The sequence below is a fragment of the Squalius cephalus genome (genome assembly GCF_949319135.1).
Source record: "Squalius cephalus genome assembly, chromosome: 14".
NCBI classification, from domain to species: Eukaryota; Metazoa; Chordata; class Actinopteri; order Cypriniformes; family Leuciscidae; genus Squalius; species Squalius cephalus.
Window position 1 is genome coordinate 4,323,377 of NC_137135.1, and position 72,089 is coordinate 4,395,465.

Here is a 72,089-nt window from a genome sequence, read left to right on the forward strand (position 1 = left end):
ATAGTCCCAAACAAAGATCACAGCAGAACGCGCATCTCACAGCAACACTTGTTGCATTACTGAATGATTCAGCATTTTTAACAAATCGGTTGAGTCAAAGATTCAATTACCCATTCATAAACTGCCTCATTCTGAATAAATCAGCCGTTTGAACGAATCGTTTGAATGAATGACTCAATGACTCGCTCATTAAGACGGTCGCCTGCCGCCTCCTACTGGCGGTTTAGTTTCATAAAGTATCATTCTTTTCAACATTCCTTATTGTATATTCAAAAATATTTAAAATAATCTAATTTAATACAGTTATAATTTTTCAATGTAAATTATTTAATTTGATTGGTAACAGCCTAGTGTCTTATTATTTTAATTGAATATATTGATCAAATTTAAGAATTTAAAATGAAAGATGGAGCATAAAATTAGGGGGGAAATGCCTTTATAAAAGGTACAAAAAAAATTGTGTTTTCAAACAGTGATGTAATGAAACATTGACAATTTAAGTTTGAAGGGAGTAAAGCCTCTGTTAAGGCTATAAGGAAATGTAATTTTGCCAAAAGAAGAACTTTTATTTTAAATAAATGTTCATTTTAAATCAGCCTACTTCAGTGTGATATGTTACCATAATTTGAATAATTTGATACCAGAATTTGAATAATTGTAATGTGATGATCAGATATAGATATCTAAATCAGAGAATATCATCGGGCGGTTTGTGGGTGGATTATTTATTTTTAACAGTGGATTCGGGTGACTCAAAGTGCACCAGATTAATGAATTTATCTTTAAAATGTAAAAAATTTTCTTCCGGGGGGGCATGCCCCCGGACCCCCCTAAAGGTTCCAAGCTCCACCAACAAAAATAATGTGGGAAACACATTAGGGTATATGATGGTCTACAAAAAAATACACATTTAATTATCTTATTATTAAACATTATTAGGATTTTACCACCTCTGCCTCGTTTTGAGCCAGGAAAATGAACATCACCTTTGGGTCACGTCCTATGGTCACATACAGCTTTTGTCCCCCCCACTTTTATAATGGCTGCTACGCCCCTGTTTATGAGGTATTAATTCTTTAAAATGTTCACGCTTTGAGAAGAGTACGTTGTGAATCTGAACGCGACCAGAAGAAAAGACACTGACATGATAGGATCTGAACAAAATATTTTCCTTTGAGAAGCTATTTTTTTGTTGTTGTTGTTCTCTGATTTATATTTTTCCTTGGCCGGGTTTTTTTTTTTTCCTTGTGTTTTATTTTTCTCTTTTGTGAGTGTCTGAAAAATTGCTGCTGTGATCCTGAATCCTGTCCTGGCTGTGGATTGTCATCCCTGGTTTGTACTGGCGAGCCATCCCATCATGTCGTACCTGGAAGCAGAGTAAAAAGAGTTTTTGGATAGGACTGATTGGGAAGGACAGAACTGCATACATTCCGTTTTTTCAAGTTTTCCTGGATTTCCCTGAAGACAAATTTTTTTTTTTTTCTCTTCATGGACTGAACTGTATTCATTTTTTATGAACATTCCTACTCAGTAATTTTTTGGAATTTGAAAACAAGACATTGAACTTGAAATTGAGAAACTGAGGTTGAGTTTCTGAAACTGATATTGGGAAATTTTAACTTAAACTTTTTGTGTTTATCATATATTTGAAACACTGTGTGTTATACTGTCATTTATTTGTTTTTATTTTATTTTTCTTTCATTCTTTCAATTTTTTAAAAGATACAACTCATGCAAAAGAGCAAACAAATAGAAAAAATACACTTACTTTTTCATTAATTAGCTGCATTCCTGTGGTCTGAGTGGTTCATTTATTTTATTCTTTCTTTTTATCATCTTTGCAAATTTTTGCTTCTGTGAGTCGATCCAAATCTTCTGATTCTGGTCCATAGTTTTGATTTTATAGGATCTAGTTACTGAGCCGTGTGCTAGAGCAAGAACATGTAAAAGGGCTGGAAGTCCAGTGGAAAGGTCCTGAGGACACAGTAAAGAAGATGAGTGACCAGATGGCAATCCTGAGGGAGAAACAAGAAGAGTCGGAGCGGTACAGTGGGAGACGGAATCTTCGTCTTCTGAATCTTCCAGAAAGCAGCAACGAGGATGTGAGGAATGAGGTGCTGGAGATTATTGCGGAAATCATTCCAGAGGAAAAGAGCAAGCTTGGATTCATGGTGGACACTGTGCACAGGGTCGGACGCCCGAGAGAGGATAAAAGCACACGTCCAGTCATCAATCAGTTTACCATGCGCACCTACAGATTAAAACTATGGAGAGCTTCCCTCAACGCTGATGAAGAGAAAGAACCTCCGGATGAATGAGGATTTAACCCAACAGGAGAGACAATGTGAGGTACAATTTTCAAGTTAATTATGCCACTCAATCTTAATGGGTTAATTTGCTCTCCTTGTTTACAATTAAAAGAGCAATATGTTCACTCCAGAAATCAATCTTTTTATTCAGTAGACGAAAAAATGCTGATTTGATATGTTTACAAGAGACTCATTCGGTGGACAATGATGTGAAGTTTTGGAAAGCACAGGGTGATATATGTTATTTCTGTCATGCCTCTCAACAATCAGCAGGTGTCGCCATTCTACTTAATACATTTAAAGGAGATATAACTGAATCAGTGACCTCAAATGAGGGTAGATGGATAATCTTGATTTTCAAATTAGACAATTCCTTCTTTATAGTTTGCAATTTATATAACTATAACAATACATCTCAAGCAAAAATAATGTTTTCACAACTTTGAATGAAACTTGAAGCCTTTAAAAACAAATATAAGGATACACACTTGATTATTGGAGGCGAATATAATGATGCTCCAGATGATCTTGTAGATAGAATACCTGTAAGATTAATTGTGAACAACTGGCAATTATAGATGTTTGGCGTTTTTTTTAAACCCTGACATTAACGAATTTACCTGGAGCAACGTCAGTAGATCCGTACAGTCTAGAATTGATCTATGGCTTATATCTCCCTCTTGTCTGCAGTTTGTGTCATAATCATCACATAGCTTTGCCCCATTTTCTGATCATAAATTAATTTCAATCCACTTAGCAGGAACAAAACCGTAATATACGTGGTTATTGGAAACTAAATAATCATTTATTAAAAGATGATGAGTTTTGTGATTTAGTAAAAAAAAAAAAAAACAGCAAAAAGCATATTTAGAGAAATGAGAGAAATAGCAATTAAACGGAGTAAAGTAATTAGAAAAATTATATAAAAAAAAAGGAATTAGTATTATGGATAGATTAAATGTTTTAATGACTAAGGATAATCTTTCAGAGGAAGAAGAAACAATAATGAAAAAATTAAAAGAGGAAATAGATAATATGTATATTGATATGGCTAAAGGGGCATTTGTAAGGTCTCGAGCAAAATGGTTGGAACAAGGGGAAAGAAATTCAAGTTATTTCTTTGCTTTAGAGAAATTAAATCGCAAGATAAATAATTGAACTACTCTTAAAACTGATAATAACATCACATCTAATTCTTTAGACATTTCAAGATATGTTGGTTGTCATGATTCCAGTCTTGTGTTCCCCTTGTCTTGTGTGGACTTTTATGTTGTTAGTTGTTGAAGTCTATGAAAATTGTTCACAATTGCTATCCAATTGTAGCCTGGGTTTCCCCATACTGCCTTGCTCGCAGCGCGATTTTATTCACGCTGCTAGGCAGTCTGGACACCATGGACCAAATTTTCCCCTGAAAAAGGGAACCAATTACAGAACGGGGAGGGAGCAGCAAGACGATGACGACACCGAAGCAGTTTGTTTATATCAGACTCGACGTTACCTTCTACCCTCATGTTTATCTTGCACAAACGGTAATATTCGCTAAACGCCATCGTGTACAAATAAATATTTGACCCATCGTCTTTTTCCTCGTCGAATTTCTGTCACTCTACATACGTCATCTGGTATAATTGAAGCGATTGGCTATGAGCTACGTACAGGCGCATTTGATAGACATTCATAGCGCCCAATAAACGGCTCTGGGCATTTGTAAACCACGCCTCAAATACAAGAAAATGTACACGTGGTTCCCAGACCAAGTCTCATGACGTTAGCCAGGCTAATCCAATTGATTATATACTTGCTAAATTTTAATAATATTATTTCCCCCTTGTGCTCCTTTTGTCTTCAGTTTGAAGAGACAATTAATCATTTGTTTTGGGACTGTGTGTATTGCAAAGTATTTTGGGTTGACTTTTCAAAAATTGTTAAATCAATCAAATCAAATCAAATTTATTTCAGGAATATATGGCCTCTTGGCACAATAGCATGACAGATGCTCTTTTCTTCATTCCATAATATATATATATATATATATATATATATATATATACACTCACCTAAAGGATTATTAGGAACACCATACTAATACTGTGTTTGAACCCCTTTCGCCTTCAGAACTGCCTTAATTCTACGTGGCATTGATTCAACAAGGTGCTGAAAGCATTCTTTAGAAATGTTGGCCCATATTGATAGGATGGCATCTTGCAGTTGATGGAGATTTGTGGGATGCACATCCAGGGCACGAAGCTCCCGTTCCACCACATCCCAAAGATGCTCTATTGGGTTGAGATCTGGTGACTGTGGGGGCCATTTTAGTACAGTGAACTCATGAATGTACATTTCCTGAAGAAAATGTGAAGTGGTGCTTGCAGTGGCAAAACTCGCCACTCGGTTGCTAGGGTGTTGTACATGATTGCATACCAGCCAACAACCATGTCTGTACGATGTTGTGGAGCTGAAATATGGCTTCTATATGTTGCAATATGGTTGCTAGGTGTCTCTAAATGGTTGATAGGGTGTGAATACACAGTTACCATGGTGATATTTACAGACTGTTTTACAACTGAAACTAATGAGCCAACCCCCATCTCTATACAATATTCTGACGCAGAGATGTAGGTCTTGTAAAATGGTTGCTAGGGTACTCTGTTTGGTTGCTATGGAGTTGCTTGGCAGCTACTAATGATGAAACTGCAAAGGCTTCTTGTCAGTATGAATGATATAAACCAACTCCCATCTCTATACGATGTTCTGATGCAGAGATATACATTTTGCTAAACGGTTACTAGGGTACTCTGTTTGGTTGCTATGGAGTGGTTTGGCAGCTGCCAATGATGAATTTCCAAAGGCTTCTTGTCAGTATGAATGATATAAACCAACTCCCATGCCTCTGTGACATTCAGAATGGAAGATATCCCTCTTTGGATTTTGGTTGCTAGGGTACTCTGTTTGGTTGCTAGGGAGTGGCTTATCAGCTGCCAATCATGAAACTCCAAAGGCTGCTTGTCAGTATGAATGATATAAACCAACTCCCATGCCTCTACGACATTCAGAATGGAAGATATGCCTCTTTGGATTTTGGTTGCTAGGGTACTCTGTTTGGTTGCTAGGGAGTGGCTTGTCAGCTGCCAATCATGAAACTCCAAAGGCTTCTTGTCAGTATGAATGATATAAATCAACTCCCATGCCTCTGTGACATTCAGAATGGAAGATATCCCTCTTTGGATTTTGGTTGCTAGGGTACTCTGTTTGGTTGCTAGGGAGTGGCTTGTCAGCTGCCAATCATGAAACTCCAAAGGCTGCTTGTCAGTATTAATGATATAAACCAACTCCCATTCCTCTGCGACTTTCAGAATGGAAGATATCCCTCTTTGAAAACAAATTCTGACTCTACCATCTGAATGTTGATCAGACCAGGCAACATTTTTCCAGTCTTCAACTGTCCAATTTTGGTGAGCTTGTGCAAATTGTAGCCTCTTTTTCCTATTTGTAGTGGAGATGAGTGGTACCCGGTGGGGTCTTCTGCTGTTGTAGCCCATCCGTCTCAAGGTTGTGCGTGTTGTGGCTTCACAAATGCTTTGCTGCATACCTCGGTTGTAACGAGTGGTTATTTCAGTCAAAGTTGCTCTTCTATCAGCTTGAATCAGTCGGCCCATTCTCCTCTGACCTCTAGCATCAACAAGGCATTTTCGCCCACAGGACTGCCGCATACTGGATGTTTTTCCCTTTTCACACCATTCTTTGTAAACCCTAGAAATGGTTGTGCGTGAAAATCCCAGTCACTGAGCAGATTGTGAAATACTCAGACCGGCCCGTCTGGCACCAACAACCATGCCACGCTCAAAATTGCTTAAATCACCTTTCTTTCCCATTCTGACATTCAGTTTGGAGTTCAGGAGATTGTCTTGACCAGGACCACACCCCTAAATGCATTGAAGCAACTGCCATGTGATTGGTTGATTAGATAATTGCATTAATGAGAAATTGAACAGGTGTTCCTAATAATCCTTTAGGTGAGTGTATATATATATATACACAATGCCAATCTCCATGCATGCATCGACTCACAAACCTGTGACATATCAATACAAACTTCATCGACAAGTGTGAGATCACCCAAATATTTCTTATGCAGATCCATGTACAAAGAACAATCATACAAGAAATGCTTCTCGTCTTCAATCACAGAGGTACTAGTTAGATTACAATAATTACAGATTCTCTCTGTCATTGGTATATTTCTCCATCTACCTGTTTCTATAGCTAAACAGTGCCCTGAGCCACTGAACAAGAACAGAAATCATATCAGCTGTATGTAATGTGCAATGTAGCTCTCCTGTCCCACCAAGGACTTGCATTTTGAATATATATTCAACTTCTTATTTTATAAAACTGATGTGTACCATGCCTTGTGCTTTTTCTGTCAATCGTTGATTCAGAATAGATGTGAATGTTCTTATATCACCTACACTTTGAGCCTCCCAGGCACTAGAGAAACCATAGAAATACAATACAACCATCAAACTCAAATGTCGGAAACCCATGTTTTTCCACCTACTTCATCTAACTGAAAAAGCATATTATAACATTTTCTTGGATACCAATAATTAGACATGGACACTAATTTTATCCAATACATAATACACCTTTTCATATAGGTAGTAGACGATGCAAATCTACCCAGATCGCCCAAAACAGCTCCATTGCTCACACCTGTACTGATACACAGGAGTTTTTTACAGAAGGATAACTAAACATTCTCAATACACTCCACTGGCTCAAAGCCCCATATCTCAGATCCATAATACAATATGGGTGCAACCATGTGGTCAAACAAATACAGCGCTTGGTTACAGCTACTTTTATGCTTACGAACAAACCTTAATAAAGAAAGCATTGCCTTCTTACCTTGGTTTGCTAAGTGTTGTCGAGTTTTCCACCATGACAATTTTGGTGTAAACCACAGATATTTATAAGCATTATCCACTTCAATCTGCTCACCAGCAAAATACCATTTTTCATTCTTATTTTAAAAGCCCCCTCTTCTAAAAACCATAACTTTTGTTTTACTCAGACTCACTCTCATACCGTAATGGTTACAGAATATTTCGAGCTGTTCAGTTGCCTTCGGCAATACACCAATAGTATCTGACCAATTAGCCATATCATCAGCATACAGTAAGGTCTGCACTTCTGTGATACTTTCAATCTGAATACCGTTACCTATACAGTTTTCCTTTAGCATAGTTATATATTTATTTAGGAAAAGAGTAAACAAAAGAGGACTCATCATACAGCCCTGTCGTACACCAATTGTAAAGCCAAAATACTCAGTTAAACCATCAGTTCCTTTTACACACACTGTAAAACCCAACAAATTACGCTAACTCATTTCATTTGAGGAAACCGATTGCCTCAATTCAATTAAGTTTATAAAAAACAATAGTTATGAGTACTCTGAACTTATTTTAATCGAGTCCACTAAAAAAAATAATACAAAATCAAATTCAATAAGTTAAGCTAACTTATTACATTTGAGGAAACCGATTGCCTCAATTCAATTAAGTTTATAAAAACAATAGTTATGAGTACTCTGAACTTATTTCAGTTGAGTTTACTAAAAGTATATATACATTGCAGTCAATAAATTAAGTGACTAATTAAGTGATTATTGAGCATTAGTGATTAACACCTGCTGTTAACGAGCCGAATCAATGAAGGAAAGAGAAACACAACACTGTAAAAAATGTATTGTCAAATTAACAGTAACTTACTGGCAACAATTATGCAGTAGTTGCTGTATTTCATTCAACAGTAAAATTACTGTAACACTAAATACAGTACTGTTAAGCATACTGTAAAATTAAATACATTATTTTACTGTAATTTTTTACCACGTTAAAACACAGTATTACACCGTTGATTTTTAATAATACTGTATAGTATTATACAGTTATGAAATGTTATTTTATTACTTTTATAGTGCTACTGTGTTACCTGTAGAATATGTAGAAAATCTGTAGGAATATTATTTTAACTGTTAATGGGAAATAGAAAAAAGAACAATTGAAGCTTTAACTGCACAACAAGGTTTATTGTGTATTTTTAAACAATACATTAGTAATAATAATGTAATATAATACAACAATAAAAATCTGTTTTAAAAGAAGACTAATGAACAATATATATTTAATAATTAAGATCAGTGAACAATTCATGTATTTCAATTCATGCAAAAATGATCCTGAACAGGTAAAAAAGAAACTTAGAAAGAAAGCAAGACAGGTGAGGATGAAGGCCAGGTGAGAAGGGTAGTGATGGTGTCAAGTGGTAGAAGAGCGACAACACTTCTGATAATCCTGCAAGGAATGATAAGCACAAATCAATCAGAGGCAAAACTAATAATAAAAAAAACCTAACTCACATTATCAACACCTTTTTAGGAGAATTTTTTTTTCCTATGGTATCCACTTTATTTTTCACGGAAGAGTGGGCACGGCCATTTCTAAATGAAATGTGTCTGCGCTTGAAATGCACTTGATTGGGGCTAACAGTAGTTAACAATTTCAAAAGTACCGCCTCTTTTGAATCAAATCGTGACCCAAAGAATCGATTTGAATCGAATCATTGAATCAAAAAGATTCCCACCCCTATTACATTTCATTATATTTTAACTTTACCTGTTGTCTTCATTATTTAAAGTATGTTTGAGAACATTTAAAACTTAAAATAAATAAATATTTGACATTGATTGTGATAATTATCAATACTGACTGATATGAAACATTTTATCAAGATGATTTTTGACCATATCACTCAACCCTATTTTTTACCATTTCATGTTTTAATTAAAACTTATTTAAAGAGGTGTTACAATTATAATATAAAAATACAAATTATTTGACTTATACAAGGCATATTTGTTAAATGGAAACTGTGAAGGGAACATAATTACATTATAAAACAGACTATCAATTTGAAAAATGTATGGTTTAAGTCATTTCCACCCTTTTTGGATTTTTCTAAATACAGATGCAGACACAAATCATTTCTACAGATATGGGCTCCGCTGCACATCCCTAATATTACTCTTACCTTAATGATTTTGCCAATCATATTCTGCAAAGTCCCTGATTCAAGGCCATGGTCTTCCTCCGAACAACCTTCGCACTCTTTCTGCTCACCTGGAACTGTGATGTTCATTTCGAATTTTCAGGATTTATCCTGACAAGAAACCTGTAAACACAAGAAAATATATAGCCTATTTTCCAACTGAATCAAGAGTGATCACAATATGTAGCATCATCTGTAATAAGTCACATCACAATAAGCTCTAAGCCAAAGCTCTAAACCATCACTTGTGCAAAATAAAAAGCCACTGGTGTTACTAATAGAAATCAATTTGTAACAAAAGTGTATGAATGAACATAGACTGAGGTAACTGCACAAGGTCCTGGCAGATCGCCAGGTCAGGTCCTCACAGACGTAAAAGAATATTCTGATTTAGACAAAAATAAGCGCGAATAAATCAATAAGAGGAATCGAAAATTTAATTTTATAACAAGAATCCGAATCCTAACCTTGGGTATCCGATTTCAGGGTATCGATTTTCAATTCCCAACGGTATGATATATAAAATAATGAACGCGCAGGCGCTTCCACCGACTTAAAATGGTAAATAACACAATTATTAGATCATTCTGACCTTATAAGAGGCTACATATGCAATCTATGTTTATAAAATTACATTTAATAATCAAGTAGGCTAGCTATCATCATGAAGGAAATCCGCGTTACAGGCGTTATAGAACATAAGCCGCGGGCAGTTCTTCTAAACTAACATAAACCTGCTACTATTTAGTTTGCATAAAAAATATATAAAGATTCATCACTAACCAGATATTTATGGCGAAAACTTCGCAGACAGACACAGTGACCGACGCGATGCAAAGGCCTGCGCTCTCAACGTTACTCAGAGAACTGAAGAGTTCATAAAACGGCAGCTTGTGGTTATTTTTCGCGGTCATTTCGTACTAATGTATTTAAATTTACAGTAACACCAATGTCCCAAACTACATTGAAACCTAGAGTAGCCTATCATATTGTACACAGCTTATAGTAAAATGTTAAGAATAAATTAAATTAAATATCTAAATCCTGGTCATACTCTCTAAATATTTTTAAAGTTATTAGCTAGAATCCATGCATACAAATATTAAGATTTATTACTTACCATATGGCGAAGTTCCAGGTCGGCAGAAACGACAGGTCTATCGATGCACTGACACAACAGAAAAACTCATTCAAATGCGCTCTCATGCACCCCCCACTGACAGAAATTAAGACTGTTAATGCCACCCAGTCCTGAAAATGTTTTATGTAAGGATAACGTTAGTAGGCTACTCGTGGAATTGTGTGTGGTGTTTTTCGCGGTCAATTTGCACTGCTGTATTTAGATTTACAGTAACTAATAATTTCCCAGAATGCATTGAAAATCTACAGTAACATACTGTCAACTGTGTGCACAGTACATAACTGTTGAAAATACAAAATAATACTGTGAAAGTAACAAAATCTACAGTAACATACTGTACATAGGTTATACAGCAAAAAACTGTTGAGAAAAACAGTATAATGCTGTGAAAACAACAGAAATCATTTACAGTGAAGAACTACAACTGACTTCCAACCACAGCCTTAGATGAAATCAACTCAAGATAAAAGATGTTTAAATCTCTAAAGATCTCGGCAGAGGAGGATTAAACCACTACACAAACAGCATTACCAGCTTAACTTATTACTAAACAGTTTGACTTTTGTCATGCGTCTACATTACATAAGTTGTTATTGAGAATGAACAGAGGGTTAAATGATAATGATTTATTGAGTTTCATTTAAAGACACCATGATAGTGATCAGTGTTTGCTTTAGTTGGGCTCTTGACCCTTGACTTTATAACACCAGTTTTTCCTCTGGCTGCTGTAACTGAGTGTTTATAAAACACATTTGTTATGGCACATACGCCAAAAGAAAATATGAACATGTGGTTGTGTTAAGATAATAAAAATCATCATTTAGTGACTTGATTCTCTGATCTTTTCCAGAGCCTAATCTCTGATTAGACAGGTGATGTATTACTTGTTTTATTCATTATAATAGAACTGATTCTGCTGTAAGGCCCATTGTTGTGACAATCAGATTTTAAAAACCTCTATGGTATCATGCTGACTTACACAGTAATCAAGAATCAGCATATGAATCTCAACAATGGTGACCATTACAAAATGATTTATGCCGCAATGCATGCTGGGAGCCATGGATAAGTTTTGTATTATGCTAGTACCCAGCATGCATTCCAGCATGAATCATTTTTTAATGGTCACCATTGTTGAGATTCATATGCTGATTCCTGATGTCTGTGTGAGTCTTAGTAATTCAACACCTTTTCTGTGAAACGTTTTCTGCACAACTACTTGTAATATCCTTCATATTATCTGATGGACACAACATGGCTAGCTCTTCTGCTGTAGAATCACAGGTTTGAGTGAAACTAATATGTTGCCCTTTTAATCAAAGATTAGACTCTGAATGAAATCAGTGAATCAAGTCACTAAATGATGATTGTCATCATCAGTCCTTCACCAACAACACCAGATCAGACTTTACTTAGGCTTTTGTGCTATAACAAATATGTTTTAGAAACACTCAATTACAGCAGCCAAAGAAAGTCTTAAGTGCAAAAGTCAAGGGCCAAGAGCCCAACTAAAGCAAACGCTGATCTCCATCATGGTGACCTTAAATGAAACTTAAATCATCAACTTCTAAACCTTTGTTAATTCTAATAAGAACTTCTGTAGACGAATGGCAGTAATAAAGTCAAACTGTTTGTTTAGTAATAAGTGAAGCTTGTAATGCTGTTCATGGAGTTGTTTAATCCTCCTCTGCTGAGATCTTGAGATATTTAATGTCTTCTTTTATCTCCAGTTGATTTTGCTGTGGCTGGAAGTCAGTTGTAGTTCTTGTGTTTCTCTTTCCTTCAGTGATTCTGCTTGTTAACAGCAGGTGCTCATCACTAATGCTCAATCATCACTTAATTAATCACTTAATTATACAATTATCATTCTGGGATCTAGAAATGTTCTATAATTCATTCAGTTTGAGTTCTGTTTCAGTCATTCAAGTTTCGGTAATATTTGAGTGCTGTGAACTCAATTGTATTTAGTACATATTACTGTTAGGTTTTACAGTGCATGATTTAAGTTTAGAATACATAGATTTCAGTACACTAAAAAAAAAAAAAAATCACCAATACCTTTCAAAATTTGTTAAAAGGTATCTATCTTCAAAATTCTGTATAAAACAAAAATTGTGTTTAGACCCTTCTCATTTTAAATTTGTAATTCATTTATTACTTCATGCCAACTTTTATATTCACAAATGTACATTTTCAAAGAAAAATCCTTCTTTTTAATGTTTAAGAAAGAGTTTGGTATGTATCTAAACTCCTTGAGGAAATCTAAAAACTCTGTAAGACTCTGTCATGGTGTAAAACATTTAAGCTAATTTAATCTTTGTGGTTTTGTCTTGTAACTCATTTGTTCACACATTTACTATTTTCAGTTTCATTATCCTGTTCTGCGACCGCCTAGACGGCCGGTGAATGTCAGACAGCCTATTTTTGACATTTATCTGATCCTATATAAACCTCTGCAACCAGCTTTCGCTTTTGGGTCGTTTTCGCACTGTGACAGAATAAACAAACCATGATGGACCCAGCGAACGAGACAACCATCCGCTTAACTGTTGAACTGAAGGGAGCCGCCAAGCATGCCGTGGATACACTCGTTGCCCAGGTGTTGGATCTGACTGGTCAGCTACACCACCTGCGCCAAGACCAGCCATCATCGTCTGGGTCGCGACACACCTCCGAGCCTCATATCAACATACCGAGGCCTACTGAGGTGGTGTTTTCCCTTCAGCCTGTCACGTATGCCGCCGACCGTGCAAAAAGTGCGTATGTGGTGTCCCTTCTTACGAGCCGAGCCCAGGAATGGGGAGCGGCAGTCTGGGAGGCGGGGGCTGATTGCTGTGAACAGTTTGATTTATTCAAGGAGGAGATGTTGAAGGTTTTTGACCATTCTGTCTGTGTTCGCGAGCAGCTGGCAGCACTTCGTCAATGAAGATTATGCCATTGGCGCTTTTTGGAAGGTTTGAATGAGGAGCTTAAGGATGAGATTTTTGCACAAGAGTTTCCCTCACACCTGGATGAGCTGGTGGAATTAGCCATTCGTATTGACAAATGTTTTGATCTGCGCCGACGTGCTCGTGCTGATGTCACGGGATTCCAGGGATCCCCCTTCACTCCAACAGCGTCACCTGAACCACACCCAGAGCCTGAGCCTATGCAGCTAGGGAGAGTACACCTCTCTTCCGCTGAGCGCCAAAGTCATATTCGGGAGAGGTTGTGCCTTTACTGCGGTGTACTGGATATTTCGTCGCCACATACTCAGTAAAAGTGAGAGCTCGGGGAGTATTGGCGAGTGCAAATCCACTATCCCCATCTTTCAAGTCCCGCACCATGATTTCAGCCATTCTTCGCTGGGGTACCACTTCTGTCACCTGCACATCTGCTCTAATTGACTTCGGGCTGAGGGTAACTTTCTCGATGAGACGTGGGCTGTTGAACACGGTTTCCCCCTTCACGAGTTAAAAGAGACTTCTACGGCTTTCGCCATGGATGATCTGAGGCTGCTCAACATGCTTTTGAGCGTCTTAACAGATTGGTCCCGTCCGCTCCAATTCTGATTTCGCCTGATCCGGAGAGTCAATTTATCATTGAGGTGGACGCGCCTGACGTCGGGGTAGGAGCGGTGTTCTTGCAGCGCTCCGCTCTTGATAATAAAGTTCACCTGTGCACTTTTTATTCACATCGGCTCTCGTCTGATGAACATAACTATGACGTGGGGAACCGTGAACTCCTAGCCGTTCGACTGGCCCTGGAGGAGTGGCGCCATTGGCTGGAGGGAACCTCCAGTCCGTTTATCGTCTGGACTGATCATCCCAAGAGTATATCCGCTCCGCCAAGAGACTTAACTCTAAACAGGCTAGTTGGGCCATTTTTTTGGGGGGCGTTTCAATTTCACAATCTCTTATCGACTCGTGTCCAAGAACATTAAGCGTGACGCTCTTTCTCAACAGTTCTCCTCTTCCAAGGGCCGACCAACCACGGAGAAAATCATGCATTTTCTATCTACCACGAGTCAAGGTAAGATATAAGTGAACATTTGAACCTTTGAAACCTCACACAACAAGGATAGCTCAAACAAAGTGCCCGGATGGTTCATTTATTTACAAGGTGACAAAACCCAGTGAAGGATTAGGGTGGGTGTTCTGGTTAAGTGCGTGCTCTCTTCCTTGTGGTGCAGCGAGTCTGGGCTATGCTCCTGAGCAGAGGTGGGTAGAGTATCCAAAAACTGTACTCAAGTAAAAGTACAAGTACTTATAGAAATATTTACTCAAAGTAAAAGTAAAAGTAATAATCTTAATAGTTACTTGAGTAAGAGTAAAAAAGTATCCAATGAAAAAACTACTCAAGTAGTGAGTAACTAGTTACTTCGGATCATATAGGCCTATATATATATATATATATATATATATGAAGACTTCATGATGCAAAAGCATCTGAGTGCCATCTGAAATTTTCTTCTAAAACAATCATTTGTATCAAGCTCGTATATTTAAGTTCAGTAATTTCACTTTAATGACAATTAATAGGTAGGCTACTTTTCATTGCCATTTAAGTGTGAACATAAACATACAAGCTTGATAAAAATGCTCTTTTAGAAGAAAATTTCAGATGGTACTCAGAGGCTTTTGCATCTGAAGTCGTCATATATATAAAATGATATTATTTCGATTTTGTTTATTTAAATGACTATTATTATCAGCTATCTTTGCAACAATAACAGAAGAGAGAAGTGCATTATTTCTGCCATCTGTTTGGCTCGAAAATCATTGCCTATCCTCTGGTTTGTATAATAGTAACTTATAAAACTACATTTGGATTATTAGACAATGTCGAAATAAAGTGAATCTGCAGAGTGTTGCATTCAAAGGTATTGACAGAGAAGAGTTAAAAACTCTTCACATGTGCTCGCGCTCATGACTGCTACTGAACATCTGAACACAAAAAAACAAAAACAAATAAAAGTACATTGACGGATCTTCTTCTGACTGTTCTCCAAAATATAATCAAATGTATATTTCTGCAAGCATGTTTTAACTGGTTAACTGTCTACGGCAGGCAAAGGCATTCGTTTTCAAGTCGAGTACGCACGCCACGTACGACTCCGAGTCCAGTGTGAATTGAAAGGGCTTCAGATTCAGTGCGTGCAGGAGCTGAACAGAATCAGGAACTGAATCATTCAAACTGATTCGCGAACCGATTTAGACAGATCTGCCAACTTGTTTGATGAAGTCTTTGAACAGAATCGACTCAAAAGAGTCATTCATTTGTGAATTGAGCATCGCTCAAGTCCAGAAAAAAGATACAGCGCGCTTGGAATAAACTACGCATTTAACAACACATATTGCATTAAAATAAAGTAACGAGAGGAACGTCGCCCAATGTAACAAAGTAAAAGTACAGTTTTTTTCATTAGAAATGTACTCGAGTAAAAGTAAAAAGTACCCACATTCAAATCTACTCTTAAAAGTACAGTTTTTCTAAAAAAGTACTCAAGTAAATGTAACGAAGTAAATGTACTTCGTTACTACCCACCTCTGCTCCTGAGAGGCTGATTCGTGTTTCTTACACGAACACATCGCTTCACTTCAGAAGACCTTTATTAAATCCCACGATCCGTGTTGAGCACTTTAATCATGAATAGATGTGCTATAATGTACTTCCAAAGTCAAACAGCCATTCAGACTCAAGCTTGGAAGAGCCAGGACATTTTTTTATATAACTCCAAGTTAGTGCGCGTGCACATGAAAGGGGGGTGTGTGGAGTGGAGGAGAGAGAAGCATGAAGAGGGAAGTTAGCTAGAGGAGAGATGTCCTAGACAACGACTAACGTTCAAATTTTATATTCTTGAGAATTTTAATATGGCCAACACACGACCAAAGAGACGACGTTCCGATGAACAAATAACAAAGAATTTGAGGGAAAAAGAGAAGGAATGCGCAAAGTCCCAAATTTACATCAGAAAAAGAAGGGCTTCCGATCCGACATTCAGGTGGCTCTGTTTCTGCTGGACAGGTGGGTAAATCCAGTTTTTTTTGTTTTTTTTTAATGGTTCATGACTGTTTCAGGAAGCACAGAAGGGAGGGGGAGGGGGGGATGGGATGAGGAGGAGAGAGGGTCCAGCTAGCCTCCGTTTTGTTTGACAATACTTTGAATGTCAACAAGAAGTGACGTCACCCAACATTGCTTAGAGCACCTTTAATGCACACTAAACCCACACTGAAGCAATATTCGAGGCTCATGTATTATGTTCTGGAACTCATGTGCCCCCGAAATCGCAAGATGTCGAGGTAAACATTCCACTATAATTTAATTAGATACATATAATTTGGTAGTAAAAACATGTTGCACATTTTATTGGTGCAAAGATGAATATGGTATGTGTAGGCCTATTTTGTACAACAAACTGTTTTTATCACTTAATTAGAAGCATCACAATTTTAAATTAGTTTTTTATGTTAGTTACATTGCGACTACTGAACAGACATGTACATATGTTTTTTATTTTATTTGATTTTTTTATGAAAAGTATTGAAAATATAATAAATAAAAGCTCTGCAAACACGTGCATTTTTTGCAAGCCTATAATGGCGCTTTTCCATTAAAAACAATGGTACTGGACCAGCTCGACCTGACTCGACTCGACTCGGCTCGGCTCGCTTTTCGCTCCGTTTTCCATTGCAGATAGTACCTCCACAATAGTACCTGGTCGTCATAGCGACGCCGCAGGAAACTGCTGTGACTTAATCTTCTACGCGACACACACCCGCTACCCACACACACAGGACAATGGAGGAAATCGAGTGCATGCTGTTTTTGGATGTTTTTGTTTTTGTTTTTGCTGTTTTTTAGTCAGGATACTCCGTCTGGCGCGTGCAATGATGACGCAGTGAATAGTGACGATTCTCTCTGACCAATCAGCATATCCCTGCCGCCATTTTGAAGTGCGTTCCACTTCGTGAAGTGGACGAGGGAAGTTTATATGGACAGACCCTCGTTCCCTCGATTTTGACCGAGGGAGCGAGTCTGCTTCAAATGTACACTTCAGGCACCTATATGTCCCACAATGCAGTACGATTGTGACGTCACCACATATCTTGTCTAATCACCACCACACAGACAACTCTATGATATATTAATTATAATGTTTTAAATTTAAAACAACCCAAACACACATATAAACATTTGGATGCTGCATTAAACAAATTATTAAAGGGAAAATTTTTTAAATAATAAATCAACTCCACAGCTGATTCCAAGTGATCAAGGACTTAGGACGTTCCAGTTCAGCCCATTGCAGTTTCCGCCAGTAGTGGGCACTCGCAATGACGTACATCCGAGTGAACGAGACGAAGGGAAGTTAGCAAGTGAAGGGCATGACAATTTTGGACTTGAACGCAGCACAGGGTTTTTTTTTTTTCTCCATTAGGTCACCTGATGGAGTTTTAGGTCACCGTCAGGTCACTTGATGGAGTTTTTTCGGTTCCTTGCCACTGTTGCCTTTGGCTTGCTCAGTTGGGGATATTTTGGGAATATTAATTTATTTTTATCAATCAATAAATTCCACTAGAAACAAACCTTGTTGTATTATTTTAATTTAATACTGTGAAGCTGCTTTGATACAATTTGTATTGTGAAAAGCGCTATACAAATATACTTGACTTGACTTGACTGTATTAAAGCAGAGTGCTCTGGGTAATATTTTATATCATGTCAAAACATACATTAATCATTGCCATTGCATTTGTATTTTTCAAAGATGTCAGGGAAAAAGCAAAAATATATTTTATCATTCTGGGCACCAAAGGGTAAGCCCCCTAAAAAGGTTGCCAGATTAGAGGAGGAGACAGTGGAAGAGGTGGTGGCAGAGACGGTGGAGAAGACACCAAGATTTGTTTTTCCAAACTGTTTGAAGCAATTTGTTATATTTTTGTAATTTTTGTATATTTGTAATTTTGAAATATAACATTAAAGAGTATATTTGATGTGATGAATTGCTCTGTCATTTATCAGATCTACCAATTGTTATAATTTCAATTTGTGCTGATTAATTATGAACAATGGGTAAAATTGGGGGGCGGGGACAGGCGGGGGTGGGGCTCCATTAGGGCTCCTCCCCTAACCGCATGTGATCTCACTCCAAGCTTTTGATCAAACTTGAGAACCCTGTTAGTTAAATAAAACACATGTGGATGGCAGTGTTGATTATTTACCTTGGATGCGAGCGAGAGTGAGCCTCCAGTGTATTCATGCATAGCGCATTGAATCAGAGCAACAAATTAATGGAAATCCACTGTCTCCTCAAGAGTGCATTTGCAATCAGCAGAAAGCCAAACACGACACACAGTAAACCTGTGTTGTTCACTGAACTGCGCATAATAGCACCAAATTAATAAAAATAATAATTATAATAATAATAAATAATAATAATTAATAAAAACATAATATATTGAACCGCTTTCTGTTCCCTTTCGTAAAGGGAACTCCCGCTGCATCGATACTCGATACTTTGGGGAATCCCTTCGGCATGAAGCGTCTGAAGTCAACTATGGAACTATTCCAATCTTGATTGGTGCAACGTCATTACGTCACTCATGACGTCGCATGTGACGGTGATCTGGAAGCTATAAAAGGGTCACAGGAACCAGGAAATGTTAGCTTCTGGTCTTCAGCAAGCGCTCTATGTCATCTTGTCTGTTCTATTTGGTGCTGTTTGTCAGTGAAAAGAGTTTATATATATATTATGGCGAGTGAGAAACTATTCAGGCAGTGTGCGTCCCCTTGCCCACGTTATTTAAGCGAGGGTGACACACACTCGCTTTGTGTAGTCTGTCTGGGAGTGGAGCATGCACAGGCAGCACTCGAGGGCGCTGTCTGTGCTAACTGTGAACAAATGCCCCTGAGAACGCTCCGCTCCCGACGAGCCATGTTTAATGAGGCTGGCCAGCCTCGCAATCCCCGTGGATCAAGTCCCGCGTCTGTCAAGGCAGCGCGGCGTCTGCATTCATGGGGATCGCAAAGGGATCTAGTGGATAATGTTGAGACGGCTTCGGCCCTTTCTCAACATTCTGAAGCTAGTTCCCGAAGTTCCGCTCAGGGTGCGGAAGCCCGCGCTGTGGCTTCTCCCGCCCCGGTAGTGGAACCGATGCTCGAATTATCTGGTTCCGAGGAGCTAGATATTTTGGGTATCGAGGCAGGGGAATGTGAAAATTCGCCACCCCATTCCCCTGCCTTTGAGGAGCTGCTAGAGGTTGTGACTAGAGCAGTGGCTAAATTAAAGATCGATTGGCCACCAGAAATGCAGGAAGCGACTAAAAAAAGCAAACTCGATGAGCGCTTCCTGCAGACTCAGTCACAACCTCTACGCCGGAGTCTGCCATTTTTTCCCGATCTCCACACTGAGGTGTCGAGATCGTGGAATAAGCCCTTCTCCTCTAGAATATCTGGCCCCAATGTTCACTTATATTCAAATATATTGGGTGCCAAGGAGGAGGGCTATGGGATGATGCCCAGGGTTGAAGAGTCGTTCGCATTTCATCTCTCCCCTGACGTTGCGTCATCCCTGTGGGCTCCGGCGCTTCCCACCAAGCCCTGGTTGGGAAGGCATATATGGCGGCAGGTCGGGCTGGTAGTTGTCTGCATACAATGGGACTGTTGCAGGCATACCAGGCCAACCTCCTCAAAGAGGTGGATGACAGCGGGGAGGTCGCCTTCGACGACATCCGCGAGATGCTTCGAGTGGTCGACTTGTCTCTCCGTGCTACCAAGGAGATGGCCCGTGCAATCAGCCGCTCCATGGCAGCACTGGTAGCCACGGAGAGACATCTGGGCTGAACCTGTCGGGCATCGGGGACAAGGACAGAGCTTGTCTCCTCGATGCCCCAGTTTCGCCTTCTGGCCTTTTCGGCGACGGTGTCAACAATGTCGTCGATAGGTTTCAGGTAGCGAAACGACAGTCAGCCGCATTTAAAGAACTAATCCCCCGCCGTCAGCTCCTCACACCTGCTGAGGCAGAAGGAGAGTGTTGCTTCTTGTGCTCCCCCTCAAGGGGCCTGGAGTCAGAGGCAACACCCTCAGTCGAAGCCTTCCAAGCCGAAAACAGATCTGAGGACTGTTATTCAGGCGAGGAAGACTTCGGCTAAGAGGCCGTGACGGGAGGTTCAGGCCTCTGAGGGCGTCCCCCTCCGCGCGGGCTTTTTAAAACTTCGCTCCGCGGAGCTCTCGGAAAATTTATGTTGCTTCCCGCCATCAAGTCCGCTTCGGGACGCATCGACTTCTAGCGAATGTATTACACAGAGTGTTCATATGAAATCTATGACCCTGAAACATTCGCTACCTCTCACGAGGCCTGGATATATACAATTATTATAGTTCCTGCCAGAAAATTGCTTCAGGTCACTGAAAATAAAAATAAAAATAAAACACCTGAGGTCAGTCCTGAGAGACTGATTCCCCTAGTAGATTATTTAGACACCTGGAAGGGTCTTCAAAATATATCTCAGTGGGTATCTCAGGGATATAGAATCCAGTTTCAGTATAGACCACCCAGATTTATTGGTGTTATTCATACGCTGGTATCTCCTGACCAGGCTCAGGTGATGGAAGATGAGGTTCAGACTCTCTTAGCTAAGGAGGCCATAGAATATGTGCCCCTCCACCAGAGGGATTCCGGGTTCTACAGCCGGTACTTCATAGTTCCAAAGAAGGATGGTGGGCTGCGTCCCATTATAGATCTTAGGGCAGGGGTGCCCAATCCTGCTCCTGGCGATCGATTGTCCTGCACAGTTCATGTCCAACCCTAATCAAACACACCTGCCTTTAATTTTCAATTGCTCTGAAGACCTTAATTGGTTGCTTCAGGTGTGTTTGATTAGGGTTGGAGATGAACTGTGCAGGACAGTCGATCGCCAGGAGCAGGATTGGGCACCCCTGGTATTGAACAAATCTTTAAGGAGATTTAAGTTCAAAATGTTAACTATACCTATGATCGTTCAACAAATCAGATCCGAGGACTGGTTGGTGACGATAGATCTTAAGGATGCATATTTTCATATTTCCATCATCCCACAACACAGGAAGTTTCTTAGATTTGCTTTTGGGGGAAAAGCTTATCAATATAGGGTTCTTCCTTTCGGCCTAGCCTTGTCCCCTCGCACCTTCACTAAATGTATGGACGCGGCCCTTGCTCCATTGAGACTTCAGGGGATCCGTATCTTAAATTACATAGATGACTGGCTCATTTTAGCTCAGTCGAAAGAACTGGCAATTCAACATCGAGATGTTGTTTTGCGTCATCTGAGGTGCTTGGGGTTGAGACTCAATGTGAAGAAAAGTTCCTTAACTCCTCTTCAGAGAACTACGTTCCTGGGAGTAGAGTGGGACTCAGTTACGATATGGGCACAATTGTCTCCTGCTCGTATTAATACTATCTTAAACACAATGAAGAGTATTAGGTTAGGCCAGGCTATCACTGTCAAACACTTTCAAAGAGTTTTGGGTCTTATGGCTGCAGCTTCCACGGTATTACCCTTTGGTCTGCTCCATATGAGGGCCTTGCAGTGGTGGCTCAGGAACAAGGGGTTTTCTCCTCTGGGAAACCCTTTTCACGTGATCAGATTTACGCGCAGATGCCTTCGTTCTCTTGTCATGTGGAAGAAACCATGGTTCCTGTCTCAAGGCCCGGTTTTGGGAGCACCATGTCAGAGAAATACTTTTGACTACGGATGCGTCCCTCACAGGCTGGGGAGCAGTTATGAAGGGCCGTTACACCCGAGGTACTTGGAAGGACCATCATCTCTCATGGCATATTAATCGCTTGGAGATGTTGGCTGTATTTTTTGTCCTGAGGCACTTCCTTGTGGACCTCAGAGACCATCATGTTCTTGTTAGGACAGACAATATGTCGGTGGTCTCTTATATCAACCGCCAAGGAGGTTTGAGATCTCGCCCTCTTTGTAGACTGGCGCATCAGATTCTTCTTTGGTCCCAGGATAAATTTCTCTCTGTCAGATCTATTTATATTCCTGGGGTTGAAAACATGGGAGCAGACATCCTGTCGAGGCAGGGGCTGAGGCCCGGGGAATGGCGGCTCCACCCCGAAGTGGTTGAGCTTATATGGGGAGAGTTTGGCCGGGCGGAGGTTGACCTGTTCGCTTCTCATGAGAACTCTCATTGCCCGCTCTGGTTCTCTCTCTCACATCCAGCTCCTTTGGGCCTGGATGTCATGGTACAGATGTGGCCGAGGTCACGTTTGTAAGCTTTTCCCCCGATCGCTCTGCTCCCTGGGGTTCTAGAAAGGGTCAGGAGGTACGGTGTGAGATTACTCCTTGTAGCTCCGTACTGGCCGGCCCAAATTTGGTTCTCGGACCTTATGAGTCTCTTGGAGAGTCCTCCATGGCAAATTCCTATTAGGAGAGATCTTCTGTCTCAGGCTGGTGGTACATTATTTCATCCACGACCAGAGTTATGGAGACTATGGGTCTGGCCCCTGAGGAGGTCCCACCTATAATTAGGTTTCCCTTTCCACCGAGGTGCTTAGGTCATCCATTCTAGAACCCCACTCTACTAGGAACTAAATATTAAGTTAGGGAGGGCATTGAACCCAGTTTATTACTGCCCACTGGCTTCAGTACTGGTGTTCCATCCTGCTCTCTAACGGGATCTCCCGTTCATGCTTAGGGCCTCTGTGGCGGCCTCGGTGCCCTCCACAACCCTCTAAGGGTGTGCACGTAGGGACATTCCCACTGAAACTCCATGTTCCTGTAGATTGGAGGATGAATCCTTTCATCCAGCCTATTGGCATCAGGCTGATGGGTTATCCCTGGCACCCATCATGTCCTGTGGATGAGATATATGAATATATTAGGGCTGTCAAAAGATTAATCGCATCCAAAATAAAAGTTTGTGTTTACATAACATTTGTGTGTGTACTGTGTATAATTATTTTGTATATATCAATACACACACGTTTGTATATATTTAAGAAAAATGTGTAATTTATATATAAAAAATATATATTTATATATAATATAAATGATATATAAATATATACAGTATATGTATGCAAATATTTCTTAAATATATACATGCATGTGTGTGTATTGATATATACAAAATAATTATACACAGTACACACACATATATTATGTAAACACAAACTTTTATTTTGGATGCGATTAATCGCGATTAATCTTTTGACAGCCCTAGAATATATATATATATGAGTATATAGGAGAATCTATTGAGTCTGCTTCCTGCTCATCTTACTCCCTGGAAGAGTGGTGGTGCTTCCCCCTCTTACTTGCTTGCGTGGGAGCCACTCAACATTATTCTTGCCCAGTACTGTGGTGCCTGTAGGCAATATTATGATTCTTCGGGTATTCCATCCTCCATCGTATGTGTCGGATGGTCAAGGTCATAGCTTTGGAGGTTCCTATGTTAGGCCTCAGGCTGAGAGAAGTCAGTCCATCTAGTTATGCATCAAGGGTTAGGAGCTATTTCCCTTCATTAAAAAGACAGTTGGTTATCTAAACCCACTCATATTTGAAGTACAAGGTGCGCTTTTGCCTTCACCTCTTATCTAATACTTTCTATTGTCTGGGGCTCCCATCCATGAGGTCAGTCGAGCCTCCGGCTCCAGACCTCCCCTTCTTACACCAAATCTTATGACAAGCTAGTTTGGATCTGCCCTCTACTCATTCTATCGTCCGTGAGTGTGCCAGATGCTTTATACCAGGACGTTTTTCTCTCAGTGTGCCGGTGTGGGTATTCGTTCCCCAAAGTATCGAGTATCGATGCAGCGGGAGTTCCCTTTACGAAAGGGAATGTCTCGGGTTACTGTTGTAACCCTCGTTCCCTGAGTAGAGAACGAGACGCTGCATCCCTCGGCCACACTTTTCGCGCCCCTGAGAACGACTTGCTTTGACCAATTAGAAGCTAACATTTCCTGGTTCCTGTGACCCTTTTATAGCTTCCGGATCACCGTCACATGCGATGTCACAAGTGACGTAATGACGTTGCACCAATCAAGATTGGAATAGTTCCATAGTTGACTTCAGACGCCTCATGCCGAAGGTATTCCCCAAAGTATCGAGTATCGATGCAGCGTCTCGTTCCCTACTCAGGGAACGAAGGTTACAACAGTAACCCGAGACATTTTCTATCATGCGCCGTGCACGTTTGCGATGACGTAAGATGCACGCAAACGCACCAACGTTCGATAGAATCAAGTTGAGTGTGAAACCAGACCAACGCCTCCAGGGGACGCCGGGAACAATCGTGCTCGGGCTCGGACCTCAGCAAACGAGCCCAGTGTGAAAGCACCCTCAGTGCGCAAGACTGTCCCATGTCTTAAAGGGATAGTTCACCCAAAAATTTTTATTAGCCCATGATTTACTCACCCTGAAGCCATCCAAGGTGTATATGACATTTTTCTTTCAGATGAATACAATCGGAGTTATATTAAAAAATGTCCTGGCTCTTCCAAGCTTGATAATGAGAGTGAATGGCTGTTTGACTTTGGAAGTCCATTAAAGCGCATCTATTCATTATTAAAGTGCTCGACACGGATCTGCGGGGGTTAATAAAGGTCTTCTGAAGTGAAGCTATGCGTCTGTGAAATGGCTATTTACGCCAAACAAGTAACCGTTGAACTTGACGCACAACGTAATGAGGGCAATTGACGCCTCTTGCGGTTCAAACAAACAGTGTACTTCCAATGTCAAACAGCCATTCAGTATCAAGATTGGAAGAGCCAGGACATTTTTTTATATATCTCAGATTGTATTCGTCTGAAATAAGAATGTCATACACCTAGGATGGCTTCAGGGTGAGTAAATCATGGGCTAATTTTCATTTTTGGGTGAATTATCCCTCTAAAAATCCCAAAGTGCAGTGCCCTTAATGGACACTAAACCCACACTGAAGCGATATTCGAGGCTCATGATTCGAGGCCCCCGAAATCTCAAGATGTAGAGGTAAACATTCCACTATAATTTAATTAGATACATATAATTTGGTAGTAAAAACATAGTGTTGCACATTTTATTGGTGCAAAGATGAGTATGATATGTGTAGGCCTATTTTGTACAACATTTGCAACTGTTTTTGTTTAATTAGAAGCATCACAATTTTAAATTTGTGTTTACTGTTAGTTACATAGCGACTATACTGAACAGACATGCACATAGGTTTTTTTTTTTGCAAAGTAAAGCATTGAAAATATAATAAATAAAAGCTCTGTAAACAGTTGCATTTTTTGCAAGACTATAAGTGTGTCCAATCGAGTAATCAAAAGTTGAACACTTGGGCCAAATAGAGGAATACATGCAAGTAGACAAGTGGTCAAGTGCAAAGACCGCAAGTGTGGGTATTTGGACAGACATAAGTCATAATACTAATTATGGTTATTATTACGACATCTGGCGTGAACGCTGCGCTCCACTCCTCCAAACCTAATGAAACACACCTGAACAAGCTAATCAAGGTCTTCAAGATTAGGCTACTAGAAAGCTACACGCAGGTGAGTTTCATCAGGGTTGGAGTTACCCAGACCTCCTTGGATCTTTAAAAACGCGTTTCCATAAAGTTTTTATACAGTGATTTATGTTGCGGGATTTAGCAGCACGTGTTTGCATTGTAGTATTTTGTGCCTCACTGTCCCTTCTGACAGACTAATTTAGTGTGTTTTCCAGTAGAGTTGATTGTGAGATCACAGGTTGAGAAGATGACAGATCGAGTGTACTGCTGGTTGAGTGTTGTTTTATTCTGCCTGTTTGCATGTTTGTGCACAACACATGCTGGAGTCGCAGGTGAGAAGATCTTTTATCTTCATTACACAGTCTGAAAAAATGCATAAATAAATGCCTTACAAAATATGATTTCTTTTGAACATGTAGCTAGTACATTAATAGTAAACTTATGAAAAACACATTAACTGTCCATTGTCTCCTATCTGTAGTGTGCTTATATTACACACCTCACTACTCTTTGTCTTTAAAACTGATTGACAGTTTAGTGATAAATAGAATTTATTCTTTATTTTAAGCAGATAAATATTATGCATATTTTTAAGTTTGAGACCTATATTTCAAAACCTCTGACTTCTAATTACTGAAACCTTTACAACACTCTGTGGTCCCTTATAACGATCCTCTTGAATCCTTTTCTGTAGAGTCCGGTCAGTGTCCGGTGACGCTGACGGTCGTGCCGTCCCAACGAGGATGTACTTCTGATGAAGACTGCTCTGGAGGACATAAATGCTGTCAATTTCCCTGTGGGCCCGCATGTGTGCCGCCTGTTTTTAGTGAGTACAGATAGCACAGTTTCACAGAATTGCTTTACAAAATTTATAAAGATGAATATTTAAAATACAATTCACTCTGTAACACATGCTATTCATGATTTGAGTTTTGAGCTGAATGTCACAGAAAGGACAGACTAAAGATGAATCTTTATCCCTCCAGTGAAGCCTGCGGCCAAACCGCCAAAGCCTCCCGTGAAGCCTGTGGCCGAACCGCCAAAACGTCCCGTGAAGCCTGCGGCCGAACCGGCAAAGCCATCCATGAAACCTGCGGCCGAACAGCCAAGGCAGCCTGAGTGGGACGGAGACCATGACGGCCGCCGTGGTCACGATCACCATGACGGCCGCCGCCGCGGTCATGATCGCCGCCGCGGTCACGATCACCAAGACGCCGGTCACGATCACCAAGACGCCGGTCACGATCACCATGACGGCGATTACGATCACCATGACGGCGATTACGATCACCATGACGGCGGTCACGATCACCATGGCGAAACACCAAAGCCTTCCGTGAAACCTGCGGCCGAACCGCCATGGCAGCCTGAGTGGGACGGAGACTATGGCCGCCGCCGTGGTCACTATGGCCGCCGCCGCGGGCCTCTGCGGTCACGATGCCGTGAAAACTGTGGCCAAAACGCCGCAGCCTGCCGTGAAGCCTGCGGCCAAACCGCAGCAGCCTGCCGTGAAGCCTGCCGCCGAACCGCCAAAGCCTCTCGTGAAGCCTGCGGCCGAACCGCCATGGCAGCCTAAGTGGGACGGAGACCCTGACGGCCACCGCCGCGGTCACGATCACCATGACAGCCACCGCCGCGGTCACGATCACCATGACTGTCAACGTGAATCATGACATTGATTTTGCTGAACCCATGTCGTCTTTTACAGCTCAATTAAGTGCTTTATTCGTATGCAATGTTCCCTGTTTATCACCAAATAAATCGTTTAATGAAAGTTTTGCTTGATTGGAGTTTTTCTGTAAAAAAAAAAAAAAAAGTACTTCTCTTTCTGTACATGTGGTTATCTTCTGTGTCGACAGAAGTGTTTCATCCTCCAGATAGTCAAGGAAGTTGGTTTATCCTGTCTAATCAGGGAAGGTTGTTAACGTTATCCTCTGCAATGACAGAGAAGAGTAACTCTCTGTATAGTAAGGGAAGATTTATCCTCTGCTTAGTCAGGGAAGGTTAACAGCTTTTACAGTTCATGTTAAGGTGTTTTATCCTCTTTGTCAGGAAAACATCACAAAGGTTAAAAGAAATGTTACGTTAATCCCCAACCACTGATAAAGTTATTAAAAGACATGGGGCCTCATTTATAAACGTTGCGAATGCACAAAAGAAGGCGTACGCAGCTCTCTACGCAATAATTGGTATTTATAAAAAGCAAACTTGACAGGAAAATGTGCGGTCCTTCACGCAAGCTCTGACCCAGGTGTACGCACAAAAACGGGTGAAATGAGAAATGGCGACACCGTCAGCAGATGGAAGAAACACGTGAAAGTGTGTGAAACTTTAGACCGTTGTGTAAAAGAAATGACAATACTGCCTCTCATAAATAAAGATTTTACAAAGCAAGTCTTACAATTAACAGCCTGCACGAACACCCGTTTGATCGATCTGCAGTGTATAACAAACAAAATAAAACGAACACTAGAAATGCAAATTAACACATATTTGCAAAAAGAAAAGTGAAATATGTTCTGCAATAATATTGGCATGTTATGCAATTCATCCTCATAACACATCTGTAGCTTGTCAAATGCAATCAAATGGATGGTAATAAAATGCCATGATGCCATCACAATGCGTAATGAAGTACAATGGCCGCCATGACGCACATTAGTAATGCCCACACTGTGCCCTTCAAACAACATTTTAGTCCTCTTTACTCCTCTTTCCAATGATCATTTCTACTTCACATTGAGTGAAGTTACGTTTCTTGGTTTTCCTCTCTGTATTTGCAATGATTTCGTAATCGATGAATATTAACTTGTGGGCGTTTCACGGACTATTTATGGGCAACTATGGGCGTGACATGAAGCCGCAAAAGCTGCGCTACATTTAGAATTGATTGTGATTTATTAAGGGAAAACAGCGTAGGATGTGCGTGCGCACGGTTTTATAAATCCTAATATTTCTGTGCGTACGCACGTCCTATGTTTCATCCATACGCCACTTCTGACGCAAATCCTACGCAAAGTTTTATAAATGAGGCCCATGGTCTTTTCAGCTTGCCACTATAAATTGCTCTTTCTACACTAATCTAGTGAATTTTGCCAAGATATATTCAGAGATGATAGACAAGATGTTAGAATAATTTAATAAAAACCCAATTTTGACACAACTGACATTCAATCTATTTTTAGGTCTTACTGAAAACGTACCAGCGCGACATCTGACGGGTTTCCCCAGATCACATCACATATGGTATGCTGGTGTGGTATGGTTGGCAGCTGATAAAAAGGCTTTGCAGAGAGTACTAAAGACCGCACAGAACATTACAAATCAACAGCTACCTGCCCTGGATGACATTTTCACCTCTCGTTGTCTGCAGAAAACACAACATTCAGAAGGACCCATATCACCCAGCCCATCGTTTATTTGAACTACTGCCATCCGGAAAACGCTACAGGTCTATCAAATCACGCACTACGAGATTCATGAACAGCTTCTATTCCAAAGCTATCACGATAATGAACTATGAACTGAAAACGCATCCCCAAAATCACCAAAACACATTCTTGACATATAAGACTATGTGAAATAACACTATGAGCACTTTATTTATTAATGTGCAATATGGCCTTTGATTGCAATATGTACTTAACTATTCTTAACTGTATACGCTGGAAAGTCAAAAAAAAAAAAAATTGTATGTAAAATTGTACAATGGCAATAAAGAAATCGATCTATCTATGAGACTACTTTGTGGCAAGCTTTATGCGTGCGCTTAAGCGCAGGGTGTATATTCCGCCCCCCAGTGGCCTATATGGGTCTTTGAGTCTGTAAAAAAAGGCAAAGCTTTTTTTAAGGTAATATGTAATGTAATCTTGTTAAAACGGATTTCATAAAATTTGTATTATAAAAAAGTAGTGTTCAGGAACCGGTATCGAAGTCAAGGTATCGATACCCAGCCCTAGGTAAAAGGCATGCAACTCCAAAGCAGAGCAGTTCTATGCTGAATCACTGACTTTGGGAACGAAAGGCAGGATAGGCAGCAGCGTAACCTTGCTGTCATCCGGACTAAAATTCAGACATGCTTGATGAACCGACAAGGCATGTAACCGACTCAACCACTCGCTTAGCTGAGACTAAAGCAAGTAGTAAGACCATTTTCAGAGATAGAAGCTTAATATGAGCACTCTCCAGAGGTTCAAAGTTCACTCTCCAGGGCTCGAGTTAAAGCATTCAGAACCGTGGACAAGTCCCATGGCGGCACCAGCCGCTTCGACACTGGTCTCAAACGCTTCACTCCTTCATTAAACGGCATAGAAGAGGGTGCCGTCCCACTGAAACTCCTTCGAAGCCTACATGACAAGCCGAAATAGCAGCCAGGTAAAGTTTAATAATAGAAAACGCTCTCCCATTGTTCATTAAGCTTAGCACACCGCACACTGAACGGTAATGTCTCCTTTTCGAGTACACCAGTCCTCAAACAAATGCTATTTAAGGCCATACAGTTGATGGGGCTCTAGTGCTTTGGATAGTGTTTATAACCTTCTGCAGAAGCCCGAATGTGTTTAAATTGAACCCTTCACAGGCGTAGACACAAAGACAGACTTGTTCCGGGTGTGGGTAAAATATTTGCCAGTGCAGTGTATCTGACAGTGCAGGTCCAGCTGGACAATCTCTGCCAGCCACAGCCTCCCCGGCCAACGAGGGGCTATCAGAAGGATAGATCATTAGTTTTCTCTTACTCTGTCCAGGGTGGGAGAAATTAGACTCAGCGGTGAGGAATGCATAGCAACACGTTCGGCCACAAATGCGCCAGCGCACCCACACCCAAAGGCACATTTTCATCCCTGAAAGAGAAACATACAGAGGACACTTTGCGTTTGCCTGCAAGGTGAAGATATCTACGGCAGCCCTGCCACACATCCCCCAAAGTTGATTCAGGACCCTATATTCGTGAGATGAGATGTGAGCATCTCTGTGTCCCATTCCGTACACTCCCGTGAGTGAGCGCATATCAAAAAAAATCATCCAGATAAGCAGATATTCTGAGCTTTCTGTGTCTCAGCGCTGATAACGCTGCCTCTCTGCACCTGCTGAACCCATGCGGAGTTAGGCTGAGCCTGAATGGAAGAGTAAAAAAATCTGTACACTTCGCTCTGAAAGGAAAAACTGATGTATTTCCTGTGCGCAGGATAGATACTTATATGAAAGTAAGCATTCTTGAGATCGCCCCGGCAGATTGTGCGAGCGAGAGCTTTGTACGCACTACTGCAACTCTTTACTTTGGAATTGATAAAGCATTGGCACGTCTTCAAAATACAGAATGCTGGCAAGAATGCTCAAGTCAGCCCAAAATGAGTCAATTACTCCGTTTTTAAAATAGTGGCTATGTCGATAGAATTATCTATAAGATCATTTTACTTGTTTATAAAGTGTCACACAATTTTGCCAGGTCTTATCTTTCTAGTATGCTGGCATTTTATTATCCATCTTGAGATAATGGCGACAGTTCTCTCATGTTGGAACCAAACTTTGGAATGAACTCCCACTTCCTGTAAGGTCAGTAAAGTCACTACCAGAATTTAATGCCATGTTAAAAGAACGTCTATGTTTTTTTTTCTTCTTTTCTCTGTACTGTTATTTGCGTTTAGTTATTGTGAACCACTTTTGGCAACAGCTGTTGCAATATAAAATGAAACTTTTAAAAATTTAAAAAAAATTAAATCAAGACACTTACTAAAGTATGAGATTTATTTAAAACTTCCCATACATCAGTGGTAAACATCAACACCGTTAACTGCATGCATGTCCACATTCTTTATGGGTAGGAGGACCCCCCTTAGGGCCAGGACATTGGCCATCAGGGTGAGTTTTTTGGCAATTCTCAGCACACACTGCAGGCTTTGCGGGTCCGGCCCCAGGCATCACTGGAGGGTTTGCTGGTTCGGCCGCAGGCTTCACTGAAGGCTCTGGAGGACTCCCCTTAGGGCCAGAACATGGGGCGTCAGGGTGAGTTTTTTGGCAATTCTCAGCACATACTGCAGGCTTTGCGGGTTCGGATGCAGGCATCAATACAGGCTCTGGAGGACCCCCGTTAGGGCCAGGACATTGGCTATTAGGGTGAGTTTTGGCAGTTTTCAGCAGATACTGCAGGCTTTGCTGGTTCAGCCCCAGGCTACACTGGAGGCTTTGCTGGTTCGGCTCCAGCCTTCCCTGGAGGCTTTGCTGGTTCGGCCCCAGGCATCAATACAGGCTCTGATGCACCCCCCCTTAGGGCCAGAACAGGGGGAACAAGGTGAGTCTGTTTACAGTTTTCAGCACACACTGCAGGCTTTTCTGGTTCGGCCCCAAGCTGCACTGGAGGCTTTGCTGGTTCAGCCACAGGCATCAATACAGGCTCTGGAGGACCCCCCTTAGGGCCAGAACATGGGGCATCAGGGTGAGTTTGACGACAGTTTTCGGCACACACTGCAGGCTTTGCCGATTCAGCTGCAGGCTTCACTGAATTCAGATAGTCAGCTTTAGTCAGTCCGTTTAGCAACATTCAGTCTTAGATGTACAGCACAAAACACACAAAGCATGAACAGCAAGTTGTACTTACAGAAAGAATTGTATTTTAAGTATTAAGTATTATAAATACCTGTAAATGGAGCCATACACTGACGTCCACATCCATTGCTGCAGCATTTCTCATGTTTCGGACAGTCACTATAATAGGAACACAACTGCACAATTTCCTCCTCCAGATTTTGTGCTTGGACACTGTCCTGGCTTTGCTGTGATACAGACACATGTTCAGACACAGATCAGTATTCAGTGATATGAAAAAAGTGGTCAAAGATCAGAGTAGGTTTTACAAGAAAATACTAGTTCAGTCTTTCTACTTTATAGTTTCACATTTAGTTCAGTTTAATTCACATTGTCCTCCAGAGCAGTCTCGATCACAAGTACATCCTCCACGGCACAACCGTCAGCTTTACCAGACACCACAGGAGTGTTGTTGTAATAGTTTCAGTATTTATAAGTCAGGGGTTTCACAGTGTGCGTGTCAAACTTGAAAATATTCATACATTTTATCTTCAAATCAAGTAGAAATACCATTTATAACTAAACTGACAATTAGTTTCCAAGGCAAGGCAAGGCAAGGTCCTGTGTCATACTTAGATGGGAGAGGTTATTATGTGAGTATATGTAACCGTATGCTTCTGTCTGCATTGTGTTGTAGATTCAGTGCAATAACGACAGGAGAGCACCGGATTGGGTCTGCATAAGAGAATATATATTGATAAACAGGCCGTCATGCCAGCTTCAGCTCAATCACACAGTGACACTCAGTTCGGGAGAAAGGCAGAAAAGACAAAGAACAAGAAAAGAAAAAGCAAAGAAAACAAAAGCACAGAGCCGGAGAAAACGCAGTAACTCCATACACTTAAACATAAAATCCGATAATATAAACTTAAAAACAAAAATAGGGTTTGTCAATGCATACCTGCATAAGAGAATATATTTTGATAAACAGGCCGCCACGCCAGCTTCAGCTCAGGCCCCGTCCACACTACTGCGTTTTCGTTTAAAAACGGAGACCTTTTGCTACGTTTGCACCTCCCGTCCACACTAAAACGGCAAAAACGGAGACCCAAAACGGAGAAGTTTAGAAACGCTGCCGACCCGTTTTTCGTTTTGAATCTCCGGAGGGCATTTTAGTCTGGACGGGTCAAAACGGAGGACTTTAGAAACGATGACGTAGTAGAGGCTCACGCTCTGCTCTATGATTGGGTGTCATCAGTCATGGCGTATATCTTTGCTAGCAGCTGTTGTGCAAGTAAATTCTGCATTTTACAATGCTATAACTGCCTACATGCGCCGGAGGCAAGCTATTATTCGAGCGATCTGTGACAATTCCCGTGTGCAGCGGCGGTATCGACCGAACATGGAGCGTCGGTTTTGGGTTAAGGAGATCAATTCTAATACACAGCTAAAACGCTGGTGTGGACGGAGATCGTATTCGTTTTAATTCTCCGTTTCTAAACTAAAACGCAGTAGTGTGGATGGGGCCTCAATCACACAGGGACACTGCCAAAAAAAATAACATTCCCAAATATTGTATACATATCTTACATCTGTGAATAAAATAAATAAAAACAACTTAAACATCGTGTGTGTGACTTATTTTCAACCAATGCAAACAACTAATCGGCAGCATAGAATACAGCATACCTCAGTTCGGGAGAAAGGCAGAAAAGACCGCTCAAAGATCAATACAGCGGATATAGCTGCCTGGACCGAACCACTTTATTGTAAAGAGGAGGGGGGGAAACGGTCGAACCATCACCTCTTTACAGACCCTTTTTAATGAATTAAATTAATATAAACACTTGTTTAAATAATAGTAGAACAGCCTTAAATGTATAATAACAGAAAAATCTTGTGAAATAAATAAAACCATTTTAACCTCGTTACACTCACCCCTAATGATTTCACTAGATTTTATGTAACATCATGAAAAGAGTAATACATCAAAAAGAAACCAAATAAAATAACACAAAAAAAAACAATGCCCAAAATACTCAACTCTACAGTTAGATGACTCAGCAATCAGGTGTAACCCCCAAACATGAAGACTGAAGAAAGTCTACCAACATTATTGCTGTCCACAGAAGGACTAGGAAAGACAAAGGTTAGCTACTCCTTTACCTTACCTAATAGGAAGACATGACATATACACATCTTAGGCTATCGACAGATTACATTCAAGATTGCATAATCGTCTATTTTCATAGACTACACATAAATGTGTATTATTCCTTTTTTTTTCAAGGACATTTAAAGTGTGAAATGAAAAAAAAAAACAATAATAATACATGAACTCTGTATCAACTCATTTCGTTTTCTCCAAACGAGATCAACAACAAATAGGTTAGATATAGTCTGAATGAGCCTATTTAACGGCTATACCAGTCTGAATGAGCCTATTTAACGGCTTTACTAGTCTTAACAGACTGTACACTATTACATATTAACCATCTTAAACAAAAAAGAAAACAGAAAATGTATCAATAGAAATCGTAACAACAATAGAAAAAAACCAAAAAATATATATACAAGAATAAGTAACCATTTACCAATTACTCATAGTATAATTTTCTTTTACCCAAAAAGATTCTTAACAAATTGACTAGACATAGTCTGAATGAGCCTATTTAACAGCTTTACAAGTCTGCCATGTCTAGTACGATAACCCTCACTCTGATCAGGCCTTCCCACTGACAACTCCTTTCCAAAGGTAGATGGTTGTACAGAAGGGGAAGGCTCATTAACCAGGCTTTCTTCGTGAACTGCCTTAATCTCAGTGACATTCTCCTCACTCAAATTGACACATGTTGCCGAATCATCCTGATTCCCATTCCTTAATTCAGAGAGGTCACAACCACGTTTATCATTGCCCACATGGAAGTCAACACCAGTAACCGTAGCATCACACTCACTGGTAGCAGATGTTACCAACTCCCCCTCAACTTATACAACATCACTTTCGTGAACAGTTTCCTCACACATCACATTCTGCTCATCCAATTCATCTCTATATGCTACAGAACCACCAGAGCTGCTAGAGAGGTCAACAACCCACTGAGTAGTCCTTTTTTCTGCAAGCTGCTCAAAACTAGAGTCCTCAGGTTCATCACCACTCATACTGGATAACTGTTCCTCGACAGCGTCTGCATCAAGCAAAGGCAGAAAGTCAACCGGCATAATCAGATTCCTATGAACAGTTTTAACAACACCCGAAGGGCTTCTGAGTTTGTACGTGTTCATCGAGGAATTTTTGTCAATCACTACATAAACTGTACTCTCCCAACGATCTTCCAGTTTCTTTTTACCTCTTTCGCCTTTGTTGGCTAATAAAACTCTTTGCCCAATGTCAACTGACTGTCCTTTACTCCTTTTGTTATGCATTTCTGCTTGTTTGTGTTGTTGTTTTTTACATGAGAAAGAAAGGTGAAAAACACGTAGTTTCATGAACTGTACAATTATATGCAAAAGTCAAGGTGTTCAACTTTTGCGGTTATCTGACTTTAGATCTGGGGGACAGTGCACGGATCATGTTACCAAGAGTACGGTTTATTCGTTCCACCTGGCCATTGAAAAGATGGCCATACCTGGCCATCTTCGCATATTGATTAGGACAAGGATATGCACACGCCAACTTCGTGAAATGGTCAGTGACTACTAAAACGTCAACAGACTTATTGTTGTGGTCTTCAGCTGACCAAAAGTCTATACAGACTAATTCGAGTGGCGACGAAGTGGTAATGGAAACTAATGGGGCCCTAGCCTCAGGCTCTGAAGCTTTGCTCACAATGCATCTCTTACAGTTGTGTACGTAATCCTTGACATCTTTCTCAATCGTATCCCAATAAAACCTCTGTCTGGCCAACCCCAATGAGCGCTGCTGACCCTGATGGCCCGCATCATCATGAATGCCTTTCAATACTGCCATTCGGAGCGATTCCGGCACAACATATTGGTAAGCTTTCTGTTTGGTCACTGGGTGCTTGGACACACGATACACTATCCCCAGGCGCGTGGTCAATTTACCCCACTGTCTCAATATCCTTAACGTCCCACGTGATTCATGAACTTTTTCGCGCCTAGAGGGGCGATGTCCGCGGTCAATGAAAAACTTGACCCGACCCACAACACCATCATTGACTTGTTTGGTAAGAAGTTCATCATGAGTGAAAATGGGAACTGGGTTCTGCCCCACTGCGACAAGAGATTCCAAGTACTGCACATGTGAAATAGCTCTTATAGTACCTGCGTCTTCCCAATGCTGATGTGTCCGCATGACAGCAGGAACCTCATCACTGCACACATGTACACTTCCTGTAGTACACACAGCTTTCACAGTAGCGTCTCCAGTGCCAATCTGAGCAGTCACACCCCTCATCTCAGGAAGCTCCGCCGAGAGCCGAAACATATTCTGAACTTCATCCGTTTTGAAATTGTCTGCCTGCTTAAGAAGGGTGGAATAAGGAGCTCTAGTTAGTCTGTGCAAAATTTTTGACTGCACAAAAGGCTCTCTGCTGAGGGCATCAGCCACCACATTTCTAGGGCCTGGAATATACTGGATGTCGAAGTCAAACGGTGCCAACTGCGCCACCCAGCGCTGCTCGCAGGCATCCAACCTGGGCTTGGTCAGTATGTACTTCAAGAGATTTTTGTCAGTCCACACAGTGAACCTGTGACCACGCAACCAATGGCTAAATTTATGACAAATTGCCCATTTAATTGCGAAAAATTCAAGGCGATGTGCTGGATATTTTGCCTGAGCATGATTTAGAGACTTGCTGGCAAAAGCTATTGGTTGTGCTCTGTCACTGTTGTGATGAACTTGCGACAATACTGCACCAAGTCCAGATGTAGACGCATCAACGGATAAAATGAACGGCTTACTAAAGTCAGGGTGAGCCAAAAGTACTTCCTCAACGAGTGCTGCCTTAAGATTCTGAAATGCCTGTTTACACTCCTGGGTCCAATCATTTGGGACAAGTTTGCGGGACAGCAAAGGTCTTTTCCTACTTTTTGAATGCCGAGGCCTTTTCTGACCACCAGTCAGAGCAAACAAAGGTTTGGCCAGTACAGAACAGTTTTCAATAAAATGCTGGTAGTAGATAACCATCCCTAAAAAGGAATGTATTTTGGAAGGAGATGGAGTGACACCATCTAACTGCATCAAATCAGCCTCTTCAACCTTGACTATCGCTTCTACTTTATCCGGATCCCTCGAAATTCCATGTTGGGAAATTACATGACCTAGAAATTTAACTGAGCGCCTCAAAAAATGACATTTTGAAGGTGAAAGTTTCAAGTTATGCTCCTTCAGACGTTGAAATACCATTTCCAAATGGGCTAAGCTCTCTTCTTCAGACTTAGCAAATACCAGCAAATCATCAAGGTAACACAGAAGACTTAAAAAGTTCTGGTCACTGAATATGGTAAGCATCATTCGCATAAACGTGGCTGGGCTATTACACAGACCCTGTGGGAGACGATTGTTCGTGCAATCCTAACGGTGACGAAAACGCAGTATACTTCTTGTCAAGCTCATGTAGGGGTATGTTGTAATAATCTTTACACTGCACAGAAACTTCACAGCCACCAATTGGAATGGAGCTAAGACCTAGCTTTTCCAGCTTATCATTCACATCACAGATGTCACTACACACGCTTCTCGCAGTGAGGCTACCACAGGAACTATTACTTCGCACTTCCCCCACATTTTGGTGAACAGTCAAAGTGTCAGACAACTGATCTAAATCCTCTAAAGCAACACAGGGAAAAACATCTGCAATTTCGAATTTCTGTGTAGAGTTATTTCTGCATTAGTGGGGTTGATAATCTTCATGGGTAGCCACCCATCTCCCCACAATGGAGAAACTATTCGCCAAACCATTATCCGTTTGTTCACACATGGTGATGAACAAGGCTCAACGATAACGGTACTGCCAGCTAATAACACGGTACCCGTGGGTAAACGACCCCACACCAAATGTTCAGTCATAGGCTGAAGAGTTACAGCACCTTTCAACTTCAAAGTTCCGAGCTTGTCTGGGATGGACTCCCCTCGCCATCTCTCTAGGTTAGACAGAAGACGAAGAAACTGGCTACTGTCACTCTGGCCCGGTGCATCAGGTTTACTCATAACACGCCAAAATCCATCATTTGACTTGAAATGTCGTATAAGTGGCTTAAGCACATTAGTACCCAAAACAATGGGATCAGTCTGTCCTTCAACAAACAGGACTGGGACTAAAAACTTGTACCCATAAACTTCAAGTTTCAAATCGCATAGCCCTAAAGGACTGGTTTGTTTACCCCCACAACCCACTAAAATAATATCCGCTGGAACCAGCATGTCATCTGTCATCACACCTGCTTGTTTTAACATGGGTATTATATCAGCACTGATGGTATTCGCCATTGACCCAGTATCCAACATTCCTTTCAACTCAACTTTATTCTGCACTAAAATATTAGTGTAGAACAAACTTTCATTTTGAGCTGTTCTCATGGTGTTTTGCAAGATTACTTTGCTAGACTTTGGGACATTTTCACAAACGAAAGCATATACAGACTCAATGTCATCACTATCAAAGGAGGTTGAACTCATGTGCCTATCATCGCCCTCCTCCAGATGTAGGCTCAATAGTTTCCTTGAGGGGGCCTTTGACTGTGACCATCGACAGCAGCAGTCGAGCTGTTCGGTCTAACCTATGAAGCAGACATCTCACACATGTCACGTGTATGTCCAGGAAGGTAGCAAGTGAAACACAATTTGTGCAATCTACAGTGAGCAACTGTGCTGTGGTCAAGACTCTGACAGACCCTACACACCTGTGGTCTCTTAACATTCGGTTTACGATGCACGACTGCTTTGGAGGACTGTGCGTTACATGTCAATGCTTTCTCCAGCATATTTAGTATCCTATCCATTGTGTTACTTTCACATGTTGGATTATCAGGCTCAACTTGTCACATGCCTGTCCTGTCTTGTGCTGCACATGGGTGTTTTGTTATTTTGGGCCATGTGCTCGTGTCTATTGTCTAGCCCCTCCCATCTTGTTATCTGATTATTGGTTAATTTGTCCCACCTGTCTGTCTCGTTACCCTCCTTTGTTTGTTCCCCTATTTAGCCTCCTTGTGTTTGTAGTCTGGTGCGGGTTCGTTGTCCGAGTTTTGGAGTTTTGGAGTTTTGGAGTTTTGGAACTTTGGAACCTTGTCTGCATGTTACTAATAAATTTCCTCTGCATCTGTATCCTCGTCTCACGTTAACTGTTTCGTGACAGAACGAACCAGCCTAAATGTGGATACAGCGGAGTGAGATTTTTCCTCAAGGAGAGGAAAAAGGATCCTCTATTTCTTTGCTGGACTATTTCGCCAGGTGCGCTCAAAGGACTATGGAGGAGGAGAGGACCACGGCAGACGGCAGTCAGCGAAAAGGAAAGCCTTCACCGCTGGTTCCGAAACGGAGGAGAGGGAAGAACTCCTCCGTGACAGTTCCGGTGGACCCGGGTTCGGTGGTCCCAGTTCCGGTGGTCCCAGTTCCGGTGACCCCGAAACGGAGGAGGAGAAGGAAGACTTCCTCCATGCCTGTTCCGGTGGTTCCTGTTCCGGTGGTCCCGAGTCCGGTGGTCCCGAGTCCGGTGGTCCCAGTTCCGGTGGTCCCGTTTCCGGTGGACCCGTTTCCAGTGGTCCCAGTTCTGGTGGTCCCAGTTCCGGTGGTCCCAAGTCTGGTGGTCCCGAGTCCGGTGGTCCCAGTTCCGGTGGTCCCGAGTCCAGTGATCCCAGTTCAGGTGGTCCCGAGTCCGATGGTCCCAGTTCCGGTGGTCCCAGTTCCGGTGGTCCCGAAACACAGGAGGAGAAAGGCTCCCTCCGTAACTGTTCCGGTGGTCCCGAGTCCGGTGGCTCCTAACACGGAGACCATCCCGGAGGTGACTGCCGTCCCTGACGCACCGCCCAGGCGTCTTGCTCTGCCCGCACCGCCCAGGCGTCTTGCTCTGCCCGCGCCGCCCAGGCGTCTTGCTCTGCCAGCGCCGCCCAGGTGTCATGCTCTACTGGCCCCGCCCGAGCTGCTCGCACTGCCTGCACCACCCCAGCGATCCATCACGTCTGCCGGGCCTGTGTCTTCGGGCAAGATGGCCGCCACAGAGACTGTTCACGTCACGTCTGCCAAACCTGTGTCTTCAGACAAGATGGCCGCCACAGAGACTGTTCACGTCACGTCTGCCAAACCTGTGTCTTCAGACAAGATGGCCGACGCCGAGCCTGTTCACGTCACGTCTGCCGAGCCTGTGTCTTCGGACAAGATGGCCACCGCCGAGCCTGTTCACGTCACGCCTGCCGAGCCTGTGTCCCCTGACAAGATGGCCGCCGTCGAGCCTGTGTCTGTTCCTGAGCCTGAGCCGGTGGTGTCTGTTCCTGAGCCTGAGCCGGTGGTGTCTGTTCCTGAGCCTGAGCCGGTGGTGTCTGTTCCTGAGCCTGAGCCGGTGGTGTCTGTTCCTGAGCCTGAGCCGGTGGTGTCTGTTCCTGAGCCTGAGCCGTTGGTGCCAGTTCCAGTGCCTGAGCCGTTGGTGCCAGTTCCAGTGCCTGAGCCGGTGGTGCCAGTTCCAGTACCTGAGCCGGTGGTGCCAGTTCCAGTGCCTGAGCCGGTGGTGCCAGTTCCAGTCCCTGAGGCGGTGGTGCCAGTTCCAGTGCCTGAGTCGGTGGTGCTAGTTCCAGTGCCTGAGTCGATGGTGCCAGTTCCTGTTCCTGAGCCGGTGGTGCCAGTTCCAGTTCCTGAGCCGGTGGTGTCTGTTCCTGAGCCGGTGGTGTCTGTTCCTGAGCCGGTGGTGTCCCTGAGCCGGTGGTTTCTGTTCCTGGGCCGGTGGTATCTGTTCCTGAACCGGTGGTGTCTGAACCGGTGGTGTCTGTTCCTGAACAGGTGGTATCTGTTCCTGAGCCGGTGGTGTCTGAACCGGTGGTGTCTGAGCCGGTGGTGTCTGTTCCTGAGCTGGTGCCTGTTCCCTGGCCGCCCGAGGGGTCGTCTCCGCCCTGGCCGCCCGAGGGGTCGTCTCCGCCCTGGCCGCCCGAGGGGTCGTCTCCGCCCTGGCCGCCCGAGGGGTCGTCTCCGCCCTGGCCGCCCGAGGGGTCGTCTCCGCCCTGGCCGCCCGAGGGAGAGTCTCCGCCCTGGCCGCCCGAGGGAGAGTCTCCGCCCTGGCCGCCCGAGGGAGAGTCTCCGCCCTGGCCCTGGCCGCTCGAGGGAGAGTCTCCGCCCTGGCCGCCAGATGGACTGTCATCTCCGCCCTGGCCGCCAGATGGACTGTCGTCTCCGCCCTGGCCGCCCGATGGACTGTCGTCTCCGCCCTGGCCGCCCGATGGACTGTCTGCTCCGCCCTGGACTCCCGAACTTTGTGTGCCTCCCTGGCCTTCTGAACTGTCCATTCCCCTTGTCCCGCCCTGGTCTGTCCCTCCCTTCCCGCCCTGGTCTGTCCCTCCCGTCCCGCCCTGGTCTGTCCCTCCCGTCCCGCCCTGGTCTGTCCCTCCCGTCCCGCCCTGGTCTGTCCCTCCCGTCCCGCCCTGGTCTTATGGAGCGTCTGGTAGCCGCTCCGTAGGGAGGGGGTAATGTCACATGCCTGTCCTGTCTTGTGCTGCACATGGGTGTTTTGTTATTTTGGGCCATGTGCTCGTGTCTATTGTCTAGCCCCTCCCATCTTGTTATCTGATTATTGGTAAATTTTTTCCCACCTGTCTGTCTCGTTACCCTCCTTTGTTTGTTCCCCTATTTAGCCTCCTTGTGTTTGTAGTCTGGTGCGGGTTCGTTGTCCGAGTTTCCCGTTCCTGGAGTCCTGAGTTTTTGAGTTTTTGTACCTTGTCTGCATGTTACTAATAAATTTCCTCTGCATCTGTATCCTCGTCTCACGTTAACTGTTTCGTGACACAAATGGGACTTGGGTTCTACCAGATGGTGTACCACCCACATCAGGAATGACAGGACTAACTGTTTGTTGTGAGAGCTGACACTCGTATACTTTGCGGTCTCTTACAAATTCATCTAAGTGGTCCTGTACCTCTGCAGTGGTCCACTCACACTGTGGTTTGCTCAAGAACATCATGGAGATACCTTTATTGGGACAATTACGTATGAACATAACTGCAAGCTCCATGTCCCGGTTTTGCAATGTTGCTGTTCAGCTAGGTCAGCGGCTTTGTTTAATCTGATCCAATAATCAAAAGGACCTTCATTTTGATATGGTTTCGTAGCATAAAAATCAGCCATAGGAAGACCTGTAGATATCACACCCCCAAAGTGCTGTTTGAGGATGCGGAACACCATATCTACATCACCAGTCCTAGAGACTGAGGCGCTATTGCGCAACCATATCTAAATGAAATCCCTTGCACGGCCCATCAATTTGTTTATGATTTCATCAATGCATTCTAGACCAGAATAATTCCCTTTTTCAAGGTAAGCTCTCATCAATTCTTCCCATTCAAAGACTGAACACTTATCTGAGCTGTCACCACAGAAGTATGGTGCTCTCTACCACTTTTCAGTACAAGGTTCATCTTTGAAGCATCAATGACGGTGGTACCACACTGATTCACTTGTGAGCACCTCTGACAGTCATTAAACGAAGTTGATATAGGTAACTGACTGCTAGAAAACAAGCTGGCTTTAATCGACTGACTGATATCAGAGCTCAGTTGTTTTACCTGTTCATTAGATAGTACTACAGTAGGTTCTGATAAACTAATTTCTAGTGGTGGTGTATCGTGAGACACTGGAGTAGAAAAATGTACTCTGTTAGCATCATAATCAGTGCTATTCAACTTCCCAGGAGTATACGGAACACTAAATGGCAAAACCCCTCTGCCTCTCCCCAAATGATAGCCACCAAAATTACTGGCATCTTTGTTATAGTTCATCATTAATTACCATACTTAAAAATAAAAATAAAAAATAAAAATAAAAATTTCACAGCTGAATAAATTAATCAGAACTTTTGATTTGATCGCAGCTGGAACCAGCTTCCAGAAGAGATCAGATGTGCTCCTACAGTAGTCACATTCAAATCCAGACTCAAAACACATCTGTTTAGCTGTGCATTTACTGAATGAGCACTGTGCCAATGTTCGTCCGACTGTTTGTACTGTTCTGTATTTTATTTTTCTAAACTGTTTTAATTATTCTTATTTCTTTTTATTAATTTAGTTTCTTCTATGTAAAGCACTTTGAATTGCCATTGTGTATGAAATGTGCTATATAAATAAACTCGCCTTGCCTATGCATTTCTTCGGGTGGTGTAATGAAGCTAAAAGATCTTCTCACCTATGACTCCAGCATGGTTTGTGCTCAAACATGCAGACAGACACAATAAAACAACACTCAACAAGCAGTACACTCGAGCTATCATCCTCTTGACCTGTGATCTCACACTCAACTCTACTTGAAAACTAGGGATGGCTCACGCAAAACTGACGTTCCGAAGCTTTTCGAGATCCCGAAGCACAGATGTTTCGAAACACTGATCCGAAGCGTGATTCAAAACACCCATGTCACGTGACTACCGCTAAATGAAGCTTCGGAGTGTTTCACAAGTGTTTCGACAGGTGGCATGGTCCGCCGAATCAGCGTTTGATTGACAGGGTCGGGAACAGACCACACAATCGCACATCTGTATAAAAGTGAAGTCAACGCATCTTGACCTCGTGGGTTTTTGTGAGAGGAGTTTGATTTTGAGATAGCGGATTTTTGGTGATATAGTGACATTTATAGTGCGATTTGTTTAGTTATATTTAGGCTTACATTTAAATTTACACATTGACTGATAGGCTAGAGACAGACAGAGTATACATATAGTGACACATTAATAGATGCAGAGATCGAAATATATATAGACAGATAGATTAATAGATAGATACATATATAGATACATAGATAGATTAATGGATATATACATATATAGATAGATAGATTAATATAAACATAGAATTTTCTTGTAATTTTACAGGAAATTCCTGGCTAATAGTTGCTGTAAATTTACTGTAAACAGTATAGAGTACTGTTATTGTAAAATAACTACAACAAGGTACTGTACTGTAATTTCACAGGATAGAATACTGTAAATATTACAGCAAAATGTTATATTTACGGCAACTCAGTAGCCAGGAATTTCCTGTAATTATAGGGATTTCCTGTAATTTCACAGGACAGAATATTGTAAATATTACAATTAAATGTTGTAAATAAATAAAATGTCCTCTTTAAGACTTCTGCAAAGAAAAAAAAACAACACATTTTTATTTTCTCTTAAAACTGATGAGAAAACAGTCAATCAAACAATCTCTTACTGTACCAAACTGGTTGAACATGAGTTGTCAAACATACTAATGTCCTTTAATGTCCCCTGCCCACTAATGTCCCCTAATGTCCCCTGCCCACCAATTCAAAATCCAGCAGTTTCCTCAAAAGTGTGCAAACTGGTGCGTTCAGCCCTCATTTTTTCTCTGCCTTGCTGCCCGTCTGGGGATTTATGCCGCAAAAGGCTCTGAAAACAGGGGGAAAAACACACTTATCAGGTAACATTTAAGACTGATATGACATGGTCATAACCATGACATGAAACATTAAGGGATCTTTATGAATGAATGAGTGCTTGTGTGTGGGAGGCTGAGAGTCATTGTAGGCTATATGAGTATGTGTGTGTCTGTGTATATGTGTCTGTGGCTTGGCACGATCGGTGCAAGGGTCTGCAATGCGAGTGCACCGGTTGGAGTGGTGTGCATCGGATAGAAAATGGGCTGCAACCGTGATGCATCTCCCTTTAAAAGCTTTGCATCTGTAAAATCTGATTTCCTATATAGGCCTGTATATTTTTAAATGATTATTTTCATTCAATTTACTTTCATAATTATCTCAGCCATTTCCCAAACGAGCAGACTATTAGATGCGGAGGGGTAGGTCTATTTTCTGGTCTAAATTCATGAGCATTGTTTATTTTTACAAATAGAAAGATCTCTAAACCGTGATTCTAACACCCGAACTACACCGGGCCTCTACACGGGTGTATTACGCTGAATTCTACGCACTCGTAGATTCAACTGACATCAGCGATTCTGGCTACACCAGGAACGGACAGCGGACAGCGCGGACCCGGCGCACGTGTGCTTTAAAATAGGAATTGGTTCTATTTTTCCACGCACTCACACATCACGCATCTGCGAGACAGAGAAAGCTTTCATCTTGTTGGATAGCTGCACGTTGTTATAGCTAGCAAACACAAGTCTCACCCTACTCTGCTTCTGATTGGCTAAACACGTTGTTTTTTTTAAGTGAGAGCTGCCATAGGTTTTGGGAACTCAAAAATTATAAACCTTTCCGAATTTCAATCCTGATGAAAATTTCTTCACAACCGTGTCACGCCGGAGATCCGGCACGGTGCCGGAATACTTTAACCCCTGAGTGTGTGCCTGTGAGAGATTGAATGTGTGTCTGTGTGTGCGATCGTCATCTCTCTCCCCATCCCCTCTCCTCTCTCATGCCTCTCCTCACTCATCCCTTTCTCACTAAATTGGATAGCATAATTTGAGTTTTTTCTTATACCTGCAAAGCAATGTGTAAAATCTGATCACTCAAAATAAGAAGTAATATGTTTTTGTATTATTTGTATTTGTATTTTGACTTACTGACATCCCTAACTCTAACAAAAAATGTCAATTACAGAAAAGTTATAAACATTGATTAAGATCCCTTCATATATCAAGTCATTGCTTATGGAGGTATATGTGATTTAAATCAACTGAACACCTGTGACAGTGCGATTTGTAGTTGTAGAGAAAAGCCACACATGTGTATCAGTAAATTTGAAGTCAAAGAGCGAAATGTTTTAAGAGTTGCAAACTTGAAATGTGAAGTCGTGGAGAAATTTTGCACATCCGCAAATCAGTATGTGAATCCATCCAATGAGAGTTGCACACTTGAAGAATATTTCTTGTATATGTCTTGTATATGTTTCTAGCACAAACACAAGTACATAACTACAGCTGCTTGAATCTGCTGCAACGAATCTCAAACACTGTTTTTCGCTTCCAAGTGACAAGTTTCACGCGCTCTCCATTTTGCATGAGTTTCCCGAGCATGCGCGTCTAACTGCTCATTTTAGGTCACGCGATCGGTTCTCAGCAGGTTTAATGGATTATTTCAAAAAAGGTAAATATAGTTTCAGCGCAAACTTAAAATACAATTGTGCATCATTTCATAAAGTTCATATACTTTTATGAAATGAAATGATGCACAATGGTATTGTAAGTTCGCGCTGAGCAGTTAGACACGCGCATGCTCGGGAAACTCATAAATATTAATGTAGGCTCCGCCCACTGCCTCTACAGATGCACAACTCACTTTTGAACCAAATATCACGCTGCAAAATGGAGAGCGTGCGAAACTTGCTCATTGGATGGATTCACATACTGATTTGGGGATGTTCTCCACGACTTCACATTTCTTGATGAGGGTGTGTAAATGCGTTTTGCACCATATTCACTGCAGCAATTGTATAAAAAATGTGAGTGTACGAGTTTCTTAATTTGTGATTTGTAGAATAGGATTTGTGAACCTGCAATGAAGAATTTGAGAAGGTGTAACTGTTGTGTTGTGTTTTTGGGAGAGAAAAAAAGTCTACAAGTTTGCAACTCTTAAAACATTTCTCTCTTTGACTTCAAATTTACTGATACACATGTGTGGCTTTTCTCTACTACTACAAATCACACTGTCACAGGTGTTCAGTTGATTTAAATCAAATATATACCTCCATAATTGCTATGATCGTTTACATGACAGTGCCATGTTTAAACTCACCTCTGAATGAATTCAAGTGTGCTTGCAGCTTCTGCCGGATATTGCAAGTTGAAGACATAGTAGGCAGTGAAGACTGCTGCCAATCCATGCGGGATTGGAGGTTGCTGTGGGGCCCCATCACACATGCTCCTTCCATGGACATAATCCACGTGTCTGCGCCGCGCAGTATCTCTCCTGAAACCCATTAACAATATGACAACTAAAAGCTGCACAACACACTATTGCCACCTAACATGAATTCATTAATGTTCAAGTGGAGAAAGACTTGCACACCTCCACTTGAACATTATTATCTCCTTTGACCCCCACACCCAGTGGTGTAGTGCAGGGTATACGCAGGTATACGGCGTATACCCACTTCTTTTTCAGTCGGCATTGCGTATACCCACTCCTAAATCCCCTCTGATGCGCATCATTTAGTAGCTAATCCAATCTCATGTGAATAAAAAAACACCCAGTAAAGACAGTGATGCAGTGATCCCTTGATTCCCCCCTCCCCCACGCGCACGCACGCACGCTATTGGGCTAGGCGGGTACTGTCAATCTGACAATGCCCAACGCCAGATTGGATCAGAGCACAATCACTCCCTCCCTGGAATTTTGCCAACGCTCAATGCAATTTTTAAACATGGGCTTTAGAATATTTAATTAAAGAATTAATACGTAAGATGAAGCGAACTACACAAACAAAAATTTGTTTTCAGAGTAACAAACAACCTCGCAACGCTACATCGGTGCTGTTAGCCAGCAGCTCAGCTAACGATAGCCATGCGACAGCGCCCGCGACCGCTCCGTTCCCCACCCCGGTCAGAGATGATTCCGATAGTGACAGAGATGCTGACTTTTCAACTACAACTTCAACTTCGAATGAAGACGTCAACCAAGGTGAGCATTTTTAATAGCAGGACCTTTTAAATTTTGTTAATAACATTTATCAGGGCTCGAAATGACCATTTGCCCATCACTGTTTAAAACAGTGCGTGTCATTGGAGACACAGTCAGTTGGAGTAGCTGCACAATTCTGCATAAGTTGATAATCACGACCGAGTGGTTAGTGGTGTTCGTTGATGATTAAAAACAAATATATCAGCGCAATGTATGATTTCAATCCGTGTTATTTGCTATAGTGGAACTATTTTTTCCAGATACCTCACAACCGCGTATAAACTTCCGCTCGATATTTGAGTCTGAAGCGCAGTAATATCAACGAGCAATGAGTCCTCCAGCAGAAATCAATGGGATTTTACAAAATGCCAAATAAAACACGACAGAAACTGTATTTCGCGACGCTACTTGTTTTGGAACATCAACGAACACCACTAACCACTCGGTGAGTTGCACAGTTTTGAAAACGAACGTTAAGGGTTGTTTGAACGTTAAGACATGTTTGTGTTTGTGCATGCCCGTAGCCAGCCACTCTGAAGCGGTCAAAACGAGTCAAAGAGTCGAGACAGGACCCATCGTCAACATTTCTGTGTCCACCACTCTAGTTCATCCAAAACAAACCAGAAAAGAGACTCAAATGGCTAAATACCGGAATTATCCTTTAAATTCAATTTTAACATTTTAATGAATGATTCAATGACTCAATCATAAAAACGTCGTCACTTGTTTGATTACTGAATGATTAAGTGTTTTTGAACGAATCTCTTGAATGAATGATTCAGTGACAAATAAATTTAGATTTTGCATTGTTTGTAAACTCTGGTTGACTCAATAAAATGCCAATTCAGAGTTCTTCACATTGCGTGCAACTGACTGTTAAATGTTTAGGGACCCCAGTTATGCCACTGCTGAATGTAAAAGCATGCTATTGTCACAGTTTGTGACACAATTAAACCATTTTGTGACCACTTGTGGGTGAAAGGGGGATTTTCATTAAGAGTGAAAGATGAAGTTGAACACTTAAGATGTTATTTTTTTTAAATGTGTGTCTGGCCCAAGAAAATGCATCCCACACCACAAGAGCGCCTGCTTTCAATATAATATGCATTACTTGAATGCTTTCATTATTTTGACAGTTACGTTTGCTGTTTGAAATTCTCATGGCAATGAACTCAATTTAGTAATGTTCATGTTATAGTAATTGTTTCATTTGTTACATTTATAGCCCCAAATAAAATGTATATAAATGTTAATTACGTATTATATAGTTACATTTATAGCCCATATTCAATCACTCATGTTGTTGTGTTTTTTTATTTTTATTTTTTTATGTAGATTCAAATAATGACTGCCCAGATCTGTGGACAGCCAAACAAAAAGAAGATTTTAAATCCAAGTACCCTTGGTTAGGATACAAAAACAAAAAATTGGGTAAGTTTAGGTAGATTGTTAGTTTTGACAGCTTCTAAAACAGTGAACACAGAAATATACAATATGTGTGCTTGCATGTGGGAGAAATGGATTCCACACACATACAAATATGAATACAGTAGTTACATTGTTTCTGCTTCACAGGGTGCCTGGTCTGTAGCAGTGTGAACTCCATTGGGATCGTCAAGGAGCAAGGTGTATCTCTCTCTAAAGAATGGATGAACTTTGAAATTCAAGCATCTGGCCAGGGAAGTAGAGAGACAAGTCTCTCAGTCTTGAGAAATAAGGTGAGGAAACATGCTTTGTCTAAGGCGCACAATCAAGCTGCGAAGATAAGAGAACAACAGAAAGAAGCGGTCATTGAGAATGCGATGGACGCTATGACTGAGTCCTACATGAAGGAAACCGAAGCTGTGTTTCGAACAGCCTACCATTTGGCCAAAAAGAACAGACCCTTTTCTGACCACGAGAGCCTCATTGAGCTGCAGGAATTGAATGGTATAAAAATGGGCTCAATACTTCATTCACGTTACAGTGCAACACAAATAATTAAACATGTTGCTAATGAGATGAAGAGCAAAATCATCAGTAGCATAGTAGCATCATCAAGTAAGTTAGCTGTCCTAATTGACGAGGCTTCTTCTTTAAGTCACAAAGCTGTCATGACAGTTTCAGTTAAAGCATCAGTCCAAGAAGAAGAAAACCCTGAATTCATATTCCTTGAGCTTGTTGAACTGGACAATCAGAGAGCAGATGGCATAGTAGAGGCTTTACTCACTTGTTTAACTAATGCTGGCTTTACAGAAGAATGGCTTCTTGAAAACTGGGTAGCATTTGTGACTGATGGCGCTAGCGTCATGTTAGGAAAAAAATCAGGAGTAGCAACCAGGTTGACCTTGAGATTCCCAAAGCTTTTTGCATGGCACTGTATGAATCATAGACTTGAACTAGCTGTGTCAGATGCAATTGATGAGGTAGACTCGGTCAATCACTTTAAAGCTTTTATGCACAAGCTATATTCTCTGTATAGTATGTCAAACAAAAATGAGCGTGAACTCAAAGATGCAGCAGCTGAAGTAGGCTCACAACTTCTTCACATTGGCAGAGTCTTGGATGTACGCTGGGTGGCCAGTAGCTTTCGGACTGTTCATGCTGTTTGGACATCACTGGGAGCTCTTGTGCAGCACTTTAAGAATGCTTGTTCTGATGAGAGGAGGTCCAACACAGAGAAGCAAATGTACAGAGGTTTATTGGACCGTGTTCAAAGTGTTTTCACTGAATTTATTTGTGACCTTGGGCTCATGTATGACACTCTCCATGAACTAAGTGTCCTGTCACAGGAGCTTCAGGCTCGTTCTATAACTCTCCTCAGAGCAGAGCATCTGCTGAAACGCACAATCAGAGTGATACATTCATTTAAAGAGAGTCCAGGTGAGAAATATGGTGAGGCTGTAGAAGCAAAAGAGAGTGGTGTGTATCGATCTATAGCCTTGACAAGAAATACAAAGCTCAAGTCTATCAATCCAGGACAGTTCTTACAAAGCCTTGTGAACAATCTTGAGCAACGCTTGTCTTTCGAAGATGAGACCATCAAGGACCTCAGCATCCTTGATCAGAGTAAATGGCCATCAAACCCCAGCATCCGCCATGGTGAAGAACAAGTTAAGCGACTGTGCAAGCGATTTAACTTGTGCACAGATCAAGCACTGAATGGGATGCGGGACCTACTGGAAGAGCCCAACAGTGAGCCCAATGACCTGAAACCGCTCATTAACTGTATGAAAACATTCCCTGTCAGCACAGCAGAGTGTGAGAGAAACTTTAGCCTTATGAACAATATAAGCACAGACAAAAGGGCTGTCCTACTGGTCTCAAACATATCAAACTTAATGATGATTAACATCAACGGACCCCCTACTTCAAAGTTTGATCCTAGAAAGTATACATGGACCTGGTTGAAGAGCCACCGTGCTGCCTCTTCTGTGCGTTCTAGACAATGCAGTGTGAAAACCCCTGCAGAGAGCAAGTGTGTCTGGAATATACTGTAAAACCTTCAATGACTATAAATTCAAAATCAGTTATTTGTTATTTCGTATTTATGAAATTGCGCTACTTACCTACTGAAGTTAAGTCCCTTGAGCCAAAAATATAAGCACTTATTTAGAAACCCTGCATCATTGTGGTTTTCATGAAAAATTTGTAAAATGTATATATTTTTTTTATATATATTGTTATGTTTTAACATTGTTTTGACTATATTGTTGAATTTTTTGAATGATGATGATATTTTAATGCTAAAATAAACTAAATATGAAATAAATCTAATATGATATATTTAAAATGAGGTAAGCATGGTGTTTCAGTCAGAGATTAGTTTACTTTTACTGGCCCACAGACTATAGGAATTGAGACAACTAAATAATTCTGAAATTTTGAGTGAATTATCTCTTAGAACAGCTGATTTGCAACAGATAGTGTAAACTTATAATGGTGGCACACTCTGGCCTACACTATCTGTTGCAAATCAGCTGTTCTAAGAATAGTTCTTAGACTATTCTAATAGTTCTATTAGTAATAGTTCTATTAATTCTAATAGTTCACTAAATAAATTACTGGCGCAGATTATTTGCAAGGTGAGAGACTAGTTGTCCAATTTTCATGTGTGGATTGACTAAGGAATAGTCACTCAAAATACATAATTATTGAGTTGTCTCTTCCTATAGTCTGTGGGCCAGTATTAATTGAAAAACTTCACCTCTTCTGTGGCTAATATTAATTTCATTATGATGATAGTCTTACATGTCACTGTTTATAACAGAGCGTTCATCCTTTGCTGGGACGCTTAAAAAAAATATCGGGGTCATAAATTAAAAGTATACCCACTTCTCCAGGCACCACTACATCACTGCCCACACCCTCCATCAACAACTCAAAGAAAGACATTTTTTAGGCGCAACAGTCCTCCCTCAACCACATAATTTCATTAAAGAATTAACTTCTACAAAATAAGGGAAGATTATACCTGGTACAACTAATCGAGGTGTGCTTGGCAGGGTGACAGCTCTCTCAATATCGGCAGCCGTGGCAGAGGGCTGGAGAATAAAAACCATAAGTTAACCATGGGTAAGTTGAGTAAACAACGACAAAGAAAACTTCCCCCAAAAGCTGTAATATTCTACTCAACACCAAGGGGGAAATCAGCTTCAATTTATGGTGCCAAATGTAGAAACAGCTGCACATTAGGGCTGTGTATTGGCAAGAATCTGGCGATACGATACGTATCATGATACATGGGTCACGATTCAATATATTGCAATATATTTCGATACTGTGCATAAGGCGATATATTGGGATTTTTTTAAAGTAAAATATATTGCAAATATTTAAAAAAAGACATGATGTGCATAAAAGTCAAAGAAGTTTACTTTAGGTAAACAATTCAGTACACAGAAAATCAAACTGCCAGTCTGGTATTGTGGTTCACAGGTTCTTAGTGAGCAAATTTTTATATGCTCAATAGGCCATAATAAAAGAAAATAGGTACATAGCCCCTGTCACAATACAAAACAACAACGTGAACTGGACGAAAATGAATGAAAGTGGATGAAAGTGAACAAAATGAATGTGTCATATATTGAAATCAAGTTTTATGTGATAAAAGATTTTAAAAGAACTGGACGCGCGAATGAGGCGAACCGCGCCGCGCTAAACGCCTCGTGCCGCAGGACCTCCAGACGCGCGTAAACACGTCTTTGCATTGACTTAACATTGAAATCACTCGCGCCAGATGCTCTATTCGCGTTTGGTGTGAACGATGCACGCGATTACATTTAGAAATAGACAAGAATTAAGGCAGTTCTGAAGGCGAAAGGGGGTCAAACACAGTATTAGTATGGTGTTCCTAATAATCCTTTAGGTGAGTGTATATATGTAGCAGGAGTATTTAATACAAAGGAAGTAAATGATACATTTACAGTGCTGATAATTCTCTATAAACTGTTCTACACTATATATCTCTATATAATTTTTTTTTAATATCATAAAGATTTAAATTCTTCACTAACAGAAATATGGTACAAATTTTCTTGGTGACTACTTTAATCCACTGATATGTGTCATAGAAATATTTACATTATAGGCATTTAATATTAAATGTACAAAGGCAGACTAAGGATGCTCAGGTCAAAGGTCACAGACTTTGCCAAAATGTGCTTAACACAGTAGAACTAACAGTTATAAGTTTAGATTATATCATTAAAACCAATCACCAGACAAATCACAGTCAAGAAGACTCGAGTGACATTATATTTACTCATCTGTATGATTTAAATGTTCACCTATTTTTCTATTCAAGGGACTCCCTTGGTTGCCATGGCCAGCGATCTCTCGGCCGTGAATGAAACTTCATTCATACAAGAGCAACTCGAGAGTAATGTCAGGTGTACGCTGCGCAGCTGAGAAATAGATTCAACACTCAAAATTCAACAACAGAATATCAAGTGTGATTGAGGTTGTATCTTATCGGTATGCCGTCACCTTACTTCAGGTAAGTATTTTACTAAGATTAATAAGATTAAGATTTAGTGGTTATTTAAAAAAAATTAAAAATGTATTCTAAAAAATTCACTATAAATATCTCTTTAAGGCAGGGCATTTATCTCTCGTCTGTTAACACTGGCCCACTCAGTGCCTAATTAAGCGATCCGATCAGCTAGACGAAGGGTGCATATCCATTCAGATTTTGGACATTTGGAACAGCAAAGGTCAGATGAATTACCGAGCCTGCTCAGGCTTCGTTCATTCGCGCTTCACAGAAATTATCCTATAGTGGCTGCTAACATCCTTTTGGGTTTGAAGTGGTGGCAAAACTTATGTTGTATGTGCTAAAGAAGCTCGGTTGCATCACTAAGGCAGATCTTCTTGTTAGAAGATCATGCTATTCCTGAGACGTTTATCTGGCAATCAGTAGTCTCCAATTTCATGATTAAGGTCTCGCGAGCACATTCCTGACCACTGCAATGCCATAGCTACGCACTTTAGTCTTCAGGCGGCTCTGCCCTTCAGCAACCCTTATCCATCACCCTGCCCTCCTCTAACAGTGATCATGTAAATGAGTCACTCTGCTCAATCCAGCTAGACTGTATATCACTGAAGGTGTGGCTCCCTACACCTTAAAAGCTTATATTTCTGCAGAATTGTTTATAATGTTTCGCTTTTCTTTTCAGATTCCTTTATTTCCCATCCTGATCACGGCCGGTTGTTCCTTCCTCGTTTACAATTACGAAATCGATGTGTGGTGGGTCTTCAGTGTCCCCAGGGTGTGTGTGAGGGGTTTGGCTTGGAATGCCACAAATATTTTCATATACTATGCTGGAATTGTCATTGAGGGTGAGTAAAGCGCATGGTTTTTGTCTGTCCCTTTGGATGCAGTCGGGCTGCTGTTCCTGGCACGGGGGGTGGAGTTTCAACAGCTCGTTTTGCAGCTTTGATTACCTCTCACAGACAATTTCAAAACTTTTAGATTTATATTCAAACCCAAGTCAGACAAAGATGGAGAGACTCAAGAAGCGTAAACATGTAGACCCCATTTCCAGATGGTTAGTTGATGAATTATGTAGCTTATGTGTAGTTATCTTCTAGTTATTGATTAGCTCATTCTGTCTCGATATTAGCCTGACGTCGTCATACTCAGATTCTAGTCAGAATATGAGTCTGATACTGCTCCATTGAGCTTTGATTATGGGGCGTGTTTCAACCGAACCAGGAAGGAAAATGCCTCTGCACTCAATTGGATAGACCTACAACCAATCAGAGCAACGGCGTAAGTGACGTATGTTTTTCATTCATGTTTCCGAACGACAAATGCCTTGATCGCGGTTCTCTGTTCCTCTTTTAAAATGAATGCGCTGTCAATATCTTCTATAACAGACACGATGGCGGAATCTACACATAATGATTTATAAACACGTTCAAATAATCAATCCAATCAAAGTAGTCGATTGCCGAGTTCACGCGCGTGATCATAGGTAACTAAACCTATGCGCGTGAACTTGACAATCGACTACTTTGGACTTCAACCGAAAACAGGATGTAAATACAGGTATTTGCGCTGGCCGAAATAACATCATTTTTATCCATATCTTTCACATCTACTGCAGTCAGATTCACTCGTGTTCACTCTGAAGGAATCACTCACATGACCTGTGCACTTGTAATGACACATCAAGGATGTTAAGAGGCTAAAAGCAGGTTTAAATATTGCCCCATTGAAGTCAACAGGGTGCAAATTTTAAAAAGAGGATAACACGGTGTAGGCAACACTGATTTTTGTCGTTGTTCTCTGTATTGACAGCACTCCAAATTGACAAAAAAATTAGCTTAATGTTAAAATTGACCGGAGTTCTCCTTTAAGACTGTCGGAAGGGGTGAATTGGGGCTGAACCAGGCTTTAGGCATCACATAGCTGTATACTACAAATTGGCATGCATGTACTGAATAATTAAATAACCATTATTAATAAAATAACTGAAATGTATTACAGGGGGGGGGGGGGGGGGGGGGTCTTTTAACTCATAATTATCTTATAACAATTATACTATTCTATCAATGTATATTCTAGATTTCCCGACAACACCTTAACATGAACTGTAAAAGCTGTCAACCTTCCCTGATTGAGCAGAGGATAAATCTTCCCTTACTATACAGAGAATGACACTTCTCTGGCATTGCAGATGATAACGTTAACACAACCTTCCCTGATTAGAGGATAAACCAACTTCCTTGACTATACAGAGGATGAAACATTTCTGTTGACACAGAGGATAACCATATGTACTCCACAGAAAGAGATTTTTTTGTACTAAACTCCAAACAAGCAAACATTTCTCATTAAACAATTTATTTGGTGATAAACAGGGAACATTCCATACAAATAAAGCACTGAATTGATCTGTAAAAGAACTTCAGCATGAGTTTGGCAAAATCAATGTCATGATTCACATTCACATTGGCCATTAAGGTAGCGACCAGGTTTCATAAGGAACCGCTTTGGCGGTTTGGCCACAGGCTTCGGCGGTCCGGCCACAGGCTTCACGGCAGGCTTTGGTGGTCCGGCCGCAGGCTTCACTGCAGGCTTTGGTGGTCCGGCCGCAGGCTTCACTGCAGGCTTTGGTGGTCCGGCCGCAGGCTTCACTGCAGGCTTTGGTGGTCCGGCCGCAGGCTTCACTGCAGGCTTTGGTGGTCCGGCCGCAGGCTTCGCGGCAGGCTTTGGTGGGACGGCCGCAGGCTTCACTGGAGGGATACAGAGTCATCTTTAGTCTGTCCTTTCTGTGGCATTCAACACAAAACTCAATCGAGAATATCAAAAGTGAATTGTATTTTAAATATTCATCATCTTTATTAATTTTGTTAAGCTATTCTGTGAAACTGTGCTACATTTCCTCGTTGGGACGGCACGACCGTTGCAGCAGTCGATTCTGTTCCCTACCGGAATTCCTGTTCCCCCTGAACGAGCAGTGTCTGCTGACAGCGCATGTGTCAAAGCCTTAATAAACCTTAATAAATCAAAGCCTTAATAAACATTACATTGCAATCTGTAATAACGTTTTAAATTTGTAAAGAAATAATCTGGATTGAATTGACAGATAGGGAAAAACTTGCTTCTAATAAAACAAAAAACAAAACACAAACCTTTTTTAACCTTTTGGCTTCCCGTACATCCAGTTGTGCTTCTTTCTCATATTCAGTTCTGATGGTATGCATGGTAACTTGGCAACTACGCATGATTTGTTGTATGATTGCGTAAAGGGAACAGGAATTCCGATAGGGAACAGAATCGACTGCTCCACCATCAGCGTCACCGGACTCTACAGAAGAGGATTCAAGAGAATTGTTAAAAGGGACCATGGAGTGATGTAATAATTTCAGTATTTATAAGTCAGAGATTTTGAAATATAGGTCTCAAACTTGAAAACATGTTTATCTGCTTAAAAAAATAAATAAATAATAATTCCATTTATCACTAAACTGTCAATCAGTTTTAAAGACAGAGTAATGAGGTGTGTAATAAATGCACAATGCAGGAGACATGGACAGTTAATGTGTTTTTCATAAGTTTACCATTGCAAATAAACTACATGCTCATAAGAAATTGTTTTGCAAGTCACTTATTTATGCACTTCTTCAGACTGTGTAATGAAGCTGAAAGATCTTCTCACCTGCGACTCCAGCGTGTGTTGTGCACAAACATGCAGACAGACACAATAAAACAACACTCAACCAGCAGTACACTCGAGCTGTCATCCTCTCGACCTGTAATCTCACAATGAGCGCTGCTGGAAAACACGCTGAATTAGTCTGTCAGAAGGGACAGTGAGGCACACAATACAACAATGCAAACATGTGCTGCTGAATCCCGCAACATAAATCACTGTATAAAGGTTTTCTGAAAACGCGTTTTTAAAGATCCAAGGAGGTCTGGGTAACTCCAACCCTGATGAAACTCACCTGCGTGTGGCTTTCTAGTAGCCTAATCTTGAAGACCTTGATTAGCTTGTTCAGGTGTGTCTGATTAGGTTTGGAGGAGCGGAGAGCTGCGTTCACGCCAGATGTCATAACCGTAATTTGTATGACTTATGCCTGTTGCCAACCGCCATTAAATCCTAGAAGAAGAAGTATGGAATTTTTTTTGTGCCAATAATAATGAACGTAGCTTTTCAAGAAACTAATGAAAATATAAATTGAAACTAAATAAAATATCTTTAATACAGAAAAAGAATAAATCGCAGGCAAATTTTTTGACTTCGTTTTTAAAACACTGCATGTTTTGCTAACTATTTCTTATATTTCAATCGCTGATCTGAACTTACAAATGCGCTTCCAGAGTTTTCATTTACGCTTCTGAAGTTTTCGTTTACGCTGCCTGAGTTTTCGTTCGCAGTTCTGACACATTTCTCTCGTGGGGGCGGGGCTAGTAGCAGTGTGTTCTCATTGGCTACTGAGTTTTTGAGTGACAGCTTATTGACCTGGAAGGGAAGACGTCAGTGGTGTGTTTATGTGTGGATGTGAGCGTCTGTAATCGCAGCTTTCTATTTAATTTGAGTGATATTAAGTTTATATCTGTATTTATTTGCTGCTACATATTGTTGAGATGATTTCTTATAGAAGGAATAGTACAGACGAATGATATCATTATCATTAGTCATCGTCGCTATCAGGATACTGGATAACGTTAGCCTACTCGTGGTAAGTCTGTTTTTAAAAAAAAAAAAAAAAATTAATACTATAGACAAATCCGGCGAAACACGGAAGTAAAGCAGCGCCGCCATTACTGCGTGCCTTGCTGCTAAAGTAGAGTGTTGGTCCCGTAGGCGGCTGTAGCAGATGTAGCTGTATGAAATGTTATTTTTATCTATTCATCTTTAGTTTTCTCTCTGTATTGTTACTGACACATTATGGTACGAGTTCACTGCCTGTGAAAACCTCACGACACCTATAATGTGATGAGCTCATCTGCGAAGGTATGCAGTATCTGGCCAATCCATCTGGAGCTCATGTAATTCTGACCTTCAATCAATGCCCTGTAGTTTAGGTTCTGAAGCTCGCATGCCAGATGATTAATAAAATAATCTTGAATACCTGTAAACTGCCAACTCTCACGCTTTCACCGTGAGACACACGCAACTTTTCACACGCTCTCACGCCACACATCCATTTTCTCACGCACAGAAAAATCGCGAGGCAAAGAGGACACGGAGACCGACAGATAAAAAAAGCTCAGCTCTCAGATTCTGTCAATTTTATTACGAAATTCAAACAATAAATACCGTTTTGGCGTTTGTAAATGTGACGTGACAGATCTCTAGCGGCACGTGAACCGATCTCTAGCTAATAGTAAATAAACACGAATGAACAATGTTAAAAGAAACAGTACAACTCAGGCGCGGATTTATGGGTGGGCCTGGGTGGGCACGTGCCCACCCAGATTGACCGGTGGCCCACCCAGATTAATAAAAACAATTAAAATTTTTAATTTTAATAATAATAATAATGAATTAATAAATAATTTCATTTTAATAGTTTCCTGAGGACATTTATGTACAATAGCTACGAAAAATAGCTACAAAAGAAAAATATTATGTCGGCATATCACGTGTCAGTCCAGTGATGCTATCACGCAACACCACTCTCTACTTGCGACTCGCGTGACAGACAGATGAACTTCAGGTTTAAAGCAGCCGCGGAGGGCTGACTGACATGAGTACAGGTAGTTAAATTCACTACCTACGTACCGATCTGCTATAGTTGACATATTTATCAGGCGTGCGTGTTACATAGGCGTAATTTGCGAGTGGGGCGAGTGGGGCGAGTGGGGCGGGTGGGACATGTCCCCACCACTTTTTAAAACATTTCGCGGCACGAAATTCTACAAATAAACATCTCCAGTTAACCAGCAGAGCATTCATTTCGTTCGTTTGTTAAATAAGAGACGATCTAGCGCTGACATGTGTTTTTTAAATCAAGTGATGAAAGTGCTTGTTGCCGCTGCGATCAGTGGCGCTGATACAGTGTTCTCTCGTGTGGCTCGCGCACACACCGCACTGTCTTGACTCGACGCGCGCTTCAATCCGTTGCGGATACTCTCTATTCGTTCTGGTGAAATCACACATCATAATGCACACGTGTCCCTCCTTGATATACAACCACTGATGAACATAATCAGTTTTGATGAAAAAAAAAAAAAAAAAACTATGCTGGTGCAGACTAGATCCCACAACCTCTGACACTGTTGGCGAAAGTTCTACCACTGGACCATTTAGGTGTACGTTGATCAAATAAGCGAATCTATGTATTTTAGTCACACAATAAATCTATTATACAGCATATATTTGGCTACATCTCATTAAACGACAAATGTAGCATACTATTTAAATCGATGGACATCGTAATGTTATTGTACAATGTACATATATCTAATTTAGCAAAGTTACGCCACTGGGCGTGTATATAAGCTTAAAAAACCGAGGCCCCCCGTATATTCACCAGGCCCACCTATTAATGACATTCTGTATCCGCCACTGGTACAACTTACCGAAATGTATATTCCTCATACATAATATCGATCAATCAGTGTTTTTTTTAACCGCGGAAAGGGTCAATAAAACAGCTGGAGAACAATTATGTCACATAACATTTACCTCAGGAAAGCCATTTAATGACCATAATAGGCTATAGCACGTTAGTTGTCTAGAAAAAAAGAGCTATAGAGAGTATTTTGCTAAATATGTGTACTATATTACATATTTATTATATTTTTACTCATATCATTAAATAAAGTTGTTATTATAATAAAAAACTCATTATATTTAATTTGAGTTATTTTTAACCTTAAATAATACTGATAAGGCTCTCTGTATGTTTACAGCATTAGGTGAGATTTTTTTTTCTTGAGAAAAATTAACGCCCATCTTGTGTACCTAATATTTATCCAAATAAGTCAATATTAAATCAAATCACAAGAATTGAACTGAATTGAAATCCTGAAATTTGTTTCAAGCAATAATAAAAAAACGTAGCTTACCAGAAATTGTACCATATAATATAAACATTGCAACATGTTGTCACTAAACCTAATAAAATTCAGTTTAGTTACTAAAATGTTTTGACAATCACAATATTTAAGCCCCAGGATCCGCTTTCATTGAAATGTCATTAGAGGGCACCGGCAAGTGTCACACCGCCGTCACTTCACAGGTACGCAGTAATGGCGGCAGGCAAGATGGCGGCGCCCATAGAGATCGCGGCGGATTTGTCTATACTAAAAGGCTACTATTTATAATACAGTAGACTGGCTTTTTTCAGGTGGTGAGGCATTTTAGAGCTCAGTGAGAGCCCATAACATTATACAGCTGTGTCTTGATTTAACGTTAACTGTTAACTGCTACATTCGGTTACAGTCTTCGATTAGATCTTATTTGCTTCGATTAGATCATATTTCCCCCCAGCCACCCCAAACAACATTGGGCTAGAGTACTGTACAGTATCTGTACTGTATCAGTCAATGACCGATGCCATAGGACCAGAGCGCTGTCAATCACTGCCTGATTCAACTTTGCCAATGTAAAGCCTTTTTTGCCATGCCAATAAAGCTATTTAAACCTGAATTTCTTAATTGCTGATTAATTTGCGATGCAGAGTTTTTGAAAGAGGAGAGACACGACTTGACCACAGAATACGTCTCTGTTCATAATATGTAAACACTCAATTATTTTGAAGTATCGCCCTGGTCGCAATATTTATTATGATTACTTTGTGATAAAGATGACTGATAAAGCTATTATATGTAGCTAGTATAAGTAACAAAATGCTTTTTCTGTGTCCATATTTGACTAATAATAATGAAAAAAAGTGCACTTCAAATGAACATTTCTGAGAAAAATGTTTAATCTTTAATAGTCTTTAATAATAAATATATGTCCAAATTAAAAACTTAATACATTTAAGTAATTATGACTGAAAACATCCAGCAACTCTAGGGAATACACAGCCATGGATATATGTTTATATATAGGGCTATACAGGCATCTACTGGTTACACAACAGTATTACAGATGATAAATGCTGCATGACTCCGAGGTAAATATTTAGTACTGTAAAATCCCTTAAATATATATATAATAAATATTTTAAGTCTGCAACTTTTTACTGTATGTGGGAGTTCAAAGCATTTTGTATTGTTAGATTATAATACATTTCCTCTCTCATTTTCCAGGAAGTGGAGCAACTTTTCCATAAACAAAATTCTGATGCTGACACAAAGTGATGCTGATGGAGTGATAGTACCAGAGATCCACTGTCCCTGTCAGACAATAATCTTACTTTGTTCAGACACGCCTTTGAATGACTGGGATCTTGATCTTCAGACACCTGATTTATTTTATTTTAATATAAACTAGCAAGTATTTTAATTTCCTCTAGATTAAAACAAACACAGTTCACAAGTACACAAGAGGTTGCACTTTATTCTTATTAGTCTATGCTGATCTTGGATTAGCATACCAACAGCATATGAATGTTAAGGGGATAGTTCACCCAAAAATAAAATTCTCTCTTATTTTACTCACCCTCAAGCTGTCCCAGATGCATTTTACCTTCTTTCTACAGATAAACACGAATTAAGATTGTAAGGAAAGTAATCCATCTCTGCGAGTCCTAAAGACGCTTTAAAAACCACACACAGTGAGCGTGACGGTAATCCATGCGACCTCAGTGGATGAATCAATGCCTTCTGAACTCAAACAATAGGCTAGATAAGAAAAATACTAATAATATGACTGTTTTAACTATTAAAAATCAACTGTCTTACATACATGGGTTACAATCCACTTGTATTATGGACTCACAGATATGGATTATTTCCTTAAAAATCTTTGTCTATGTTTATGTCAAGAAGAAAGTCATATACATCTGGGATGGCATGAAGGAGAGTAAATTATGAGAGAATGCTCATGTTTTGGGTGGACTATCCTTGTACTGCTTGTGTCAAGTCACTGCTTTGTTACTTGTACTGCAACAGGAACTGCTCAAAGAATCATTGGAACATTTCAAATGTATATTATATGTATTCTGTATTTGTAATTGTGCATTTTGTATAGTAATGTATATCATGAGAATACTGTGCATTACATGTATATTATGCAGTTAATGTTTTGTGGATTCTGGTCTTTCCTGTCACAACATAATTGCATCCAAGACCTTCACTTTGATACTTGTGTATATGCTTTAGTGACAATAAAGAATGTAAATTTATTTGAATTCATATTTTCAATTACATTCATTTAACTGGTTGTATAATTCACAATTGAAACAGTTGATGATTGTTAAAATATATTTACAATTTTAAATATTAGAAGATAGTGTTGATTAAATGAAATAACTAAATACAATTATCAATTTAAAAAAAATGGCAACAAGAACATTCTTTGTGTGACGTAATGAAATGCCCTTTGAGGTCTGTATCTGACAGCAGGCCACTATTGTAATTTTCATATAGTTTAAATTCCTCTTATTTAAGTGATCATTAATTTTGATGGTGTAAATGTATATCATGCTAACAATGAGTAGTGTGCCATGGCCATGAATATATCACACACGTTTGCTATATTCTCTTTAAATTTGAACAACTCAACCTAATCAGAGCCTAACATGCAAAGGAATCATCATGAATAAACAAATATTCTCCGAAAACATTGGACACTACAATATTTTAAGTATTATATACAGTACTTTAATGTAGGCCTACAATTACACCTGAATAGACTGAATAGATCTCTTGTGCTTCTAAAAGCTTCTGTCAACTAAGTAGTAGCAGCAAGTAAATAAAGATCAAAAAAAAAAAAAAACATAACTTAATACCACTAAAAATAACTGGAAACCTGCGCTTACAGACGCTCAAATCCACACATAAACACACCACTGACGTCTTCACTTCCAGGTCAAGAAGCTGTCACTCAAAAACTCAGTAGCCAATGAGAACACACTGCTAGTGGTGGGCGATACTGCAAATTTCGGTATCGATCCGATACCAAGTAAATACAGGGCCAGTATCGCCGATATCGATACCGATACCGATACTTTTTCATTTTAAAAGCATGCACTTGAACTTGTATGCACTTTCCTGTGCCAGTGTGTCATGATTTATGAGGTGAATGCATCATTAATATGCTAAATCTGAATACGTTTTCATGACTACTAAATATTTTGTGATTTGTGCTCTCAACTCTCCTGTAATTAGTCAGTGACTTTTACAAAACTACACTAATTATAGTACTAGCCTACTAGTATACTAGCCTACTGTTCAAAAGTTTGGGGTCTGTAAGATTTTTAATTCTCTTCTGCATTTATTTGATCAAAAATACAGTAAAAACTGGAATATTACAATTTAACATAGGTTTTCTATGTCATAGTAAACTGTAATTTATTCATGTGATCAAAGCTGAATTTTCGGCATCATTACTCCAGTCATGATGATAATTCATTTTAATATGCTGATTTGCTGCTCAGGAAACATTTCTTATTATTATCAATGTTGAAAACAGTTTCATATTTTTGTGGAAACCATGATACATTTTATGCAGAATTATTTGATGAACAAAGTTGAAAGAACAGCATTTATATGAAGTAGATTTTTTTTAACAGTGTAAAACCCTTGACTGTCACTTTTGATCAATTTAATGCATCGATCCTTGTTGAATAAAAATATTAATTTCATTAAAAAAATCTTACTGACGTCAACATTTTGAACCGTTATGTACACTTTTGGTTTGTTTATTGCGAAATAACTCCCGATTGTTTCTCTGTCATCTAAGCAAGGCTTCGTTTCCCAAACGCACTGGGCCTGTGAGCTCAGCGAAGCACCAGCATCCAACGCTCTCTGTGATTGATTGGTTTCGTTTTGTATCCAGATGACTAGGAGAAAAGTTCTATCCTACTCAATTATCCGCTAACATTCGCTTATTTTTCAACTTAGAAGCTTATTTTATGCACTGAATTGCGTGATAAATTAATAAAAAATTACTGGTAAAAAAACACACATTTGGATCGATATTTTTATGTGAGGATCGATCCTTTTCGATACCACGTCAGTATCGATAACCCCCCCCCACACACACACACACTGCTACTAGCCCCGCCCCCACGAGAGAAATGTGTCAGACTTGCGAACGAAAACTCAGGCAGCGTAAACGAAAACTTCAGAAGCGTAAATGAAAACTCTGGAAGCACATTTGTAAGTTCAGATCAGCGATTGAAATATGAGAAATAGTTAGCAAAACATGCAGTGTATTAAAAACAAAGTCAAAAAAATTGCCTGCGATTTATTCTTTTTTAGTTTCAAAGATATTTTATTTAGTTTCAATTTATATTTTCATTAGTTTCTTGAAAAGCTACGTTCATTATTATTGGCACAAAAAAAATTCCATAAAGAAGAAGACTTATGCCTGGCTCACACTACAGGAGTTTTAGGCCGATTAATCCCCGATTTTCTCCGAAATTCGGAAAATCGGAGAAAAAATCGGAGAAACAATCTTGTTGATCGACCTCGATCGGTTCCGATGTTCGGCGCAGATTTTCTGGTAATGTGAGGCGTTCACTGATCGAATCTTGCTCCTCCCGATCTGCTCTCGCACAAATCGGCTCGCCCCGATCACATCAAACATGTTTGATATTTAGGATTTTAAATCGGGATGAGCAAGACTGTGATTACACCAGTACTGTCAAAATAGCCAATAAGAAACAAGTAGGGCTGTCATGGTGTAGGAATATCCCTTGAGGTAATTTTGAGTGACTCAACAAATATGCGTTATTATCTCCATTTATTTATTGCTAAATAAATGTTACGCTGTGGTCAGCAGGCACGAAGATGAGTACATGTTCAGTAATAAAACCTAAACTAAAAAGCGTGTTAAAACGAAGTGGAGTAAAATTAAGATACAATGTCAAAATAAGGGTCGGGTCCACATAATATAATAAACACAACATAAACCTGACAATGAGCTTGTTATAGATTGTTATATAACAGTTAGTTTCTCGAATCTCACTTTACAAGAGGCTTTCTGCTGATATTTCACCAGTATTGGCCTTGATGGTCTCTGTGCATTCTAGACAGGCTGTCACACAGTCCAGTTACATTGTTACGCCACCAGGTGGCAGGAAGGGACAGTCTTTGAGAGTCATTAAACTGTACATTCAACGGAAATGTAAAAAAAAAACAGATTAATTCAAAGATAGATGTAATGAAACAAGCTGTTAATTATTGTAATATTTAATTTGAACTTTGAGCTCCACTTTACAAGGCTCAGCTGAGCAGCAATGCGGCGCATGGGCAACGCTGATGTCACTTCATGATCAATGGCATTGATTCATTGTATTAACCAGCGCTGGTTAATACATTCATTCATTAGACATGTCCTTAAATAGGATGGTTAAAAGGTTGATTTTTGAAAGATTTCGCTTTCCTTGGTCACGGCTACCTTTTCACAAATGACTTGATATGAAGGACAGATATTGTGTTTACAAGCTTTTCCGCTTCAGATCTGCTGCGTGAGATCACGTGAGGTGCTTTCTCTGGCACGATAATCTTAATAACATTTTGTTGTGTGTGATGCACTGTGATTTTCAAATCTTGTAGTGTGAGCATGTTTAAGATTTGAGGGAAGAAAATCTGCAAAGATTCTCCTTAAGTGTGTGCTGCAACCAGATTTTACAGTCGGTTAGGATTTTAAAACTCCAGAGTGAGCCAGGCATAATGCCTTGTCCAAATGCCCACACTTGCGGTCTTTGCACTTGACCACTTGTCTAACTGCATGAAGTATTCCTGTATTTGTCCCAAGTGTTCAACTTTTGATTACTCGATTGGACACACTTAGTCTTGCAAAAAATGCAAGTGTTTAGACAGCTTTTATTTATTATATTTTCAATGCTTTGCATAAAAAAAAAAAAAACGTGTCTGTTCAGTAGTCGCTATAACTAACAGAAAACACAAATTTAATATTGTGATGCTTCTAATTAAGTGATAAAAAACAGTTGCAAATGTTGTACAAAATAGGCCTACACATACCATACTCATCTTTGCACCAATAAAATGTGCAACACTTATGTTTTTACTACCAAATTATATGCATCTAATAAAATTATAGTGGAATGTTTACCTCGACATCTTGCGATTTCGGGGCACATGAGATCCAGAACATAATACATGAGCCTCGAATACCGCTTCAGTGTGGGTTTAGTGTGTATTAAGGGCACTGCACATTGCCATTTTTGAAGGGATAGTTCACCCAAAAATGAAAATTAGCCAATGATTTACTCACCCTGAAGCCATCCTAGGTGTATATGACATTCTTCTTTCAGACGAATACAATCGGAGTAATATTAAAAATTGTCCTGGCTTTTCCAAGCTTGAGTCTGAATGGCTGTTTGACTTTGGAAGTACATTATAGCGCATCTATTCATGATTAAAGTGCTCAACACGGATCGTGGGGGTTAATAAAGGTCTTCTGAAGTGAAGCGATGTGTTTGTGTAAGAAAAATATTCATATTTAAACCTTTACCGACTAAAATAACTAGCTTATGGGAGACCGCCGTACACATCGATTTACGCCAAAAGAGTAACACTTGAACGTAATTGCCCAGCCCTGTTTGTTTGAACCGCGAGAGGCGTCAATTGCCCTCATTACGTTGTGCGTCAAGTTCAAGGGTTACTTGTTTGGCGTAAATAGCCATTACACGAACCATTGTATTTTTCTTACACAAACGCATCGCTTCACTTCAGAAGACCTTTATTAACCCCCGCAGATCCGTGTCGAGCACTTTAATAATGAATAGATGCGCTTTAATGGACTTCCAATGTCAAACAGCCATTCACTCTCATTATCAAGCTTGGAAGAGCTAGGATATTTTTTAATATAACTCAGATTGTATTCGTCTGAAAGAAGAATGTCATATTAACCTAGGATGGCTTCAGGGTGAGTAAATCATGGGCTAATTAAAATTTTTGCATGAACTATCCATTTAAAGCTACACTGTGTAGGATTTACTCCCATCTAGCGGTGAAATTATATATGACTACCAACTGAATATTACTTTCTAGCCCCTCCCATTCCGAAGGCGTTTTAACTCCTACGGTGGCCGTATTATTTCAAATCCGCCGGCAGTCGCGAGTAATCTCCCTCTCGCATTCGTCACGGGGCCACTGAGTGTAAAAACGCGAAAGGCGAAGCTTGAATTTCCAGGTATGTCCCTCTTTGTCTAATGCAGTGGTTCTCAAACTTTTTTGGTCACGCCCCCCTTTAAACTTTTAAAAAAGTCTTTAAAGCTACACTGTGTGATTTTTACCCCCATCTAGCGGTGAAATTGTATATGACTACCCAGTGAATATTAGTTTCTGTTCCTCTCAATTCCGAGGGCGTTTTAACTCCTACGGTGACCGTATTATTCCAAGATTGACATGGCTTCTAGTTATCGACTTCGTCCATGACAATAATAAACAATACGTCTAAATTGAATAAAACTACAGGACAGATGTCAGGAGGTAAACGTCACCCTTGGAATCGGCTATCCCAGCATAATCAGATTAGGCTAAAGTTACAATGTGTACAAAGTAAAAGCAATTAAAAATAACTAAAATTTACAGTGTCCTTTTTTTATATAGCTTAAAAAATTGCGCCTTTAAAACTATTCATCACCTGTGATCCGTCGCAGCACAGATTTATGTTACAAGGTAAACAATACTTTTTCACCATTGACGCGAGGATGAAGTTATACTAGAGGTCGTTCTGGCGTTATGCACAACCATGCTATGGTTAGACAAGCAACTATAAAACTTCGAATTTACACAAATGAATTACAACAGGCTGAATTACCTGTCGAGAAGAAAGCAGGCAACCTCGGCGTCCGTTTTAAAATCTTTTCTCCTCATGAGCTCTTTCCATCTGGGAAAAGTTACTCCAATATTGACTATGGTCTTGCTGATCTGTCTGTCGCGTTGACGTTTTAATTCTCTCTTTCAAATGTGAGTACGCACGCGCACACACACACACACACACACACACCACACACTACCTTTCAAATCTGCCGGCACTTGCGAGCTCGCGAGTAATCTCCCCCTCGCATTCGTCAGGTGTCACTGAGTGAAAAACGCAAAAGGCGAAGTTTGAATTTACAGGTATGTCCCTCTTTGGCTAATGTAGTTTCAAGATGGAGGGGCAACATGGCGACCGGCATTCGAACCCCTCACCCGTATGTACTTTCAATGGCAGATTATAAACTTAAGAGAATACTTTATTACTTGAAAGAAGTAAATATACATTAATGAGCACATATATTTTTGAAAGAACTAAGTGTTTTTTGCTAAGAATCAACTAAAAAAGTTACACAGTGTAGCTTTAAAGTCTCCCCCCCGCCCCTGTATATATATATATATATATATATATATATATATATATATATATATATATGTATTAGGGCTGGGAATCGATTAAAAAAATAACTAATTAATTGTACAATTTGCTTGTAATCTTGTAATCATCAATATTTAATCGTAGAATCACTAATTAAATTAAACAACACACAAAAAGGGGGGAAAAAAGAAAAATGTCCACACAAATTGGACAGAAAATAGCCCTATATTAAAATATTAAACATCAATATATCATTAGATTATTCTTCATTCAGTTCTATACAACATATAACAAGATTTAACAGATTTTTTTTTTTTTTTTTGGACTAATTATCAAAATATAGTCATACAAAGCTATTATTACCAGAGCATGTGATCAGAGCAGGTAATTTTACCATTGTTGCCTAGCATAACTATACCAGCTCAGCAAACAGAAGTCTACTACTGAGAAATTTCACGTTATTTGAGCGGAATTTGGTTTTCCAGTGCGTGATCGGTACATGATTGGAGCGTTTGGGCCGTTAACGACAGAGCAGAACGCGCAGCGCAAACACGGAGTGGAACATTGAGCAGAGACTAAACAAGCTGCGCAAGAATGAAACCTGATCGCCGAACACGGAGGGGCGGGACGGCATATTTCGGTCTTTTCAATAGCAGCCGCAAAAGGAAGTCATTAAAACGAGGCAAAAAAAAAAAAAAGGTGCTGCGACAATTGCGTTATTTTTTTTAATGCTTTTAGCACCAATATATAGCAGCTTTGGAGAGTGCCTCATGAGCTCAGCTTCTTGTTGGTCTTCTCACCGGAACGCGCACAGCAGCGGAGTGGCGCGTTCACAATAGCAGCTTGTGATTCGGTCTGCTGAAGAGGTGTTTTTCTATGGCGAGCAACTTCTATGTTGGGCTTGTTCCAACGGTCTGAAGAAGAATGATTCAGTGTAATTGCCGTTCGTTGCCGCTTTATAAAGGCAGAGCTCTAACCGCTTTCACGCACTTGAACGCCTTAAGCCTTGTTTATACTTTCGCAGTGAGAAGAAGAAAGCTATACACACGTGACAATGTTTATTTTAGTACACCACCAGCAATACCACAATACAAAAAGAATTGTGTAAAACCCAGTAAACCCTGAGATTATTACTCGTGACAATAAAACAAAATATATGGATATGAGAATGTGTATAAAATATAACTAAATTAACGATCTCTTACATATTTTCTAATTTCACTAAACATTTCATTAAGTTTCGTGAACATTTTTATTAATGATGGCCTTTATGTTCATTAAAAATACTTTTTATGCTATAGTATGCTCATTTTTTAAATGTAAGCAACTCATTTAGACGTGCAAACTGGGTGCCGGTGTGGTGAGAAGTTCGAGCTCGGCCAGATTCGGCTCGAAGTCGTTCAACGGATGCGGCGCTGCGCGCGTTGTTACAAAAAATGTCGTTAAATGACCGCCCACACCGCAATGACGTCATTTTTGCCGCGCGCAGTATAAACAAGACGCGTCAAGTATAAACAAGGCTTTAGGTGGACCTAACGGTGAGGACGCTGACGAGGACAGCGTAGGCCGTATAAGGCCTCGGCCTCGAGTGGTCGCTGCCTGACGAGCCCGCGCTGTACAGCCCGGCACGAGGTGCACCCTCGCCCGCACCTAATCTGTGATTTATTTTTGTTTTGATAATAAATGGAGCCAGCCTCCAAAAGTGAAACCTGCCCTGTGATTTTTTATTTAGTTTTTATACACTAAATCGTGTTTGTTGTCTTTACATTAGATTAATAATGTTTCATATAATCTAGAATAAATATGGAATAAATAGCATTCAAAACAAAATGAGTATCTCTCATATATTGAAATCGAGTTTTTATGTGAAAGATTTGCTTGCATTTTAGTCATATTACAAAATAATTTATTGAGGCCAAACATAAAATAACATTATAAACTGTCACTTCACCACGTGACAGCAGCAAGCAGGCTCCTGATTGGTTAACGCGGCACGAATTGACGCAGAAGTTCAGATTTTTCAACTCGGGCGGCAGATGCGAATTCGCGTCAAACGCGTGACAAAAAGCACTAATAAAATCATTCGCGCTTAACGCACCAGACGCTCAATTCGCGCCATTCGCGCGAACTTGACACACGAATGAGGTGTATTCGCGTCTACCGCGCCGCGCTCTACGCCTCATTCGCGCCGCAGGAATTTTTTACGCGCGTAACGCTTCTTTGCATTGACTTAACATTGAAATCACTTGCGCCTGACGCGCTATTCGTGTCCGGTGTGAACGCACCATTAGTAATGTAGCGGCGTTTTTTTTTTTTTTTTTTTTTTTTGCTGATCTCCCACGCCCCCCCTGTAGTAACCTTGGGCCCCCCCTGGGGGGCGCGCCCCACACTTTGAG

At 40.7% G+C, this 72,089-nt stretch overlaps 2 protein-coding genes and 1 long non-coding RNA gene across 5 annotated transcripts; 1 reads left to right on the forward strand and 2 right to left on the reverse strand.

Moving 5' to 3' along the window:
* Positions 1–26,091: 26,091 nt before the first annotated feature.
* LOC307170701 (uncharacterized protein) lies at positions 26,092–27,782 on the forward strand. Of its 2 annotated transcripts, XM_079891923.1 has the most exons (3): positions 26,108–26,363; positions 26,726–26,857; positions 27,018–27,782. In XM_079891923.1, the coding sequence occupies exons 1-3, from the start codon at positions 26,279–26,281 to the stop codon at positions 27,605–27,607; spliced, it is 807 nt and encodes a 268-aa protein (XP_079748049.1). In that variant the 5' UTR covers positions 26,108–26,278; the 3' UTR covers positions 27,608–27,782. The 2 variants fall into 2 exon arrangements, with proteins under 2 accessions (XP_079748050.1, XP_079748049.1); XM_079891924.1 differs by lacking the exon at positions 26,726–26,857 and having other exon boundaries at positions 26,092–26,363.
* Positions 27,783–32,316: 4,534 nt separating this feature from the next.
* Positions 32,317–43,938, reverse strand: LOC307170714. The gene is made up of 3 exons (XR_013823431.1): positions 43,895–43,938; positions 32,666–32,801; positions 32,317–32,526 (listed from the first exon to the last, which is right to left on the reverse strand). It is a non-coding gene; the product is annotated as an uncharacterized lncRNA (long non-coding RNA).
* Positions 43,939–56,638: 12,700 nt separating this feature from the next.
* Positions 56,639–58,620, reverse strand: LOC307170707 (uncharacterized protein). 2 transcript variants are annotated; one of them, XR_013823420.1, is made up of 3 exons: positions 58,606–58,620; positions 57,955–58,398; positions 56,639–56,962 (listed from the first exon to the last, which is right to left on the reverse strand). XR_013823420.1 is itself a non-coding variant. In XM_079891932.1 (2 exons), exons 1-2 carry the CDS (start codon positions 58,037–58,039, stop codon positions 56,727–56,729), a joined length of 387 nt encoding a protein of 128 aa, XP_079748058.1. In that variant the 5' UTR covers positions 58,040–58,239; the 3' UTR covers positions 56,639–56,726. The 2 variants fall into 2 exon arrangements, 1 of the variants encoding a protein (XP_079748058.1); XM_079891932.1 differs by lacking the exon at positions 58,606–58,620 and having other exon boundaries at positions 56,639–57,028; positions 57,955–58,239.
* Between the last annotated feature and the right edge of the window lie 13,469 nt (positions 58,621–72,089).

What these genes read in the sequence shown, in the direction of transcription:
- LOC307170707 (XM_079891932.1), bottom strand. Translation starts at nt 58,039, where the DNA reads ATGACAGCTCGAGTGTACTGCTGGTTGAGTGTTGTTTTATTGTGTCTG. An exon ending in AACACACGCTGGAGTCGCAG is followed by an intron (nt 57,029 to 57,954) that starts GTGAGAAGATCT and finishes GTATCCCTCCAG; the next exon opens with TGAAGCCTGCGGCCGTCCCA.
- LOC307170701 (XM_079891923.1), top strand. Translation starts at nt 26,279, where the DNA reads ATGACAGATCGAGTGTACTGCTGGTTGAGTGTTGTTTTATTCTGCCTG. An exon ending in AACACATGCTGGAGTCGCAG is followed by an intron (nt 26,364 to 26,725) that starts GTGAGAAGATCT and finishes CCTTTTCTGTAG; the next exon opens with AGTCCGGTCAGTGTCCGGTG. An exon ending in ATGTGTGCCGCCTGTTTTTA is followed by an intron (nt 26,858 to 27,017) that starts GTGAGTACAGAT and finishes TTATCCCTCCAG; the next exon opens with TGAAGCCTGCGGCCAAACCG.